General features: G+C 45.6%; 4 protein-coding genes across 10 annotated transcripts in view; all 4 read right to left on the bottom strand.

Moving 5' to 3' along the window:
• Window positions 1-8,199, bottom strand: part of LOC144277953 (keratin, type II cytoskeletal cochleal-like) — an 11,030-nt gene extending 2,831 nt beyond the window's left edge. The window contains exons 1-7 of the mRNA XM_077838999.1: window positions 7,735-8,199; window positions 6,554-6,762; window positions 4,401-4,461; window positions 2,679-2,774; window positions 2,254-2,418; window positions 1,036-1,161; window positions 1-151 (exon numbers count right to left, since the gene is read on the bottom strand). The exon at window positions 1-151 is cut by the window's left edge and continues 70 nt beyond it. Coding sequence (XP_077695125.1) covers window positions 1-151; window positions 1,036-1,161; window positions 2,254-2,418; window positions 2,679-2,774; window positions 4,401-4,461; window positions 6,554-6,762; window positions 7,735-8,199 — 1,273 coding nt within the window. The remainder of the gene's footprint in view (window positions 152-1,035; window positions 1,162-2,253; window positions 2,419-2,678; window positions 2,775-4,400; window positions 4,462-6,553; window positions 6,763-7,734) is intronic.
• A 6,784-nt stretch (window positions 8,200-14,983) lies between these two features.
• Window positions 14,984-22,099, bottom strand: LOC144277479 (keratin, type II cytoskeletal 5-like). 7 transcript variants are annotated; one of them, XM_077838250.1, is made up of 10 exons: window positions 21,572-22,099; window positions 20,191-20,405; window positions 18,949-19,009; window positions 18,412-18,507; window positions 17,993-18,157; window positions 17,525-17,650; window positions 16,710-16,930; window positions 16,147-16,181; window positions 15,220-15,351; window positions 14,984-15,123 (listed from the first exon to the last, which is right to left on the bottom strand). In XM_077838250.1, exons 1-10 carry the CDS (start codon window positions 22,097-22,099, stop codon window positions 14,984-14,986), a joined length of 1,719 nt encoding a protein of 572 aa, XP_077694376.1. The 7 variants fall into 7 exon arrangements, with proteins under 7 accessions (XP_077694376.1, XP_077694373.1, XP_077694375.1 ...); XM_077838247.1 differs by having other exon boundaries at window positions 14,984-15,171; window positions 15,235-15,351; XM_077838249.1 differs by having other exon boundaries at window positions 14,984-15,147; window positions 15,244-15,351.
• Window positions 22,100-36,028: 13,929 nt separating this feature from the next.
• On the bottom strand, window positions 36,029-45,552 carry LOC144277468 (keratin, type II cytoskeletal cochleal-like). Its single transcript, XM_077838226.1, has 9 exons — window positions 44,767-45,552; window positions 43,864-44,078; window positions 41,736-41,796; window positions 40,805-40,900; window positions 39,979-40,143; window positions 38,971-39,096; window positions 37,740-37,960; window positions 36,449-36,483; window positions 36,029-36,333 (listed from the first exon to the last, which is right to left on the bottom strand). The coding sequence occupies exons 1-9, from the start codon at window positions 45,550-45,552 to the stop codon at window positions 36,029-36,031; spliced, it is 2,010 nt and encodes a 669-aa protein (XP_077694352.1).
• An 8,997-nt stretch (window positions 45,553-54,549) lies between these two features.
• On the bottom strand, window positions 54,550-62,970 carry LOC144277466 (keratin, type II cytoskeletal cochleal-like). The gene is made up of 11 exons (XM_077838223.1): window positions 62,688-62,970; window positions 62,371-62,543; window positions 61,175-61,395; window positions 59,778-59,838; window positions 59,146-59,241; window positions 58,109-58,273; window positions 57,799-57,924; window positions 56,418-56,638; window positions 55,369-55,403; window positions 54,855-54,869; window positions 54,550-54,791 (listed from the first exon to the last, which is right to left on the bottom strand). Exons 1-11 carry the CDS (start codon window positions 62,968-62,970, stop codon window positions 54,550-54,552), a joined length of 1,638 nt encoding a protein of 545 aa, XP_077694349.1.
• Window positions 62,971-70,209: the final 7,239 nt, after the last annotated feature.

Raw genomic sequence — 70,209 nt, 5'->3', positions numbered from 1 at the left:
TCAGCTCCTGGTACTCCCGCAGCTGGCGCGCCATGTCTGCCTTGGCCTTCTGCAGGGCTTCCTCCAGCTCAGCTAGTTTTGCCTGGGCATCTTTAAGGGCTAGTTCGCCGCGCTGCTCGGCATCGGCAATGGCTGTCTGCAGATTGGCGCACTGCGAAGGCAGGAAATGAGTATGATGAATGAATCCCATTGGGAGCGCATGTGCATTTGCAATCTACTAGACTGAGCATTTCAGTGGGACCAATCAGGGGTGGCAAGGATGCTAGCAGAAAGGTTGCAAGCTTGTGGCCCGTATCACTGAGCTGTGTGTACAGACACTCCCCGGGTTACGCAAGACCCGTCTTACACAAATTTGCACTTACGGAAAAAGTTCTATAAGCCAGAAATAGGATTTTCGAGTTGCGTAAATTTTTGCGCAACGTATGGGTATATGTTTCCGACTTATGAAAAATTCGAGTTATGCAAGGCTTTCCAGAACGGAACAATTGTGTAAGTCGGGGGGAGTCTGTATGTATTTCTTGACTCAATATGAAACTCAGGGTTATAGAGATTGGCCCAGATCTCCATTTGGTGCCTTTAAGCCACCTCTGCACTCCCTAGATCTCTAAGCTTGACACCCCCTCCAGCCCCTGCCCCCTAAAACAACCTCAGGACTGTGTAACTTATTCAGCCCTCTCGGCACCATCATCATAATAATCCCTACCTCTTATATTGTGCTTTTTCTCAGTAGTTCTCAAAGTTCTTTACACAGGAGCTCAGTGTAGTTATCTCCGTTTTACAGAAGGGGAAAGTGAAGCAGAAAGGTGACGTGACTTGCCCAAGGTCACCCGCAGGCCAGTGGCAGAGCCAGGATTTGAACCCATCTCTCCACACTGCCCGTTATTGCTGGAGTACAGCATGCTCCAGCCATTGCCTCTCATACTTTTGGTAGCATGGAGCTGCTGCTAAGGCAGTCCTGAATTCCTAGGGGGTTTCCAGTCCTGAAATTCTGAGATCCCTCCTTCCCCTTCGCCCACGTCCCAGCATGTAACTTGCCTGCTTCTTCACATTGTCAATTTCAGAGTGGAGCCTCTGAATCATGCGGTTCATCTCAGAGAGCTCGATCTTGGTGTTGTGCAGGTCGTCCCCATGTTTGCCAGCGGTCAGCTGCAGCTCCTCATACTGTGATAGAAGGGAGGGGTGGGATAGAGGTGACACAGTCAGACATGGAGAGGAGGGTGAAATGGGCAACATAGGGGATCACAGTGAGCCACGGGAAACTATTAAAGGGAACCGATTTCTTCCACCTCTTCCTTTGTGCGTAGCTACATTGATGCTCAGAGCTAGGGGTGTGATTCCCATCTTGCATAGACATACTTGCGCTAGCTTTCCTTGAGCTGGTGTGCTAAAAATAGGAGTGTAGTTGTGATCACATGGGCAGTGGCAACGGTGGCACGGGCTAGCTGCCCCGAATATGGACCAACAGGTTCGAGGTGGGTTAGTATGTCTACATGAGCTGGGAATCACAACCCAGACCCAAATGTAGACATATCCTAAAATTCAGCTCTTGCTTAGAAACTATAACGCATTTCACCGTTCCCCTGCCTCAGTAAGAAATTCAAGGTCCATATGGCAAGGAGGTGAAATGCATTTCTAAGGGTGTATCTACACTGGGGGTGTAGTTTCCAGCTCAGGTAGACATACCTGCTCTAGCTCTGATCAAGTTAGCATACTGAAAATATCAGTATAACGGTGATGGTATGAAAGGCAGTATGGGATAGCCTTCATGTGTACAACCCCATGTGAAACTCTAGGTCTGTTCTTGGGGCGTACTTTTCCATCCTGCAAAAACTTTTGAGATAAAAAACAACCACAACAAAATTGTCCTGAATTGGGGCAAAGAGTCAAAATTTCAAAAATTTTCATAAACTGAAATTCTCCCCCCTCCCCGCAAATTGTGTTTCGGTTCAGCTTCGATGAATTCAATGTTTTGTTTCCATTTTGACCCCTTTTAAAATTATTTTTAAAGAAATAAAATGAAATAAATTTGAAACAACAAGTCATTTCAAAAGCAAAACGTGTTCTGATAATGTTGAAACTTTCCCCTCCAATTCTTTTTTTAAAATGTTGTCTGGATCGATAACAATTCTGCGGAAATTTTCGCTTTGGTTGGAACGACACTTTTCCACAGAAAACTGGTTTGACGAACTTCTCTCCACCAAACCTAGTGATGAATATCCTAGTTCAAACTCTCAGAACTCCAGTGCCACTCACCTTGGTTTGGTACCAAGACTCCGCCTCAGTTCGGCTCCTGTTAGCAATATCCTCGTACTGAGCTTTGACCTCTGCGATGATGCCGTCCAGGTTCAGATTTCGGCTGTTGTCCATTGAAAGGACGACAGACGTGTCTGAGATTTGTGACTGCAAATGAGCTAATTCCTGGAAATCAAAGAAAAATGACATTTTGGGATCTGGATCTCTCCTCCTCTCCTGTTTTGAGCCTTCTTCACAGAAACATTGCATGGTAAAACACCAACATAAAGGGAACCACAGCCCTGCAAACTCCATGCATGGCTATGAGCATGTATCTCTGAGTGGTTTGATTCTCTCTGATGTAAAGTTGGCTTCTGGGGTGGGTGGGGTGAAAAATGGCGTTAGGTTTGCCCCAGGAGACTTGGGAAAATTAGAATGGTCCTTACTGCTTCATAGAGAGCTCTCAGGAAGTTGATCTCGTCAGTCAGGGCATCCACTTTAGCCTCCAGCTCCACCTTGTTCATGTAGGCAATGTCCACATCCTGAAAACATAGGAACAGAGACTGTCTAGCCAAACACTGCACAGCTGTGTTCCCCTATGAGGGCCAGCATGGCCAAACACAAGCTGCCGGAGAACAACCCAGATGTATGGGCTATCTGATCTCTGTGGTTTTTGGATGAAAAAGCTTTCGGTGGACAAAATGTAGAGTGGCTCTAAACAGTCTCTTTCCCCCATGATCTTCCCTGTAGCTATTGAATGGAATTTCCAAAGCAATCTGAGGGCGTTAGACACCCAAATCCCATGGGCGCTGGGCACTGAACTTCCTTACACACCTTTATCTATTGCCCCCTGCTCAGGACCTAAGGGACTTACATGGCCACCATTATCAATGTTACGGAGCACCTCGCAGTCTTTGAATGGAGTTATCCTCACAGTGTCCCTATGAGATGGGGAAGCACTATACCCATTTCACAGCTGGAAAATTGAGGCACAGAGCCACTAAGGCCTGAAGGCACAAAAGGAGTTAGCCATTGTGGTGCTCAGATGACTCTGCCCCGGCTGACTCTTTGAAGGTGTATTTACACTGCATCCTACTTTTGGCGACACTTAGAGTACGTACACGCCACATCCCATCTGCCCCCCTCTCCCCCAGCACAGGTATAAATTGCAAGGTAGATGACTCTAGTCTGCTGGGTAGAGGACTCACCTGGGAGGTGAGTGCCCCAGGAGCCAGTTGCCCTGCTCCCATGACTCTAATTATTTAATCCAGTGTGCAAGAGCTTCACCAGGAGAGAGTAAGGGAGTCCTAGGTCAGAATATCCTGTAACTCAGTGGTTATGGCACTCACCTAAGAGGCAGCAGTTCCCTCTTCAAATCACTTCTCCCCCTCAGATGAGAGAGGACCTGAACTGGGGATCTCCCACATCCCTTAACCAGTGGGCTAAAAGCTAGGAGGGAGGTCTCCCTTCCCAGCTATTTGGTAATGAACTGTGAATCGCTCTGGGTCTTAGGCGGGAGATAGGCGGCCAGCGGGAGTGAACATCTGTTAACTTTCACGGCAAACGTTTCGGCGCAGAGTGAGTTTCGGCACCTACGGGCTCGGTGGGAGTTTTGTCGTCCCCAAACTGGTCCTAAGACACCTAACTCCTTTTGCACATTTGGACCTAGGGGACTTACCCAAGCAACAGAGCAGGGAATTGAAGCTGGGTCTCCCAGCTCCTGGGCTAACTTCTAGCTATTGCTGGGCAGGGGCTGTGTGAGATGGGGAGCGCATGGCAGGCTGGATGGGAGTGGGTAAATGCTCTAAATATGCATGGAGAGATGAGAGTAGTGTCAACCTGAGAAGTGGCAGAACAGCCAGGGTAGAGGTTAACAGCTGGGGCTGACTCAGTGTCCCTTGGGAGCTGGTCCCCTGGGCTTTGGGCCAGGCCCTAGGAGAGGAAGTTCTGGTGCTGCTGGCTGATCCAGAGGCCCATCATTATCCTGGCTGGATGGTAGAAGGAGTGGCAGACCGGTCCGCCAGCTCTACTTACAAGAAGGGTTCCAGCGAGGATTGGGGGAAGCGCTGCGCCCTTTGATCTCTCAGGCTTGAAAGTGTAAAACAAATACAAACGATTCTTTTTTAAAAAAATAAGTCTCCTGTTCCTTTTTTATCGAGATCACTTGCCTTCTTGAGCACCACAAACTCATTCTCTGCAGCCGTGCGCTTGCTGATCTCATCTTCGTACCTGGGCAGGAAGAAGGGTAGACAGGAGCCTTGTTACGGCTGGTGTAAGTATGACTGTTTAGTAGCCATTGCCTGCACTCTCCGAGCCCTTGCCATGTGGTTTTCCTTGCATACCCTGGGCTGTTGCTACTAATGGCCAAGATATTTACAGTGGCTATCAAGGAAATTGACAGAGCCTGTTCTGATAGACCATTTACCAGCTGGGCACAGGCCTCCTTGGACATCAGAAGGAGCAGCAGGATGATGTTGTGTATCTTCTGCCTGTATTGTGGCAGGCATATGTGACCAGTCTAGTTACAAATACGGTACCCCGGGGCCAGACAATGGAAGGATGTCATCAGAGAACCTACAAGCCTTCATTAAAGGCATGTTTTATCCTCCTCTAATTTTCCATCCTGCATGAAAGAAGTCTTGTAATCCCTGTAACTTTTCTCAGGCTGGAAGGGGTGGGAGGAGACCTGGTTGAGCTCATCCGTGCCACACCTGCGTTAGTCAGTAGGGGCTGGATTCTGCACTGATGCCTTTCGTCCTGTTGACTTCAGTGGAGCCGCAAATGCAGGGGGTCTGAGGGCAGACTCTGGCCCAGTGCTTGTTTCTGGTACATGAAGAATCCAGAGTCTGAGTCCAGGATTTGACTCTCCTGCTTGGTAGTACATAGCGATACCACTGAGCACTTGCGGGAGTATAAAGGCTAACACTAAACACAGACTGCTGCCCAGCCCATCATAAGTTAATTCATTGAGGGGGAGATTAAGGGCTACAATTTAAAGAGAGATTTTGTGCAGCTAATAAAACAAGTCAGGCCGGCCTGACTCTTCATGGAAGGAAAGATTTCAGACACCTCCGCCTCGGGAATACAACAGCCATTAGAGGGCGTTATGATGGAACAAAGTGGCAGCCTGCATAGGTCTGTATGTATCTTAGCTGCTACAGAAGGAAAATTCATTCAGCGTGTGCCTATTTCTGTAAAAGCCAAACTGAGTATGTATTTCTTGTTGTGGGACAAATTTGTTTAAAAAGTCAACGGAACAACGCCCCCCCCAAAACCCACTAAAATAAAATCGACAAGGAGAGCAAGCATCTCCCATGCTCCTTTCAACTCCCCGCCTCCATGTACAGCCATGAAACAAGCCACAGGCTTTTCCCATTAGCCAATTAGAGATTCTGGGGGATAATTTCAGGACAGCGGCTCCAATTCATCCCTGTTCAGCAGAGCACTTATGCACGTGCTTTCCTCAGAGACAACCCGTGCCTGCCGATACTGGGGGCGTGAGGGCAGCTGGGTTCAGCAGAAGCACTGAGCGTGCTCAGTGCTTCCTAAATGGGGCCAGAGTGAACCCTTGGGGCTGTGCGGTCCATCCCTGGAAACAGATCCCGAGAGTCATAGATTTCAAGGCTTGAAGGGATCATGGTGATGATTAAGTTAAACTTTCTGAGTCACACAAACCATAGAATTTCACACAGGAATTCCTGCATTGACCCCAGCAGACTTCATAACAACACGCTCTCAGTCCCTGATTCAGAAAAGCATCATGATTCAGGAAGAGAGCTTAACTTCAAGCATGTTCTTAAGTGCTTTTCTGCACTGGGTCCCTAAACTGGAATTTTGGGGACTTCTGAAAGTCAGGGAAAAAACCCTGCCCCATTGAAATCGGTGAGAGTTTTGCCACTGACCTGCAGAGGATATAACAGTCAGGGTGCACGAATACGTAGTTCTGCACATTGTGTCATTTTATTTCCTCTTGGCTTGTCTTCATGTACAGCACTGCAGCAGTGTAGCTGCTCCAGGGCAGGTGTGTCGGGCTTCTCCCGTCTGCATGGATAATCCACCTCTGCAAGAGGTGGTAGCTGTGTGGACGGGAGAAGCTCTCCTGTTGACGTAGCGCTGTCCACATCGGGGATTAGATCGGTATAACTACATCGCTCAGGGATGGATTTTCACGCCCCTGAATGACGTACTGATGCCGATGTAAGTTTGTAGTGCAGACCTGGCCTTCGTTTTTCAGTACTACACCGATGGGTATGGCATAAGAATTTGAGTACCATAGCAGAGCATTGCGTAGCAGAATAGAATTCCTTCCAGTTTTGCTTACCTGATCCTGAAATCTTCTACTGTGTTCTGCATGTTCTTCAACTCTCCATCCAGCTGAAGCCTTTCACCTCCAAGAGCTTCTAGTTGCCTCCTCAAGTTATTGATGTAAGCCTCAAACATGGGTTCAATATTACTTTTCACGGTTTTTTGCTCCTGCAACAGGCACCATTTGGTCTCCAGCACCTTATTCTGCTGCTCCAGGAACCGGACCTAAATCCCATCAGACAAAATACTGAAGCATTTGAAGTAGCCTCATCAACTTACCAGGAAAAAGACAACACCTCAGCCGCACTTCTTATGAACTAGATGTGAAGGTCTCCTGGTCCGGGACTTTGTCTTACGTGCATTATGGCTTTAAATGGGCATGTACATCTAATACACAACCACACAAGTCAGAAAAACGGGGGCTAATAGTCAATTGCTTCCATCTGTCTAGATAAATGCGTGTATATTCTGGTGCCAGCAGAGAGACAAGGTGGGTGAGGTAATATCCTGGGACCGACTCAGCGACAACAACACTGTAGCATCAGTAAACATTTTACATTTTAAGCTCTTGGGACTGAGACCATATCTTCCTTTACATCTTATTCACATTGTTGGGTGCTTAATAAGTGATAAACAGATGTTATTTGAGGTGGGACTTAAAAGAGAGGCACTACAATTTGTTTTAAACTTCATGTTCAACCAATACTCTTATGCAAATTGTTAGACAATCTATTTTTTTTTGGCAAGAAAACAGGCTCAGAGAGATGCTCATGCAAATGCATAATGGAAATTGACCAGCCATGGCACAAAATCTCCTTGCCTGCTTTCACAAAGAGGGTAATGCTATTTTAACTTGTCTGTTTTAAAGAACAAAAGTATTTTCCCCAGCTAATTGTGCGAGTAAAAAATGTCAAGAATCTTGCACTTCATATGCAAATGTTACAGAACTCTGAGAGACGGGATGATGAAGGATTGAAATCCATATTTCATGGCTGGACTGTATCATTGTAGCAGGTGGAACTAATGCCCTGGATCTGACCAGGGTGCAGAGTGAAAACCCAGATATGAACTGACTGTGAAGATTTTGTCACTCATAATGGAGAACAATATGAATCATAGAACATTTAACACATCTTGACTAGCCAATGGCATGCATGCCAGGGATAGGCTTCATGGATGAAGCTGATCATGCCTTACCTTGTCGATGAAGGAGGCAAATTTATTGTTGAGGGTCTTGATCTGCTCCTTCTCCTCCTTCCGCACCTTCTGGATGGTGGGGTCGATCTCCAGGTTGAGGGGCGCCAGGAGGTTCTGGTTGACAGTGACTTCATGGATGCCACCAGCTCCGGGTGCGAATCCACCACCGAACCCATATTCAGCTCCACCAATCCTATACCCAGCCCCACCGTAACCTAATCCATAACCATATCCAGATCTAACAGCGTGATAGCCTCCGCTAACGGAAATTCTGTTGCTTCCACCTAGACCATGGAAGCTCCTGCTGCCGAAACCACCAGCACTGACCCGTCCCAGACCTCCGCTACCTCCCCGGGAAACAGAAATGGAGCTGAAGCTGGTTCGGCTACCTGGGATAACGGCAGAGGAGGCACTAAAATTCCTAGTGGCTCCACCTGACCTAATGCTGACGGTTTTCTGAGCCATGGCTTCCAATCGCAAGGCGTGAGGAGCTGTTGGGATGAGATGCAAAGGAGGAGAGAGATCCTTCTGTGCTCGGGTCTGGAGTGTTCCCCCTTTTTATCTGTTTGAAGAGCTGGGCTTGGTCACAGAAGATCTCAGATCATTTGGCTGAATGAATCAGTTTGGTATGCCTGGCAGTGGCCCATCTTTCCCAACCCGCTAATCACTGGGCTGACCTGGAACATAATATCCTCGCAACCTATAAACTCATAAGCTAACCAGAATTTTCCAACCTGTACTTTTCACCACAGAGATTATTAAATTTTTTTTTTTCCAAAGGCTCCCTCAGGGTTTGCTTTTAACTTTGCACAAACAGCCTTTCATTTTCCAAGCTGAGGGGAATTAAGTAGGAAAGTTGTAGCTGCTGAGACAGCACCATTAGCATTTTTTGCTTCAGAACGGACCGGCTTTGCCACCCTTCTGCTTCCAGGGATCACCGTCCTTGTCCAGTCCTTAGGCATCGCTACCACCATGAAGTCAAAGTGTGTCGTGCCTGAGTAGGGTCAGATGAATGGTGTTCTTAAGTTTTGAAAGACGAGTTGTTCATAATGTTCAGATTCTGACCCTGTTTACACTTGGGTATAAATCTGAAGCAACTCCAGTGAATTCAACAGCTTGTAGCTTCGGAGAGTTTAAGGGCCAAAGGGACAACTGCAGTAGTAGATCACAAGCTAACTATGAATCAACAGTGTAATACTGTTGCAAAAAAAGCAAACATCATTCTGGGCTGTATTAGGAGGAGTCTTGTAAGCAAGGTACGAAAAGTAATTCTTCCGCTCTACTCCACGCTGATTAGGCCTCAGCTGGAGTATTGTGTCCAGTTCTGGGCACCACATTTCAGGAAAGATGTGGACAAATTGGAGAAAGTTCAGAGAAGAGCAACAAAAATGATGAAAGGTCTCGAAAACATGACCTATGAGGGAAGATTGAAAAAATTGGGTTTGTTTGGAGAAGAGAAGACTGAGAGGGGACATGATAGCAGTTTTCAAGTACATAAAAGGTTGTTACAAAGAGGAAGGAGAAAAATTGTTCTTCTTAACCTCTGAAGATAGGACATGAAGCAATGGGCTTAAATTGTAGCAAGGGCGGTTTAGGTTGGACATTAGGAAAAACTTCCTGTCAGGGTGGTTAAGCACTGGAATAAATTACCGAGGGAGGTTGTGGAATCTCCATCACTGGGGATTTTTAAGAGCAGGTTAGACAAACGCCGGTCAGGGATGGTCTAGATAATATTTAGTCCTGCCCTGAGTGCAGGGGACTGGACTAGATAACCTCTCGAGGTCCCTTCCAGTCCTATGATTCTATGATTCCATGATAATCTAGGCTGACATCTTGCATAACACAGGCCGTAGAACTTCACTCAACAATTTTGTTCATAAGATCTCTTGGTATGATATTGTACAACCGTTCCCCAACTACTATTAGGGCACAGCTTTTCACGGCCTTGTACAATAAAGGCAAATATGCCAGTAAATATCCTAGTGCATTGAGGTGAAAGGGCATCTTAAGCCTTTTCACAAGCAAGGACACTGGCTTCCCACACACACTTCAATTCTCCTTAGTAGTAACATGAACTCCTCTTAATTATGGTGCACTTCATTGGAATGTCTATATTTTGGGGAAATCTCCCAGAGAACCAATTTAGCTTGTTTAGATGTCCATAAAGCTTCATAATCCTAAATAATGACGACTGTGGATATGCCAGGAGGGAATTGTCATACATTCGGCTTAATGGTGAGCTGTTCAGATAGTGTTAATAATAATTGGTCGTACTTGGCATTTTGCATCAATATATTTAAAAGGGAAATGATAAGAGGCACTGATGTTATGCTTATTTTTCAGAGGGGCCCGATGAAGGACAGAGAGTTTGCAACTTGTCCAAAATCTCGCAGCCAGAGCTGGGGAACAGAACCTAGATCATCTGACTCCAAGCGGAATGTGTAATTTACTGAGCCCTGCTGCCAGCCAATAACTGGTATTTAACTAGGTTTTAAATAAGTGGGAAATTCTGAGTTCCTGCGTTTTTGTTAAGGGCTGAATCTTGGAGTTTGGGCCTTGACTTCAAGTCGCAACAGAGTTTGGCCCTCCAGTGCCAAACAAAGAAGAAATACAACTGAGAAGTAAAGAGTGTTATTTCAGTTCTTGCCCTTTAATTCAGGCCAGCATGTAATTTTCATTTAAATTTGGGGGATTCAATATACCTCTTTAAATGGTGTCTTCTCTTAGGCCCCAATTCTGCAAAACACTTAACATGCTTAGCTTTAAGCATATGCTTAAGCACTATTGAGGGACTTAAGTGCATATTTAAGTGTTTGAATGAATCAGGGCCTTAACCAGGACAGTCCCCATGACCAGCATGATTTGCTAGGGTGTCCCTGATGTAATATCCGTTTTTAATATGGGTTTTAATATGGGCTTGATGCGCGAATTTCTGGGTGAAATTCTCTGGCCTGCGTTATGCAGGAGAGCCGCCTAGGTGACCAGAATGCTCCCTTTGAGTTTTAAAATCTTGGATTCTATGAACATCTCACACAGTCTCCATCAGGGGAGTCTCTTCTTCCTTTGCAAGAGGCTGAACTTGGTGTTTTAATAGGTCTTTTCCATTTCTAATTACTATGAGGTTAGTGAATTACATTTTTACTAACCCTTGCAGCTATTGTATCTACACGATAGGGTGAACCATAAAATCTGTTTGCACGAGGCAACTAGATTTATATCCCTGTGTTACTCATAGCATAAAATCTATAAAGGTGATACTATTTTGAAAACTGAAGCAATGAAGCGTGGTGTACCGCTGAGATGTTGACAGACGCTGCAACATTGCAGTGTAAAACACTAGACAGATAGTTTCTCCAGCTGATTGAAAATATCAGCCTCTTCTATTCCAAACATCTAAGGCTAAAATGTACTTTAAACTCGGAGATATAAATTTAGCTCCAGAAGTATACTACCTTGTCTTTGCAACATGGCCTGGTAGATAGCACCCTGGACAGGGACTCAGAGGACCTCCGTTCTATTTCTGGCCCACTGCGTGACTTTTTGGCAACTGTCTGCCTTTCTGTGCCTCAGTTTCCCCATCTGAAAAATAGGGGTGGTGATCCTGACCTCCTTTGCATAGTGCTTTGCAGTCTATTGATGAAAAAGCACTGCATAAGGACTAGGTGTTGTTATTGTTATCTTACTAAGATAGCTATTTTTGACACGAGGTCCCTTTTCCCATCCTTTAAAAATAATGAATAAAAGCAGAGTTAATTATCCCAAGGGAGTCAAGCTTTTGGAATTTGGCAATTAACAGCACATGGGCCTCCTTTCTCTTGCACTGCATGTGCCAGTCAGTTTTCTCACTGAGTAGGTTTCTCATTTCATTTTGTGTCCTCACCAAATTATAAAGGAAGTTTCCCATTGCCAGTTCCTCCCATTCATCCCTAGCCGCTCTTCCAACCTGTGTTGGCTGACACTTATTTCTGTCTCAGGGCTAGATCATGTCTCTCCCTGTGGAAAAACCCATGGGAGAGGGAAACGTCTGTTGGAGACTCTTCTTCTTACTCTTCTCCTCAAACAAAGGGGAGGGATTCAGGCTCACAGAGGGTAGAATATGGGTTGGTCAAAAAATTTCAAAATGGCTCAGCATCAGGGAAAGACTGTAGTGCCTCATGAGAGATATAGTCTGGCCAGCAAGCAAGGCCCATATAGGAGAAAGGGGGCATGAGTGGTTTGGAACCACAACTCCCATGAGGCACCACAATGGTTCAAGTGGACACAGAGATTAATGTTGACCTGACCAGAAACTAAATGTTTTTATTGAAAATGTTGAATGGAAACGTTTTCAAATTGAAACGTTTTCAGAACTTTTAGTTCCATGAAAAGTTCCCACATTTGGACTGTTGGGGCATGAAAACAAATATGGAAATGCCAGAATTTCCCGCAGGATGGTAATTCTCTTTGTCTGACCATTCTCATTGACAGAGGAAGAGCACGAGACCTATTATGAAGGGGATTTAAATTGCTCGTGGGCTTTTTGCTGGGCCTTTGCACCGGGGTGAATGTAAATCAGATAGAGCAGGGAGCTCTGATTCTTCACCCAAATTCTTCACCCTGATTCTTCACCCAAAGTTGCAAAACACTAGAGAATAAAAGAAAAGGAGTACTTGTGGCACCTTAGAGACTAACGAATTTATTTGAGCATGAGCTTTCGTGAGCCACAGCTCACTTAGCTGTGGCTCACGAAAGCTCATGCTCAAATAAATTCGTTAGTCTCTAAGGTGCCACAAGTACTCCTTTTCTTTTTGCGAATACAGACTAACACGGCTGTTACTCTGAAACTAGAGAATAAGTATTTTGAATCTGATTCACTAAAAAAAAAAAAAAAAAACCCAAAACATGAAACTGGACTGGAGCGTGGACATGCTGAGTTGAAATTCCTCAGGAAAACAGTTGGTTATTTGAAAATCTGGTCTTAAGTTTTTTCAGACCTGTGAGAACCAATTGGGAGGGAAGCTCCATTGGCAGAAGATGAAATGAAGAGAAAGATTAGAAATCTTTACCACCCTGACACCTCGCCCTTCCCTGGCAAATCAAGCCTTTCAGCTTCAAACTACTTAATACCCAATGAGAGGAATCCTGAACAAATAGAAGTCAGTAGCAAAATTCCCTTGACTTCAATGAGGCCAAGATTTTACCCAGCATCTGGACGGATTTGGAGATCACTCAATATAGCTCCAGTGCTGAAAGAGATTTGTATCTTACCTAAACCAAGCAAAGCCCTCCAGGACTGGGAACTCACTTTCACACCAAAGGAACTCAAAGTTCTTTTTCCTGTCCAATTCTTAGTTTTCCTCCGCACCCAATGGTTTGAACGAAATCACCCTCCGTTACATTCATGCTGCTCCACTGCGGCGGGGGGGGAGGGTGTCCTTTGTTAACGGGCTTCAGGTGGCTTCAAAACCATAGAACACAGTGAGTGCCACTAGAGGACTCCCAAAGTAATTAAAAGGAGACGACTCTGTTGCTATACACAAAACATTGGCGTCAATGGAATTTCACAGAGTGTAAATGGAAAGCAAAATTTGGCCCTGATGTGTATGCCCCTCAGCAAACTGCCTTACAAATGTGTGTCCATTTCCCTTAAACCAGGGGGGGCCAACCTGGGGCTCCAGAGCCACATGCGGCTCTTCAGAAGTTAATATGCGGCTCCTTGTCTAGGCCCCGACTCGGGGGCTGGAGCTACAGGTGCCAAGTTTCCAATGTGCCGGGGGGTGCTCACTGCTCAACCCCTGGCTCTGCCATAGGCCCTGTCCCCACTCCACCCCTTCCTGCCCCTGAGTCTGCCATGCCCTCGCTCCTCCCCTCCATCCCAGAGCCTCATGCATGCCACGAACCAGCTGATCAGGAGGCACGGGTGGGGGGCACTGATCAGCTGGGCTGCTGGTGGTTGGGAGGCGCTGGGAGCGGGGGGATGGAGCTGATGGGGGGCTGCTGATGTATTACTGTGGCTCTTTGGCAATGTACATTGGTAAATTCTGGCTCAGGTTGGCCACCCTTGCCTTAAACATTAATTAAAGGTCTGGACAGCAGAATAAGTTACATATGCATTTTATTAGACAAACACTGGAAAGTGACGAGAAGTTTCCAACAATACGAGCTCCTGAGCCCAAAGAACAAACAATAGTGCGACACATTTTATATACAACATAAGGCCAGATAACTTTCAATTCAAAGTCCATTGGAAATAAAACAGTGGGAATTATGTGCAATGTGAAATACAAATGTGGCAAATGCCGAACAAGTTGGGAACACCCGTTGCACACAGAACTCAATACAATTTGGATGAGCTAAAGCACATTGTGTTGTAAATTTCTAGACAAGGAACTGTTTGTACAACTGAATAATGAAATAACCTGGGTAACATAAATAGGTGTCCAAGCTATGGAGAGAGAGAGCCATGTCCATTGTGTCCTGTAATGGACTCAGAGACCTCATTTTGAAATGTACATTAGATCTGGACAAGCAATAATAATCAGGTGCTTGGTTCTAACATTATTCAGAAAGTGCTTAACATAACGGTTCTCTTGCCATTCTAAAACTTACACAACTGAGCTTTGGCGTAAAAAATATCCAAATCCATGAGCTACTCCTTGGTATGGAGAAAAAGAAAAATACATGAGAAAGGGAAGGTGGTTTTATTAGTTGCACTAGGACTTGTCGAGGCTATGTAATCACCAGAGATGTTCAGAAAATGGGGACATCTTTTTATCCAGAAAAATTCAATATTTCACAGGAAAAAAGGTAGCCCCTAAACTGAACATTTTTGGAGGAAAACCAAATTTTCCACATTTTTGGGGGAGATTTTGGCATGTTTGGCTGAAAACTTTTGGGTGAAAATTAACAGAAATGTTTGGGTTTGTCAAAAACATCATCTTTTCAGCTTTCAAAAATTCAAAGTTTTTGAGGAAAGCACACATGTCCTGCTGTTTGGAGAAATATGTACTTTCTCTTCTTGTTGGATAGAGGTGATAGGTTTCTACGTGAAAGATAATAGATAGCAAGATTGAAAAAAGAACTGATTCAAGGCAACATTTGGAAAATTTAGATATAGGCCAACATTTTTTAAGCTTGGTTTCTAAAGTGAAGGTTAGAAAACGTTGCTCTTATTCATTATGGTGGTCCCATTCGTAGGTCAGTAATGTGTCAGCATCAGGAAACCATGGAGATATTTCATTCGCGGAGTGAGGACTTTGAATTCTGAGCTTTAGCTTTTGTAGCTTCTTCTGGTGGAAGAGGTAGTTGAGACAAATTTCACGCTAGAGCCACTTCCGCCTCCAAGGCTCAACCCGCCGATGCCTCTTCCGCTTCCAGAGCTGAAGCTGCTTCCTCCAACACTGAGCCCACCTCCCATGCCAAGACCGCTTCCATCTCCAATGCAGACACCGCTTCCACCTCCAATGCCGAGACCACTTCCACCTCCAATGCAGACACCGCTTCCACCTCCAATGCAGACACCGCTTCCACCTCCAATGCCGAGACCGCTTCCACCTCCAATGCCGAGACCACTTCCACCTCCAATGCAGACACCACTTCTGTTTCCAGACCCACCACCAACAGTTGAGGTGACCACAGCTGCAAAAAGAAAGCATCGTGTGTTTAGATCTCACGGAATGGTGGCCACCGAGTGGCAAATGGAGACTGTAGCGGGGTGGTCAGCCGCTCCGGCCCTGAAAGGGTCAAAAGACAGCCCTTGGGGAGGGCTGGGGCTGAGAGCTAGTAAGCTGGCTGATTGGGGAGGCAGCTACAGCTGGGACACGCCTCAACCAGGCCACAGCTGGCCTGTATAAAGGGGCTGTGAACCAGGCGCTCAGGCAGTCTCCCTCTAGCTGAGGAGGGAGATGGGCCTAGCTGCCAGGGAAGCCTAAGGGTACCTAGAGTGAGGCAGGGCTGGGGAAAGGCCAGAGGGGCTGCGGAGCTCCAGACCAGCAACTCCCCAGGCTGCATGCCTTTGTTCAAGGCCCCACAGAGGTACTGGGTTGCAGAGGAAGGCAGCAGGTCCAAACCTCCCTTGCCTATGATGACTGGCTTGTACAGACTGCAGTTGGTCTCAGTGAAAGGGGGCTAGATGGTGACTGGAAGTAGCCCATAGGCTGAGGCAAGGTGGGGATAGAGGGTGGGGGTTCCCCAGGGAGGGGAGACCCAGGAAGCATGTGGGGGTATTGCAAGGGGGCAACACCCCTGGTAAAACGGCACCAGGGTCCAGGAGGGACACGGAGGCGAGCGGGATGGCGACCAGCAGAGGGCGCTCCAATGGCTGGAGAGCTAATTGCCTGAGGGACCAGCAGGAGGCACCGCTGGGTGAGTCCCGCACTGTTACAGAGTCTAAAGCAAGGAAGTTTGTACAATATATGCATTCAAGTGACTTACAGATATTCATTGCACCAACACCTTCTCCACACAGCCTGTTGGGGAAGAGAAGAGAGAAAAGTAAGAATTCAGGTGATGTCCACTGACAAGAGACAGTCTTGAAATAAGCAGAAAAATGTCCATGAAATTTTTCCTCAAGTAGTTGAATTTTTGTGTGGAAAGCAGACACTTTCTAGGAAAATTTTCAGTTAGCCAAAACCCCCAGTTTTCCAACTAAAAAAAAAAGTTTTGACAGAAGCCTTTTGACCAGCCTTCAGGGTTTTTTAAATTTTTTTTTGACATTTCAAAATAATCAAAACCTCTCTACACACTGGCTGACAAAGAGAAAACTAATTTCATAAAATATTCCCCAAAAAAATCGTAAATATATTTCATCCAGATTTCAAAACTTTTTGACCAAGTTTTTCGTTAACATTTAAATTGATTCCAGCATAAAGACAAGTTGCTCCAGGGGGGAGTTTTCAGAAATGTTGAGCACCTGGAGTTCCCATTGACCTCAGTTGGACAATTGGGCGCTCAGCATCTGTTAAAATCCGGACATGAATGTGCTGCATTTCACCCACCTGCTCTCCTCTCCTTCCAGCAACTTCCTGTAGGTGGCGATCTCGATATCCAGGGCCAGCTTGACATTCATCAGCTCCTGGTACTCCCGCAGCTGACGTGCCAAATCTCCCTTGGCCTTCTGCAGGGCATCCTCCAGCTCAGCCAGTTTGCCCTTGGCATCCTTGAGGGCCAGTTCACCGCGCTCCTCCACCTCAGCAATGGCTGCTTGCAGGTTGGCGCACTACGGTAGAGAAGAACAGCGATCCATAGGACACATCAAACTGTTCTGCCTTCCTAGTATGCAGTTGCCTGATCCAGCCTGGGTGCAGATCAAGCTGGAATAATCTATGAGCATCTCATCTCTTCCCATCAGCTTTTCTACAGTTTGGGACAGATCATCAACTGGTGTAAATCTTCCTAGCTCCATTAACTTTAGCAGAACGTGGCTGATGGACACCTCTGAAAATTTGGCTCTCTGTGTTTCAATCTAACATGTTTGCAATCATTTCCAGGGGAAACATTAGGGATAGTATCATGCAGCTTAACCCTTTGAAGTCCAGATTGCCAGCTGGTGTAAAGTGCATCGACTTCATTGACACTGAGGTTCTGACCCTATATTATTGATTCATTTTATTTATGAGCAGAAAAGTCTGGTCAAATCCTAGTGACATTTTTACTTTGAGACCAAAGGGGCCACATTCAGTCCTGGTACAGCAGAAATTAATGGGGTTGCATTTGCATCCATCTTAGGAGTTAGGTTGGCCTAAGGCTTGGTACTGCCATAATGAAGCACCCACACACAAAATACCCTCCTGTGTTTTCCGCAGTGCCCTACCTGTCTTTTCACATTGTCAATTTCATTCCTCAGTCTCTGGATGACTCGGTTCAGCTCTGAGATTTCATGCTTGGTGTTGCGGAGGTCATCCCCGTGTCTGCCAGCAGTAACCTGCAGCTCTTCATACTGCCATATACAAAGGGACACACAAATCATGTTAAAGTCCATCCTCTTGGGGGGCAGGTGTTGCATGCTATTACGTGTGTGCAGTGTCTAGCACTATCAGTCACCACTTCACCCCCGATTGGTACCTCTGAATGCTCAGAGACACAAATCATGTTAAAGTCCATGCTCTTTGGGGGCAGGCGTTGCATGCTATTACGTGTGTGCACAATCGGTCGCCACTTCACCCCTGATTGGTACCTCTGAATGCTCAGCGACACAAGTCAAGAAGCACAACAATAGTGGTAGACAGCCGAATGTGCAGCTAATTGGAACTCAACCCTCTGTTGTTGTATGGTGACTCACCTTCGTTTGGTACCAAGATTCAGCCTCAGCTCGGCTCCTGTTAGCAATCTCCTCGTACTGCGCTTTGACTTCAGCAATGATGCCATCCAGGTCCAGGTCTCGGTTGTTGTCCATAGACAGAATGACGGAGGTGTTGGAGACCTGCTGCTGCATCTGAGCCAGTTCCTGCAATTCATGCCAATATTCGGGTGAACTGTGAGTCAAAGAGACTTTTCCTCATGAGTAGACAACTGAACTTTTCACTGTGTACCATAAGCAGAGGCTCCAGCATACGGTAAGGGGCTGTCACTCAAACAACTGTCAGGAACGGTCAAGACAGACCATGTCATTGCCAAAAAAAAAAGCTTCAGAATTTTGCACATCGCTGGGAAAACTAATTTGAAACCCGCTGAAAGAGACCTCGGGTTGCTAGCACTTACCATTTCGTACAGGGCTCTGAGGAAATTGATCTCATCAGTCAGGGAGTCCACCTTGGCATCCAGCTCCACCTTGTTCATGTAGGCACTGTCCACATCCTGAAAGACAGTAATGGATTGCAATGAGCGAAGCACTTTCATTAGCAGGCTGGCAACATGATTGGCTCCAAACTCATTTTCTAGAGGAGAAAAAATGTAAAGGATTTTCTAATGGCTGTTAATAGTGTTGTGGCTGAATGGCTGACCTGAGAGGTTTTGTGGTTAAAGCATTGGACTGATGCTTTGAAGAGCTAGGCTCAGTTCCCAGGTGTGCCACAGATTCCCTATGTAATGGTGGGCAAGTCCCTCAGATCTGACTAAGTTCCATAGGGCTAATAATCCTCCCTTTCTCCCACCCTTTTTCTGTCTTCTCTATTGCAAGCTCTCTGGGGGAAAGGTCTGCCTCTCTCTCTGTGTCTGTACAGCGTCTAGCACAATGATCTCTAGGTGTTGCTGAAAGACAAACAATAATAACGCTTGCATTATACAAACACCACTAACCTTCTTGAGTGTCACAAAGTCATTCTCGGCAGTTGTGCGCCTGTTGATTTCATCTTCATACCTAATGGAATGGGGCAGAGGGAATGTTTGTGTAGGCAAGTAACTGATGGAGATAATTGCAGCCTGATAGAATACACTTCCCCAAGAGCATTTTGTGTGCGTGCTAAGCGTGAATGTTAGTTTTCAGGATAACTCAGGCAATGATCCGCATGGCTATGCTAAACCAGTTAAAACGTGCAAACTGATGTCTATAGAAAAGTACTCTAGATCAGTGGCTCTCAACCTTTCCAGACGACTGTAGCCCTTTCGGGAGTCTGATTTGTCTTGCGAACCCCCAAGTTTCACCTCACTTAAAAACCACTTGCTTACAAAATCAGACATAAACCCACAAAAGAGTCCCAGCACAGTAGTACTGAAAAATTGATGACTGTCTCATTTTTCGTATATAATTATAAAACAAATCGATTGAAATATAAATATTGTACTTACATTTCAGTGTATGGTATATAGAGTGGTATAAACAAATCATTGTCTGTATGAAATTTTAGCTTGTTCCGACTTCGCTAGTGCTTTTTATGTAGCCTGGTGTGAAACTAGGCACATATTTAGATGAATTGATGTCCCCCCTGGAAGACCTCTGCGTGCCCCCAGGAGTACATGTACCCCTGGCTGAGAACTACTGCTCTCGATAAAACCTTCTGTTCTCTTTCTCTCTTCCTGGCAGTCAGTCCTTCTCACTGCTTCTTCCCTTACAGTTTCAAGATGCAGTCTCCCGAAGTCTAATTCACGTGAGTTATTTTACTCAGACCAATAATTGCATTCATAAATCTTTGTAGATTCTGCACCTAATGTGTCATCCACAAAATACTTTTTTACCTGGTTTCAGAGTAACAGCCGTGTTAGTCTGTATTTGCAAAAAGAAAAGGAGGACTTGTGGCACCTTAGAGACTAACCAATTTATTTGAGCATAAGCTTTTGTGAGCTGTGTGGACAAGTGTGCCTCCTTTTCTTTTTTTACCTGGGCCTCTTGTCCCTTCACTCTGTAGAGAGATTTTTACCTGTCAATTTAACCATGTGATAGCATCCACACATTATAAGATGTATCTCTCTAGTGAACTTGCAGTTGGTGATTTGTTAGTCTTGTCCCTTCCTTATCGGATTGATATTACAGTGCAAATGTATTTTTTTTTTAAGCATCCCTGACCCTGTGGTGATGGGGAGCAGCTAGAGAGATGGACTTACTTGTTCTTGAAATCCTCCACCACATTCTGCATGTTGTTCAGGTCCCCTTCAAGTCTTCCTCTCTCATTCATCAGGTTGTTCAGCTGCCTCCTGAGATTACCAATGTAATTTTCAAAGAGGGGTTCAATGTTGTTTTTCACGGTTTTTTGTTCCTGTTCCTGCAGCAGGCTCCATTTGGTTTCCAGCACCCTATTTTGCTGCTCGAGGAATTGGACCTGAAAATCACAAGGATCCAGGAGATGCTTAAATGGTTCCATAAAAGTATTACAATAATATGGATCATCCAGATTAGGATGACCAGATGTCCCATTTTTAAAGGGACAGTCCTGTTTTTTTGGCACTTTTTCTTATATAGGCGCTTATTACCCCCCACCCCCGTCCCGTTTTTTCACAGTTGCCATCTGGTAACCCTAATCCAGGTTAATTCCCATGCATGTTTAGGGTCCAATTCTGCAAGGTACTGAGCATTTGCTGAGAGATGCTGAGTGCCCTCCGCTCTCACTGAGCTCTTACGAACTAGTGAGCAAGACTGGCAGTCGCAAGGAAGATAGTCAGGGCCAGATCCTCAGCTGGTGTAAATGGGTGTAGCAAATTTGACTTCCAGGATCTTGCCCCTATTGCAATCTAATTAGAAGCCGATTCCCCTGTTCCTTATACCATATTCCTGCCTACTGAACAATCAGGACAAGATTGCTATGAAATCTTATATTCTCAGGAGAGATGAGTTGCATTTTGCACATATTTTGCATAGGTGCAAATGATGACACATGGGACAAGGCAGGGGAAAATTAATGCCTTAAGTGGAAAATAAATCTAAAATATTTATTATTTCCCTTCACTGGGCTGAGTACAAAAAGGTCCACAAGACAGTTTAACATTTGCTTTGACCACAGATGCATGCTGACTGGTCAACAAAAATGTAAAGGTTGTTGTTATAGTCGTGTTCTGCTTGTTCTGCAAATCTGATGCAATCAACAAAGAGATGAACAGGATGCTGTCAGGTAAGTAAGTCCTCAAAATACCTTGACTTTAAAAGAACCACCTACATGTAATTGCATTGTTTCAATGTTACCTTTCCAACTTAATAGGAAAATTCAAGTCTGGAGGTCTGGTTCCCTGATAGCTTAAATGGGCCGTGATTGGCCATTTGGCAGCTCATTGATTAACAACACAAGATGATAGTCAGTAACAGCCTCTACAGGCCAGATGCTGATATCAACTGCAGTGGACTGATAGATCTGCCCCAAATGAGTGGGGTTATGCCAGATTCGCCCCCCGGCTCTGTTTGTGGATGAACAGACAATGCCGATAAGGAAATGCAATTGTTTTTCCTCCCCACTGAACAATCAGGACAAGATATCTATGAAATCTTATAGCTCACCTTGTCAATGAAGGAGGCGAATTGGTTGTTGAGGGTCTTGATTTGCTCCTTCTCCTCTTTACGCACCCTCTGGATGGTGGGGTCGACTTCCAAGTTGAGAGGTGTTAGAAGGCTCTGGTTGATGGTCACTTCTTGGATCCCGCCGGGTGGGTAAACAGGGAACCCGAGGCCAACTCTTCCGCCACCAAACCCAGCTCCAGCTAACCCATAGCCCCTGCCTATTCCACCACCGAAACCGAATCCGTAGCCAGCGCCGCCAGCAAAACCAACTGGGCCTGGAGCGCCACACAGAAAGCCACCACTGCTGCCAGCCATGGAGATTCTTTTAGATCCACCCACGCTGTAGAGGCTTCTGCTGCCAAAGCAATTGCCACCACCAACAACCCTTCCAGCACCAGCGCCGCAACCTCCGGCCCGGGATACAGAATGTGAGCTGTAGCTGGTGCGGCAGCTGTTTGGGATGATGGCAGAAGAGGCACTAAAGCCCAGTTTCCCACTCTGGCACCTTACAGTGGATTGGCGAGACATTATAGCTGGCCTGGGTAAAATGGAAGTAGTGGAAGGAAGGAAGGAGTGAGGTTTCTGGAGAAGAGAACAGAACACAGAAGAGAAGGATGAACCTCTGTTCTTCAAGGGCCGAGGTGACCCCTTTTATGTGCTTGAGGAACTGGGATTGGCTTCCTGATGTGAATGATCTTCCTGATTAATTGGGCTTGGTGTGCCCTGCAGCGTTCTGTACAGTGAGCTCACTCCACCGACACGCCCCTGTGCAATGGAATAGTTGCATTTCTGAGCAACATTCCTGTTGTTTGGAAATAACTGTCGCCTTTTGGCCTCTGCGTAGGCAACAAGAAAGGCAGTGTCAAAGAGTTCACGGCATGTGCTAGTCATTTGGGGCCCAGAGAGCAAACTGCTGACATGCCTTGCTCTAATACTACTGGTTCAGCCCTTATGCTTTGCCATTTCTAAGCCTAGACCCTGCACTCCCGTCTCTACCTTAAAAGCAAGGTGTTTTCACCTGTATTATTCAAGGCACAAAGCTAGCATTTTATAAGATAAATTTATAAGATTTAAATTTATTTATAAGATAAACAATATGTTCCATATGCAAAATGGATTTCCTCTATTCACTGCAGCAGAGAGAGAGAGAATAAAACGTTCTGTTCTAGATTTTTTAATCCTGTCATTTTACACGAGACTTACATGTTACCCTGGTGCTTGGCACCATGGAACTAGATTTTCAAATGCGCTCATTCCCACGGACGGCCTAAATAAAAGCCAGAGTTCCAAAAAGACTGAGCACCCATAATGCTGAGCTCTTTTGAAAATGTGTCCATATATAAAAACCATAAAACCGAGGGATATGGTGGAAGGGTAGACGTGGCAGGTACCGCTGGTGGAGAATTTGTCACCAAAAGGGTTTGTGCCCCAACATTGTTGACTTGTCAAAATTATAATAATGGCTTTTTTAAAAAAAGGGTCAACGTGTGGAAATGGCCCTTTTGGACAGTGTGGAAAATAAATGTTTTCTGGAGGGGGAGGTTTCCTTTCAAATTTCACTTAAATTCTACTCAAAAGAAAAGGACAAAATGTCAAAAATCAAAACAAAAAGATTCAAAATTTTCAAATGAAATGAATGGACCTGAACGGATAACCTGCCCCCCAATGCCGCCCCCCCCCCCCAGTTCACAAACATTGTTGGGACTTGGGCTTTTTGGTTTCGCTTTGGGAAGAGAAAATGTTTCAAAAGCTGGGAAAACTGTATGGGATTGAAAACCCCCAGCCCTACTGGCAGGTAGATAACATTGGTGCAATGTTCGGGGTGCTAAATCAAGCAACTGAGAAGAAGTCAGGGAATTCCAGAAGGTAATGCCACTCCAGCAATGGTAACCCAGCGTTACAGTGTATTTTATAGTATGCGTTCAAAACAGAGCCGAATAATACACGAAGGGGCTCTATGTCTCAATGCTTTCCATGGGGTCACAGTGCAAGAACTTCCTCCCGTACAGCAAAGCTTGAACCAGGAGCTCTCTCCCTTTTAGGAGTATGAGAATAGTAGGATGGTGTCAATCGTTGACACAAGTGTTCGCCATCTCCCTGGGAGTCATGACATCCCCACCCCCCGCACCCCTCCCAGGTTGCGAGCCGCTGCATTATGTTATTTCTCTGATGCGCAAAAAATAAAGAAATAAAAGGAATAGAAAATACTACACGTGCCAGAACCCCAGCTGATGTAAACTGGTGTTGCACCACTGGCATCAATGGGCCACACCCCCCCACGGGTGTAAATCAGTGTAGCCCCGCTGAAATCAGTGGGTCACAACTTCAGCGGGGGAAAATTGGCGTAGCTTCCCTGAAGTCAGTGGAGCTACGGTGATTTGCACTAGCCGCCCATCTGGGCCCATAAGTGGAGAGTGGTTGAGATAATGTTGCTGAGACAGCCTTGAATGCCCTGAGTTTTGAGTGACAAGGCAGGTGAAGTAATGTATTACCTCACCCACCTTGCCTCGCTAATATCCTGGGACCCATACGGCTACAACTACACTGCATTTTGATCTCGCAGCTTGGTTACTCCATTTGGGATATTTTATATGTATTTAGGCTGAGATTTTCCACAGCTGCCATTAAAATCAATGGAAACCGGGTGCACATGTCCCCTAGCTTGCTTTGAAATAGTACAGTCTTCGTTTCTTTAGCAGGAACAAAGAAGGAGAAACTCGCCTGGCAATTGACGCTGCTTTGACACTTTGCTGGCTCTGTGGAACTCGAAAAACTCTCTTATCTGCTGCTATTCTCATTGCACAGCGTATAAACTCTGATGGGTTTTCCAGAAGAATTTGTAAACCCTTTAAACCAGGTGCTACACACATAGATCGGGGTGGCCAACCTGAGCCTGAGAAGGAGCCAGAATTTACCAATGTACATTGCCAAAGAGCCACAGTATCACGTCAGCAACCCCGCATCAGCTCCCTACGCCTCTCGCCCACCGGCAGCCCTGCCGATCAGTGCCCCCCCACTCCCTCCCCGCACCTCCCGATCAGCTGTTTCCTGGCGTGCAGGAGGCTCTGGCGGGGAGCGGGGAGAAGCAAGGGCATGGCAGGCTCGGGGGGGGGGTGGGAAGGGGTGTAGTGGAGGCAGGGCCAGGGGTTGAGCAGTGAGCATCCCTCGGCACACTGGAAAGTTGGCACCTGCAGCTCCAGCCCCGGAGTCGGGGCCTAGACAAGGAGCCGCATGTTAACTTCTGAAGAGCCCCAGGTTGGCCACCCCGATGCTTGAACTTGCATGGCGTTGACTAAGCACCTTCCTCTTCCATTGACTTTAATGGGAGTTGTGGCTGCTCAGCGTTTTACAGGGTTGGGCCATAACGAGCTATGCCTATGTGTTAAGTGCACCTGTATTGCATTGCCATACCTGTAAAATTAAGGAAATCGTCTATTGAGTGTGTTTAATAGGCCATTTTCAACTAGTCATGTCCCTGTTAAATTAAAACCATTACTCCGCCACGCAATCAGTCAAAGACACTAGTCCTTAATTAGGACAAACGCCTTTCCTAATTTTGCCATTCAAACTGCAGCCAGTTTTGCTGTAGCTTTGCCTAATTGGGATATTTTTAATCTCAAAAAACAACTGAAGACTTTTAATTGGCATTTTCTGGGATGTAGCTGGGGCGTCACCATGCAACAGAAAGCGAAAAAGGGGCTCATTTTGGAAGGCGGTGAATGCTTTGTGAAGACAAGGGGGTTGGAACTGAAATCGGTTTGCAACATTATTTATGGCAGCTGCTAGAATGCAACCTGCTGATATTTTATACTTGGGTGTAGTCAATTGTTACCAGTTCTCTTTGGCTCTTTTAATCTAGATTTTCAGTGCACATGATAAGGAGGTTTAGCAATGGAAAACCTCTTTCTCAGCTTTTTGCTCCAGGCTCCTCTTCCTGCAAGCCACCTGCTTTGCTTTTGGATTCACAGTGGATTCAGCTGGTAAATTGAAAAAATAATTAATCTGGGTTTTGTCCAGATTCATGCTAACATTCATGGGGGGCGGGGGGCAGTGTTTTTAGACAGTATGTGCATTCCAGCTAATTCAAGAAGTATATGATTCATGCCAAATCTGTTTATACAGGCAGAGTGATCTCACAAGCACATACCCCTGGGAAACCTCCAGTCCTATTGTTAACATGGCTAAGTATCTGCAGACTGTAATAATGGGATTGTGCAACAATTAGGGATGAGTCCTGAATGGTAGTGAACACCCTGATCTCCCACTAACTTGCAGTGGGGGGACACCTGTAGTCCCAGAAAGAGTTTGTGTTCTATATTGATGTGTGTTCATCTTTGTTTATCTGAAACCTATTGCGTGAAATATTATTTGAAAAATGAAATTAAATGCTAAATGTCTAATTTTTTTTTTTATGAGAGACAAGGCGGGTGAGGTAATATCTTTTATTGGACCAGTTTCTGTTGGTGGAAGAGACAAGGTTTTGAGCTATACAGAGCTCTTCTTCGGGTCTGGGAAAGGTAATCACAGCTAAATACAAGGTGGAGCAGACTGTTAAGTATAAGGAGTTAACATATGTTGCAAGAAACCATTCAAAACGAACTGGGCAATTAACAGCTCTGCAGTCATAGGGCAAAGAGTAAGGCAATGTCTACACTTGCCATTTAAAGCGCAAAAAGTCCCTTTTTTGTGCTAAAACCATGGGAGCGTCTACACTTGTTAACGACTTTTTTGCGGTGAAACTCAGAAGTTTCACCACAAAAAGAAAACCACCTTCACGAGAGGCATACAGCTCTTTCCGCTGTTCTTTTTGCGCTGTTGTGAAAGTGAAGATACGTTCTACCTGTGTAAACACCTTTTGGCCTTCGGAGGATATCCCACAGTTCCAAAAGTGACCACTCTGCCCAGCGTCTCCGCTGCTCTGACGCCAGGTAAAGGGATGTCCGCCCCTCCCCCTGTAAGCCCCAGGAAGTTTGAAACTCCCTTTTCCTTTGCTGGTAGATGTGGCGGGGAAAGCAGCCAGACAGCAGGGTTTTCTTTTTTAAAAATGCCACGAAAGAAACAAGGAAGTAATGGGGCGGCTGGGCTAGGAAGCAGTGCACCACGGGGCATTGAGCAGGGACCCAGAATGCCTTCCGCTCATCCCCTTCTTTCCACAAGACCTAGCAAGAGAGCTGCACTGTGGGGTAGCTGCCCTACAACCCTGCTCTTATCGGCGATGGAAGTGCTGCTGGTGCAAACACGCTCTGACGCCGGAGGAATTAAGTGAGTACACAAACCAGCACTTTTCTTTCACCGGTTTCCTGTCATCGATGAAACGTACAGTGCAAAAACGCTGCAAGTGTAGCCATACCCTTAGGCTAGAGCTACACTCCAGACCTTACAGAGCTCTCCCTCCGGCATAACTGAACCGCCCCTCGTGAGCCTGTTTTTTTTTTCACACCTGTGACTGACAAAAATTTTACTGACAAAAGTGCTAGACAAAAGCCTTTGTGGGTTACAAATTGTTGTAATGAGACATAAAACCAGGGTTTCTACTGAGTCCATCATTTTTGGTGTTTACCAGAATTATGAACATAAGAACATCCACACTGGGTCAGACCAATGGTCCACCAGCCCAGTATCCTGTCTTCCAACAGTGGCCAGTGCCAGGTGCCCCAGAGGGAATGAACAGAACAGGTGATCATCAAGTGAACCATCCCCTGTCGCCCATTCCCAGCTGCTGGCAAACAGAGGCTAGGGACAGCATCCTTGCCCATTCTGGCTAATAGCCATTGATGGACCGATCCTCCATGAACTTATCTAGTTCTTTTTTGAACCCTGAATTTCAGCTCCCAGGCTTGTCTTTTGAAGGTATTGGGCAGGCTTCCTTTGAGGACGAGGACTGAGAGGTCAGATATGGAGTGATCGCTTTGTGAAAAGTCGTCACCCACCAGTGACAGGGTGTTTTTGTCTTTTATCATTTTACTGTGTGAGTTCATTCGAGAGTGTAGCGACTGTCTCGTTCCACCCACATTGTCGTTGGGGCATTTGGTGCACTGGATGAGGTCCGTTTTTTGCACCTCTTATACTATAAAAGTGGACTTTTAAGTTAAGCAAGGGACAGATTCTGCAACCTTTACTCATGTGAGCAGCCCACTGGCGCCTATTCTTTTTACATTTACACATGATGCGCTTCTGGGCATGTGAACAAGTGCGCCTTTCAGAGGGAGATGCCTGTTTGATATTGAGTGAATCTCGTTGTAAGATAGGGTCTCCCCTCCCATTCCCCTGGCCTGTTCCAGCCTCTTTGTACCAGTCAGTTGCAGTCAGTGGAGTTACAGCCATGTAAAACTGGTGTGAGAGGAGAAGCAGGCTCCTTGAGTTCCAGGACGATTGCAGGACATGGTCCCAGAGCTGTTATTCCCTTAGCCCAGATCCCGAAAGCAGCTGTAGATCAAAGCACACAACAGAACTTTAGTGCACTGTAGCAGGGTCCATGTGGCCAGTTAGTGCATGGCAAGCTAGTGCGCTGTAGATTGACACCCCAATTTGCCATGCACTGAGTCTCCATGCAGACAAGCCCTCATATTGGTTGGTTATCTCATAGACTTGCCTTTGCACTAATATCACCAATGAGTATGCCAGGATAGCAATGCAGGTGGCTCAATCAGGCGTTGCAGCTCTGAGGCCCAGTCCTGCAAACCTTTACTCATCTGAGTAGACTTATTCATAGTCCCAGAAACCATGAGTAAGGGATAGTCCCATAAGTAAGAAAATGCAGGATCAAGCCCAAAGGATATTTGATTTGCAGACAATATTCTGGGCCGGATTCTCATCTGACTTGCACTGAGGGTCATCTGTTGCACCTGTGCAGATGTAACCCACTGGTGAGCCTGTTACAGATCCCCCTCTTTGCTTGATCCACACAGGATCAAGTTGGTGTTGGTCCTGCTTTGAGCAGGGGGTTGGATCAGCTGACCTCCTGAGGTCTCTTCCAACCCTGAGATTCTATGATTCTATGATATGAGTCTATCATCACAGCAGCTTGTGTGCGAAACAGCTCATCCTTTTAGCTCTGTAGGGTCCCCAGTGCTTCAGCAAAGACAGCGCCCATCACTTGATAGATATAGAATGATACCAGATCAGTTCTCTGTTCACTTATGCTGCTGACAGCGTATTGGTCCCTCATTGTAGTCACTTTGCACAACTGTGAATGACCACACAAACAGCACAACAGTGGAGAATCAAGACCTCAGGTTTAAATGGTTTCCTCCCCTGATGAGTGAAAAGTAAGGAGCCCGAAGTAGTTTGTGACTGCATCCAGTCCCCCTGTACCTATGCATCTGTCAACCACCTACTGAAATCCCATAGACTTCTTTGAAAATCACAGCCCTCGATACCAAGCTGCACTTCAAAACTCACTGGTTACCCCCTTTTACTTTTGCAACATGTCTTTCTAGCCAAAGAACATACTAGCTGGGGTGGAGACTATTGCAAAAGAAAACTCTTCTAACCAACTTAAAAGGAAATAAATGAAACTTTCCATTCAGCATTTACCATAGGGCGGGGATGGTGTGGCTGTCACTCATCAGAAAGGAATTCCAAGAAGAAGCCACAGACAAAAGGCAAAAGTAATGTGCAAGGAGCCGCAGCCACAGGTTTGGGGTGACTGATCATGACAATGCAGCCCCCACCCTAGACTGTTGTCGAAACATTGTGTTTCTTAGTAGCTGGCTGGAGAAATTTATTATGCACACACCACATGAACGAATCCACCTTTGAGAAGCAGATATCTGTTTTGCCATTGAGCTCATCTGGTCTTAGAGGTGAGGTTCTCCTCACCCTCCCCTGGCCTGCTCCAACCTTTGTGGCTACATCTACACTTGGAGCTAGGGGTGTGATTCCCCATTTGTGTACACATACGCCAGCTCTCATCAAGCTAGTGTGCCGAAGAAAGTAATGTAGCTGCGGTAGCAGGGAGCGGCCGCACAGGCTAGCCGCCCTGAGAGCAAACCCACCTGGATCCCTTGGGTACATACTCAGGCATCTAGCATACTTTTTTAGCCTGCTAGCTCAATGAGAACTAGAGCAAATATGTCTGTGCCAGCTGGGAATCTCACCCCTAGCTCCAAGTGTAGATGTAACCTTAGTCCCAAACTATCCATGCAAAGGGAGCAGAGACTGGCCCGATCCCACCGGCTGAGAATTCCTCTTACACAGGGGAAGTCTAAGTTGAAGCAGCGCTGGCCTGCTGGTTTCTCCACCACTTCTGTCTCTCAGCCCCAGCGGAGGGGTGAAACCAGAGCAGAGGCGCCGACTTCTGCTCACGCCGGTGTGTGCTTGACCCCCACTCGGCCCCTGACCCCACCCAGACTCCTCCCCTGCCCCGACCCCCATTCCAACGCCTTCCCCAAAGTCCCCGCCCTAACTCCGTCCGCTCCCTGCCCCTATTCAGACTCCTTCCCCAAATCTCTGCCGCAGCCCTGCCTCTTTCCCGCCTCCTTCCCTGAGCACGCCACGTTCCCACTCCTCCCACGTCCCTCCCGGAGCTTCCTATGCCACCAAACAGCTGAGTTTCCATTTCAGAAATGTCCAGCTGGAACATTGTGATGATGTAGAAATGTTTTTTCAAAAAAAATTTTAGCTGAGAAAATTCAGAGGAATGCAGAATGGAGGACTGGAAAGGACCTCCAGGAGCATTGAGCCCAGCCCCTTGCTATCGTAGAAAACCCTGTCACGAATCCCATTCATAAATGTATCATATTCTATCTTTAATTATTTGAATCCAATGCTTTTCTGTGAAAAGGTTTGGTTCCACCAGATCAGCATTTTTCTATAAAATATGTTTTGTCAAAAAATCCCTGACCACTTTGACTGGTAACCTTGGGGCCCCCATTCCCATCGCTAATATTCAACTAGTCTTTCATGGCTTCTCATTGGCTGGAGCAAGCACCTTTTGGGGATGGGCAATATTTTGGACCAACTACTTAGCATCAAGGACTATTCGAGTCCTTCCCCCTTTTTGTCATGGAGAAGAAATTTGTTATCTTAGCCATTGAGAATAGAGCAGGGTGACTGTCCCTGGAGCAGACTAAGATGAAAGAATTAGAACTGGTTGAAAATGTTCCATTTAAATATTTTTTGGATAGAAAATGCCTTTTCAATGTAATGGAAATTTCCACCAAAGCAAGTTCATGAGAACATAAGAACGGCCATACTGGGTCAGACCAATGGTCCATCTAACCCAGTATCTGTCTTCTAACAGTGGCCAGTGCCAGGTGCCCCAGAGGGAATGAACAAAACACTTGATGCCAGGTAATCATCAAGTGATCCATCCCCTGTCGCCCATTCCCAGCTTCTGGCAAACAGAGGCTAGGGACACCATCCCTGCCCATCCTGGCTAATAGCCATTGATGGACCCATCCTCCATGAACTTATCAAGTTCCTTTTTGAAGTTCAGTTTTCCTAGAAAAATTTCCAAAGCCGAACAATGTGGAGTTTGGGGGTTTTCAAAGAAAATGACAAAACGTTTCTAGTAAGCTTTGCTTCATTTAAACTTTTTTTTTTTTTTTCAGATTTGGCTGGAAAATTATTGTTTTATGTCCTCTCGAAAAACGTCATTTCCCAACCCAGCTTCTTTCAAAAGTGTCTTAAATGAAACAAAGTTTAATAGACATGCAAGAGAAGATCAAAGGAAAGATGACTGGTCTAAGGCAGCTCTCCGTCAGAGGCCACACCTAGGAATTTCATAGCGACAGCAGAGATGGGTCAATGGCTAAACTACTGACAGTTGCCATACAAGTGTGTGTGTCAGTCTTGCCTTCTGTTTCTTTGCATCACAGAAGCTCAGCGATCAAGTCTGTCTGTGAGACTCCACCCTTGCTCCAGGACAGATCATGCCTCCAAAATCCAGGTACGAATCCGTTCATCCAAGCATGGATCTTACCCCTCCTGCAGGGAAAGGGAGGTCAGACAATTTCACAGTACAACCTCCCTATGCCTCATGCCTTGAAGGGCGTTCTCCGTTGGGTCAGGGTTGCATGGATCGGAAGGGAGATGGAAGAGGGGTTGGGCTGGGTTTGGGCAGTGAGACACGCATTGCCCCCTCCTGCTTTCCCTGTAGCAATTAGAGAGAGAAGGGAATACAGCCTGGGGGGTTCCCTTTGACTGGGGAAGAGCCCTTTAAAGGTGGTAGGGACCTGGGCAGGGGCAATCATGGCAGGAGGCCAGGTCTCCAAGCCATCGGTACTGCCTAGGTGTGGGAGGGCTGTGTGACAAGCTCCTGAGCAGCTGGAGGATGCACATGACCTCAGAGGGGCATAGGACCAAAAAACCTCCTTCCCTGAAGGAACAAACTGGGATGAAATCCACCAGGGCGTTACCATGGAACAGGGCGATCCACTCCTTTGCTAGCATGTCCCCGCCCGCCAGCAGTACCCGGAGGCCACTCATGCTCTTAGATTGCTTTGAAGTGTAGGTGTGACTCGCTCTCTCCACGACATCTTCTCCTGAGGCAGCAATCTTCGCTGGCACTTAGCCTTCTGTGGGGTAACTTGCCTCTGTCTCTTTGCCCCTCTTCAGAACCACAGGTTTTATTCATGGCCACCATACTGCAGATCTGCAGTCTCAGTTCCTCCTTCGTAGATTTGTAATATTTCAGAGGCTCCTTTGAACCACCTCCGTTGATCTGCTCTAAGAATTATTTGCGGGGATTTCTCTGGCTTGGGTTATGCAGGAGGTCAGACTGGATGATCACAGGGACTTCTGGCCTTGGAATCTATGCATCTAGAAGCCTGTATAGCGATTAGCTGAGTGTTCCCATTATCCTAGTCTGTGTACAATGTATTAGACTCTACGGGCTTGATTCCCGGCTTCTGACTCCCAGTGACAACCAGAAAAATAACAGAATTAGAAATGATTCCTGGCTTGGTTCCCAGCTCTCTAAATCCTCCGGGGTTTTCCTGGTCTTGTTTGCAGGCTAGGGGGCTCTGCAGGGAAGCATGCAATCTGGGTCTCACTGCAGTTATCACACTCACTTCACACTTTTGTAAATCACTGCACAAGGAGCAAGACAATGAAGGATCAGGCTCTAAGCATCTAGAATTCAGCCCTAGGAGATTCTTGGCTGGGTTTGACCTGCATTTCAGCCGGAAGGAAACTCCTCTTGGGTCCACTTTTAAAAGGGGCTGTATTTCCTTAAGAGATCAAATGTGTCAATTACAGCTGAGCCCGTGGACTGTCCGTCACAGATCCAGTGGGTGTCACAGGGGGTGATTCTTGTGGGATCATTTGTTAACGCTCCTCTAGAACATCTCTGTAGAGTTTAGGGAACTGTTAATTCATCTCCAGAACCATGTTCTGTGGCTATTAGGGGCCATCAAAACCCGATGTCTTCACTATCCAGTTTAAGGTGGATTTGTTCTCTTAAGCCAGCTCTGCATAGGACTGAAGGCTCTAGAGGCAGGAATCTAAATACATCGTGGAGTACTGTTGCCTCCTTTCTATGAACAGGACTATTTAGCTGGGGGCGGGGTGAAAGCTCCCTGTGAATGGGGCCAGGGTTTGGGACGATAGGAGGGGAGTGAAGATAAGTTCTGAGGTTCAGTGGGCAGGAGGGAGGCAAGCAGGTCCTGGGGGTTCCTACCTGCATCCCAACACCTTTGGGCCCCATTGCACCTGCTCCAGACTCTCTGGGTCCCATTGTCACCTCCCCCAATCCCAGCACATGTGTGTTTACATGGGGAAGGAGCCTCCATGGTATTTCCACTAAGAGCCCCCCCTGCCTCAGTTTTGGTATCCCTGCTATTTAGCGGTGGGTTGAAGAAGCAAAAAGCTACATGGGAATCGTTCTGTGTGTAAGCTGAGGTTTCCAAAGACACCTAAAGGCTATTAAGCATCCAGCTTCCATTGGAGGCCCCTTTAGAAATTCCCCACCTTAATTGATCAGGGGTGCCGACAGGACTAAGAGATCTGGTTCCAACTTAAGGCAGACCATATGCTCTTGCAACACTTAGTTCATCAATAGTCTAACATCTCTTCATTTCTCCTGGAAGGAGGGTAATTCTCTTCTTCCGCTTAACAAAACAAAGCCCTAGAAACCATGCTGCTGGAAAGCACCCTGCCATTGCAATGTAAACAATACCTAGTGGAGTTGGAATTTCCCCTTGGTCTGTCCCACAGCCAAGTTGTTGGCTATGGTGTCTGATCACAGACAACAGGGTTGAATTACCCTCCATGGATCATTTATACAGTTATGTTCATGAAATATGGACAGTGTTTCCTTCCTAACAAACATTTCTAATTCTGTTGCTTCTCTGGTTGTCACTGGGAGTCAGATTGCAGAGCTGTTGTACTGGCTCAGCCTGGTACTCAGACTGGGTGGGTCTCATTCGCACCATTAAAAGGAGGAGTGTGTTTCTGGGGTAAGAGAGATCTAGAGGGAAGAGCAGAGCGAAAGCTTGAGAAGCCACCACTAGAGGGCGCTTGGGGACAAAGAGACATTTGTGAAGCCATGTTGTAGGTTTTTAAGCTGAGATTTCTGGCCACCTGAGGGATCTGGATAGGAATCCAGTTTCTCTAAGACCAGTTGAAAATCTCAGCCTTCAGTAAAAATAAAGTTAAACTCCAGAAAGGTAAGGGGTGGGTTGTACCCATTGTGAAGGACCAGCCACAGTACCCATTGCATGTGTCTGCTAGGGTAGGGCCAGTTTGGGGATGTCACCTGTTCCCACTGTATTCCACAAATTCTTATTCTGAACGCACTGAGTTTCATTGGTGTATTTCAGCATTTCCACAGTTAAATAAGGATTGGGGGGGGGGGGAGAGAAAGGTGTTATAATGGTTTAGACACTGCCAATAAACACTGAGGCATGAAACCTTGCTAAACATTTGGTGCCTGCTATCCGCCCCACTCCTCTTTGTCCACTTCTTCAAATGTGTGCAGCTTCAGGGGAAAAGGAGGATTTTTTCTGGTTAATATCCTGGCCTGAAATTCAGCAGGCCTGAGCTCATAGAATTATAGCAGATTAGGGCTGGAAGAGACCTCAGGAGGTCATCTAGTCCAACCCCCTGCTCAAAGCAGGACCAACACCCACTAAATCATCCCAGCCAGGGCTTTGTCAAGCCGGGCCTTAAAAACCTCTAAGGATGGAGATTCCACCACCTCCCTAGCTAACCCATTCCAGTGCTTCACCACCCTCCTAGTGAAATAGTGTTTCCTAATATTCAACCTTGACCTCCCCCACTGCAATTTGAGACCATTGCTTCTTGTTCTGTCATCTGCCACCACTGAGAACAGCCAAGCTCCATCCTCTTTGGAACCCCCCTTCAGGTAATTGAAGGCTGCTATCAAATCCCCCCTCACTCTTCTCTTCTGCAGACTAAATAAGCCCAGTTCCCTCAGCCTCTCCTCATAAGTCATGTGCCCCAGCCCCCTGATCATTTTCATTGTCCTCCGCTGGGCTCTCTCCAATTTGTCCACATCCTTTCTGTAGTGGGGGGGACCAAAACTGGATGCAATACTCCAGGTGTGGCCTCACCAGTGACGAATAGAGGGGAATAATCACTTCCCTCGATCTGCTGGCAACGCTCCTACTATGGAGACCTGCTCTCAATTGGGATCCTCTTGATGCTATGATAATACACCTCAGAATATTTTGGGGAGGGAAAAAAAGGAAAACGACAGTTTAAAAATGACACATGCTGTTTATTGGACATACGGTACCATACGCCCGAAAGTCAAGGGGCGGTAGCCATGAGGACAAAGAATTAGAAATCGGTGCTTCAGTTTATACACCAAAAAAGCAATCACCTTTTCCTCCGGATCACACGTGAAAATGACAGCGCTGAAGATAGTTTTTGGTTGCAAGGAGGACACCCGCATCTTAGAACGCATGTTGGGGCACAGATCTTACCGTATTATAGTGTCATGTAACTATTTTCTTTGGCTAGAACAGACGGATTGTAATTTCGTGAGGCTGCCGCTACAAATTTTCTTTTTACTGTGAATTAAATGAACACGCCCAAACAGGAAAGGGATTTCAGGCAACATATATCTAGGCACGTTTGCACAGCATGAAAATGGAAATCCCCCTTCCCGTCAGCTGTGAGTGATGGATTTAACTGGGCGTGGTGATCAGACAGGTCCTGATTCAGCAAAGTGCTTCAGCTCATCTTTAAGTTCACGATTCCCATGGGAATTAATGATAAAGCACGTGCCGAATCAGGAATACGGTCTGGCCTCTGTGCTGGTCAGAACCCCACATGTGAAACAGATTGCAACCCAATGCTTTGGCCAACAACCTTCCTGATTTCCATGGTAAGATCCTGGCTGAACCCAATCCACGGGGAAAAGGTGAAAGGACATGAGTGAGGGGCTTAGCTCAGCTATTTACACAATGGATTTCTAAGGGCTGCACTTGCTTTCAGTAGTTAGGAAACGTGTTTTCATTCATGCAGGGATCGCTGGGGGCCTCGTCTTTATCTGATGGATTTTTTGCTGGAAGTGGTCTTGGATACGATTTTCACGCTGGAGCTGCTCTTCCCGCCAGAGCTCAGACTTCCACCCAGGCCTCTTCCGCTTCCAGAGCTGAAACTGCTGCCCACTCCGACGCTGAGCCCACCTCCGTAGCCAAATCCGCCACCGCCACCGCCGAATCCGCTTCCGCCTCCCATGCTGAGACCGTAGCTGCCACCTCCTCCGGCACCTCCCATGGAAAGCCCACCTCCGTATCCTCCTCCTAGGCTGCTTCCAGCACTGTATCCAGTTGAGGAGCTGACCACCGCTGCAAAACGACAAGCACAACAGCTGAGACCTCTGTGCTTTCCAGAGGGAAACCAAACCCAGACATCCACTTCATTTGGAAAAGCCAATGATAGGTCAGAGTTCGAATCACTTACAGATGCTCACGGGTCCAACTCCCTCTCCTGCCAGCCTGTTAGGGAAGAGAGAGACAGGAAGGAAAGGATGTAAGTGGCGCCCTCAACTCACAGGCAGCCAATGACCGATACAGACAGATTTGCAGACATTAAGGCCAGAAGGGACCATTGTGCTCATCTACTCTGATAACCCATGCCTGAGAATCTCCTGTAGGGATTCCTGCACCCATAAGTCCTGGTTGAGCCAGCACATATCTTTTAGAAAGGCCCCCACTCTTGACTTAAAGACCTATAGCGGTGGAGAATCTACCCTGGCCCTAGGTAAGTCGCACCTTATTTCGAGTCTGAATTGATTTAGGAGCATAGGCTGGAATTTTCAAAAAGGCCTTACCTACTCCCTTTGAAAATTCCAGCTCCATTACTTATTAGAGCCAACCAGATTGGAAATTTCAGGGAAAAACTTTTTTTAAGGCCATGGAAAAATGGAAGGGGGAAGACTGGAAGTTTTCTGAATTTTGGTGAATTTTCCCTCTCCCGTTGTTCAGCCAGCTTTGGAGCCAGCTGAAATTTGCCCAATGTCCGGATGAGATGTTTAGGTAAAACATTTAGAGTGCGGATGAAAACAATGGAAAAGGAGGGACTAGTCACCAGCCCACCTCACACATAAAGTTTTGTCAGCTAGATTTTCAGCCTTATGAAAGCTTCCAGCACTAGGATTCCCATCTTTAAACTCTGAACATCAGTCAAGCATCACACATCAGTCTCATCTAATCTAGCTCACAGTACTCACAGTCATGGGATTGCATTTGCAGCACCTTATCCCATCTCTGCTCCAATTACAGCGGCATTTTACCTATCTTCTTCTAATTACTGGGACATATTTCCGGTGCCACTCGCAGTGTGCTAGGAGCTGTGCAAACACGAAGGAAGGCACCTTATTTGCTCACACGAAAATTTAGCCTTTGTTCCGTCCCTCTTTGGGTGTATGTCTACGCTGCAGTTGGGAAGTGTCAATGCTGCATGTGTGATGGACATACCCAAGGCAGCTTTGATCAGCCCAGCTCATTAAAAACAGCAGCAAAGCCACAGCAGTACAGACTAGCCGCTTGAGTCCAAGCCTGGGTGTGTACCCACGTGGGGAGCCTGTGTCACTGCCTAGTCAGGGCTAGCACGGGTTCTGCGGTCACACCTCGCCGTTGCTGGGTAGACATACCCGGAATTATAGGGTTCCAATCTCGCATCCTGCGCTCAGGGGAGCAATTGGGCTGCTCACTTGCCTCAGGGCTGTGGTAGCATTGCATCGTGCACCCACCTGCTCTCCTCTCCTTCCAGCAGCTTCCTGTAGGTGGCGATCTCGATATCCAGGGCCAGCTTGACGTTCATCAGGTCCTGGTACTCCCGCAGCTGGCGGGCCAAGTCTGACTTGGCCTTCTGCAGGGCGTCCTCCAGCTCAGCCAGTTTTGCTCGGGCGTCCTTGAGGGCCAGTTCGCCACGCTCCTCGGCCTCGGTGATGGCCGCTTGTAGGTTGGCGCACTGCGAACCGGGAACATTGAAGTGTGGTTATTATTTAATGGGGTAACCAAATGTGAGAGTGAAAGCTCACTCTGGGCATGTAAGCCCATGTAAGCCTGGAGTAATAAACAGATCACTGAAATCATTAGCATGAGTCCCCTTTGTGCAAATCAGGAGTCACTCCACTGAAGTCAATGGATATGATTCTCTTTCGCATGCACAGATGCATATCAGGAGTCACTCCACTGAAGTCAATGGATACGATTCTCTTTCGCATGTGACAGTGTAAGTCAGGAGTCACTGCACTGAAGTCAATGGGTATGATTCTCTTTTGCATGCTCCAGTGTAAATTGGGAGTAACTCCATTGGGTGTCATTCCTCTTTTGCTTACAGTACTGTAAACCAGGAGTAATTTCACTGAATGGAATGGGCATGAGACCCCTTTCACTTACAGTGGTGTAAATCAGCAGCCCCTCCATTAACGTGAATCACATTTGTGTAAGTAAGGGGCAAACAGATATGTACTCAATATCAGTGGTTCTCAAGCTTATCGGCAGTGTGTATTGCATCTTGGGTAGAGTCCCTCTGGCCATGATGTGGCCAGATCCTCAGCTGGTGTAAACTAGAGCTGCTTTACTGTTTTTAATAGAGGAAGAAAGAGGAAGGATGGCCCAGTGGTTAGAGCACTAGCCTAGAACTGCTCCATGGACCACCAGAAAATTACCACTGAGAGTTAGAAGAGTTGAGTGAAAGGAGGGGCCAGTGGCTAGAGATTCGGGAGAGACATGAGCTATCACGGTAATGGAGGCCTTGCAAGTGTGAGTGCTTGGTATGCAATGCACAGCGTCCCATGCACACTTCCTTCAGGCTGGCATCACCATTTCTTACAAAACGAGACGACCCTCAACCACCTCCCTGCTCCGAACCCATCAGCCGAACCGTTGTTCAGCGCACACGTTCCCTCCTGCCCCCGGCCTGTGCTTCACGCCCAACCACTAGCTGGCCCCAGGTCACGAGATGCTCCACCGTACCTGCTTCTTCACATTGTCGATTTCATTCCGCAGCCTGTGGATCACCCGGTTGATCTCGGAAATTTCGACCTTTGTGTTGCGCAGGTCATCACCGTGCCGCCCGACGGAGATCTGCAGCTCCTCAAACTAAATATTCAGACATAAGGGTGCGGGGGAGGGAGAACACGACCCATTACTTACTGCAGCTTGAGGAACTGGATAGTATCCATTTAAATAGCTTGGGAGCCCTATGTCTTGTACTTCAGAAGCCTCCAGACACTAGCAGGGCAAAGGTGTATGTATGCAGCTGGGCCTTGTGTGTTCATCTAGCGTTAGTAATCACAGGACTTGGAACCCAAATGTGTTTCCACTTATTCTTAATGTTGCGTCTAGAGCAAAGACACACTTGTAATTACTACAATAAAGAAAGCATTCCCAGCCTTGCACCCCAAGAACTATAGACACTGTGGCCTAGTGGTTAAAACAGTAATGTGGGAGTTATGAGACCTGGCTTCCAGTGCTGGCTCTGCCACTGAGTCTTTGGGCAACCAGTGTCAAATCACTTAAACGGTACTTGCCTCAGTTTCCCCCTATTTAAAACTATACTTATCCACCACTGTTAAGTGTTTTGAGAACTAATGATGAAAATCTCTGCAGAGTCATTTACTATTGTTATTACTGTGTGCAATGAGCCAAATCCATTCCTGATGTAACTTAAGAACGGCCGTACTGGGTCAGACCAAAGGTCTGTCTAGCCCAGTATCCTGTCTGCCGACAGTGGCCAATGGCAGGTACTTGAGAGGGAATGAACAGAACAGACAATCACTGAGTGATCCATCCCCTGTCCTCTACTCCCAGCTTCTGGCAAACTTGATCATTCTAAAATGTGATCCTGTACCCGTCAGAGTCAAGGATAAAGCTCCCATTGGCTATCATGGTGCTATGTGAGGAACTGAATGCAATAAGAGGAATAAAAAAAGCCCAGAACATTATTGGCCTTCAGTCCCACTCATGATCCTGGTTACTCACCTTGGTCTGGTACCAAGACTCCGCCTCAGCTCTGCTCCTGTTGGCAATCTCCTCATACTGCGCTTTGACCTCCCTGATGATACTGTCCAGGTCCAGGCTTCGGTTGTTGTCCATAGACAGGATGACGGAGGTGTCGGAGACCTGCTGCTGCATCTGGCTCAGTTCCTAGAAGATACGCAAAGCCTGGGTCATTTGCATTGTATGTAGAGCTGACACCCGTGAGGCAGCTGGTGCCCTGAGATCCCTGCCCATTCTGCTGACTACTTGTGTCTCTCTGTTTCCTTGGGCTCCCCTGTCTGTCTGTCTGTCTCCGCCTTTCCCCTCTTGTTTTATACTTAGATTGCAAGTTCTTTGGGGCAGGGGATCTCTTTTTGTTCTGCATTTGTACTGCACCTAGCGCAGTGGGGTCATGGTCCGTGACTGTGGCTCCTAGGTGCTACCGTAATGCAGGTAATAAGTAGTCATAAACAATGTTAAGCAACAATTTTTCATTCAAAATGTTTTGATTTTTTTGGTGTGGACAATTTCAACCTCTAATAAAACCAAGGTTTTTTGGGTTTTTTTTTTCCATTTTGATTTAATTTGAATTAAAACCAACATTCCTTTTTGGGGCTTTTCAAAAACCGAACTCGAAAAGCAGAATGAAACCAACAAAAATGTTTGGAAATTTTACCATTGAAAATTTTGATAAATACACTGACGACTATGAGGTGCCAGGTCCCATGTTAAAGGGGACCATACAAATACCATAGATTGGCATCAGTGCCTGGTGCGGTAGGGTGGGGAACTCTCTAAGTTTCTAAAACAGTGGGGGACAGCTGCTTACCGCTTCATACAGAGCTCTCAGGAAATTAATTTCATCTGCCAGCGCGTCTGCTTTCGCCTGCAACTCGACCTTGTTCATGTAGGAGCCATCTACATCCTAAAGGAAAGAAGACAAAGGTCACGGACATCCTGACGAGCTACAGAGTCAGCCAAAGGGCGCTGGTGACAACAGCAAAAAAACCACCTGTCCGCTGTCATCAGCCTTAGCAGAGTGTTATTGCCTAAGAAGTCACTCTATCGTGATGTACAAGTGCTTTTAAAGTGTGTGATTAAAGGGCAAGGCCGGTCCCTTCTTTTGTGGCCAGGGATGGTCCTAGGTGAGCAGAACTGAGGTAGTACCACTTGGTGCGGGAGGGGCAGTGTTGTGCCAATCGGTGCGGGGATGTTAGGGGTGTGGTGTGGGCAGAGGGATAGGAGGGTGAGCAAGGAGAGTTACGGGGGTAGGGCAGCCAGCTCTCAGGCTGGAAAGGGACATCCTGGTAGTTCTGACTGCAGTTCCTGGGTAGCTGGTGCCAAGTGCCTTGTGCCAGCCCTTCTCAGCCCCGGAGACCCTGGATTTGGGGGTGGCAAAGGTTTAGGGTGCAAGAGGGTAAGGGCGGGGCTACTAGATTTACCACTAGGCATAGCCACCAGCCACTGTTTTCCGTGTAACGAGCATGCAGCCAGTAGGGAAGAGGCTTTCTTCCTCTCAGCCCTGAAGGGGTTTCATTTCCAAGGTGAATGACACCATACCAATTTACTCCAGCTGAGGACCTCGTCCACAATGTATTGCTAAACATTCCAATGCCAGTTTGAGCTGTAATTCCCAGACAGGTCCCAGTCGAGCAGGGGCTGGGCGGGGGGGGTCCACAGCTCCCACTGGTGCTGGTTGGACTCTGCGGGTACCACACGCCTCTCGGACTCAGGCCCATGAGTGACGCTGCTCTACTCACCTTCTTGAGCACTACAAAGTCATTCTCTGCAGCTGTGCGCCGGTTGATTTCATCTTCATATCTGTTGAGAGAGAGTGCTCGATCAGGACCCATCAGCTTGAGTGGCTAGCAGAGAAGGCACAGACCCTGCCTTGAGTGCAGGGGACTGGACTAGAAGATCTCTCACGGTCCATTCCAGTCCTACATTTCTATGATGCAAGCCGCTCCTATTCCAAATGATAGGGGCCATGGGGAGAGGGGGAAGGATTTTAAATCCAGAGCTGTTAGGGGCCCAACTCCCACTGAAAATCAATGGGCGTTGGGTGCCTAGATGCAACCTGTGCCTATGAAAATCTCGCCACTGTGTCTCCAAGCTTAGCTAGTGGTACCAGGTCTGGTGGTAGCAGAATCCACATCGTGAAGTGGCTAATTGTAGCATTTCGCCTACAACTGCCTGAGAGGGAAATGGTCCAGTGTGTCGGGTGCAGGCACATGAGGTCAGAAACCTAAGTTCAAATCCTTGCTCTGCTACAAACTTCCCTTGGACTTTGATGGAATCATACATTTTAAAGTGACTTAAGCACTGGGAAAATGTTACCCTTCATGGCTCCATGCCTCCATTCCCCATCTTTAAGAAGCACACTAGCACTGCTAGTGAAGGGGTGTTAAGATAAATACGTTCACAACTGCGAGCTGCTCAGATGCTGTGCAGCCTGGGGCCATATAAGTACCACCAATTTTCTTTAGCTGTGGCTTGCTGAAAGAAGGGGTCTACATTTGAAAAATAGTACAGAGATCAGAACTGACACACTTGCTTAAAATCTAGCCCCAGATGTAAGGGTACCTACTGGTTGGTTACTCACCCGAAACCTGCACAGAATTACCCACATGGTTAACTTTCTGCATTCTTATTAGTCCCAGCTGAAACCCGTGGAGCTACCCACCAGGCATCAAGTTAAGCATGTGGATAAAATCTTTGCAGGATTAGGGCCCATTATCAAGTGTCACTAATTGCTTTAGATGCAACTGCCATGGAAATGCCTGTAAATACATCATAAATCAGCCTGTCTACCTAACTGTACAATTTATTCCAAGATCTTTTAGCTGGAGTTTTGCAAAAGCACTTCGTTAAGCTAAAAATATGCTTCTGTGAAACTTCATGGCTTAGGGCTAAATCAAAGAGGCAGGGTGGGTCTTGGAAAGATAGGAGAAAGGAAGCATTATCTTGACCGTGCTGCGGCAAAGGTGATCTGGATGTCTCCAGAAGGCTTTTGCCAACTCTGTATCCGATTTTGGCATGGGAATGAGATGAAAGAGGCAATGAAGAGGGATTTGAAATAAGACACTGTCTATTTCCCATGCAGTATTTCCATCCTCCAGAAACCATAGTATAATGAGTAAAATAGACTGTATTATTTTGGACCATTAAAAAAGCCAATGAAAGATACAAATACAAAAAACACAAATGAATACTAGAAGCCAATTCATTCCATTCCACCATGCCAACATTATGTGCAGATTCCTAAAAACACATCTATCTATTTAAACTTTTCTGATCCTCAAGTGTAATTTTCTCAGATCGGCACTTTGCCAGTCTTGCTACCTAATGCTTTATAGGATGCAAAGGTTAAGAGTGTCTTGTATATATGAGCGATGGAGAGAAGGCATTTTAGATATGGGGTAAAATGTTCAAAAGCGCCTAAGTCCTACTGAAAGCCAGTAGGATTTAGGCACCTAAGTACCTGTCACTTTTGAAAATCAGAAGTCAATGGGTCTTAGTTCTAAGTGCTAGGTCACTTTTTGAAAATGGGATTTAAGCTTCTAAGTCACTTACGGTGCTTTTGAAATTTTTGCACATCAACTATACTTGTGAATATGAATTTTAAAAGCCTCTGCTGTTTAATTTTTAACAAATCAGTGGGTCAAATTCTGATCTCAGTTACGCTAGAGTAATTCCACTGACCTTCAATGGAGCTAGAGCCAGATGCTCCGAGATCAGAATCTGGCTCAGTGTATGCATCTGCTTTGAGTAGCAGCAAATGCCACATGATGCCCATGTAAGGCATTTTGATACTCAGTACAGTATGAAATGCCTGGCTTGGTTTTTCATGCATGCCAATAGCCTAGATTTTAATGCAGACTTTCTTACTTGTTCTTAAAATCCTCCACCATGTCTTGCATGTTCCTCAGTTCTGAATCCAGCCTTCCTCTCTCCCCCAAGAGGTTATCTAGCTGCCTCCTGAGGTTATTAATATAGGCGTCAAAAAGAGGCTCCAGGCTCCGTTTGATGGTCGTCTGGCCCTGATCCTGCAGTAGAGTCCATTTGGTCTCCAATACTTTGTTCTGTTGCTCCAAGAATCGGACCTGGGGGAAAAACAGAACCCACGGGCAGGTGCTTAAACCCATTCAAACAATTCACAAAACCATTGAGGAGAAAAAAGTTGATTTGTTCAGTTCAGGGCAGAGAGCGAGAAAGAGAGAGAGAGAGATGGGAGTAGGGAGGATATGACAGGTACTTTTCATATAGGCATTTTGGGACCAGGTGCCAGATTTTCAATGGCATTTAGGAACCTAAAGATGCAAGCGGGATTTTCAAAAGAACTTAAGCAGGTTAGGCACTTACCTACTTGGGTACTTTTGTAAAGCCCACTAGGGGCCTATCTTTAGGTGCCTAAATATCTTTGAAAATCTGGCCCCAGATTCACAACTACTTCAAATCAGTGTAACCCCATTGAATCCAATGGAGCTCCACCGAATTACACTAGCGGAGAGTTTATCATCAAGTGAAAGGCTGAGAAGGATTTTTAAAAAACAACAGTTTATTGTCCCCGCAGCGTGAAATGGAGATTTAAGAAAAATTCCTGGTTTTTAAATCAGCGATTTCTCCTAATACTAATAATCCACCGCCTGTGGATAAACCATGGTGAATACAGAAATTGCCCAGGCAACGCATGCTCATGGAAAAGGATAGCATTCAATTTTTTTTTCTTGAAGACACTGAACAATCCAGAGAAGATACTTTGCAGCCTGTGGATTCAGGACAGGTGCTCACCTTGTCAATGAAGCCAGCAAATTTGTTGTTGAGGGTCTTGATCTGTTCCCTCTCCTGCACTTTCACTTTCTGGACCTCCGGGTCGATATCCAGGTGGAGCGGCGCCAAGAGGCTCTGGTTGACGGTCACTTCGTGGATGCCAGCGGGTGGGCAAATGGGAAACCCAGGGCCACCCCTTCCACCGAACCCAGGGCCACCCAACCCATAGCCACCGCCAGCACCACCCAACCCATACCCACCACCTCCACCGAGAGCAAAACCACCGCCTGCTCCAACACCGAAACCAAAGCCAGAGCCTGCTCCTCCACCAAAACCGTATCCACCACCACCAAATCCACTCCGGAGACCTCCGCTGACGGTACTGTAGGAAACTCTTTTATTTCCACCTAGGCTATATAGGCTTCTGCTTCCAAAACCGCCACCGCCACCACCTCCAAAGCTGCCAGCTCTTCCTCCTCCGACCCGAGAGACAGAGACCGAGCTGAAGCTGCTTCTGCCACCACCACTGCCGCTACCAAAACCTCCACCTAAGCCAGCAGAACCTGAGCTGAAGGTCTTGCTTCCACCCCCGCTCGTTGATTTTCTCATGGAGATTCGACTCATGGTGGCTCGTTCAATTGAGAACGAAACGAGTGGGGAGCAAAGTGCAGGAATAGAAGCTGTGCTGCAGGGAGAAGAACAGAGAGCGAAGGAGATGGAACCCCTCTGAGGTGAGAGCTGGGAGCCGCTTCTTTTATCCGCTCGGAGCACTTGGCATGGGATGCAGAGCTGAGCCGCTGCATTCATGGGCTTGACGTACCTTGCAGCGACTTGTCTTGTCAAACACACCTAGGTAGCCGCCTGGCTCTGAAAAATGCATTGTTTGTGGGCAAGAAAGTAACGGAGTGCACTTACTTGCCCTTGCACAGCAGGGTTGTTGTTTTTTTAATTAAACAAGATTGTAGGCCTGATTCTGAAACTCTGACTCATGAGATTTGGCATGAAGAGGCTACTCCTGTGTGTCAGGACTAGTCGCTGGATCATCCACTATCACAGAGCTAGCGTCTGTGAACGACCACACCAGCTGCTCTATTAACATGAACAATACAATTGACTTTAACCGGTAAAGTTACTTCCATGCTCAAAGTCTTTGCAGGGCTTGGGGGATGGTTCTTACATTGCAAAGGGGCTGCACGTTCTTATTGCAGAGGACATGATACACAATCTGCTTAGAAATCTGCATACCTAAAGACACCAATAATGCCAGTTTCGGCTATTACAGCACTGGTGTGCATGAATGTGTGTGTATGTGAGAGAGAGATTTTTCAAAGGCTCCTTGGGAATTTAGACGACCAACTCTTGATCATTTTAGTGGGAGTTGGGTGTGCAAATCCTCGAGGCAATTTTGAAAGGCTTAGCTTTAAGCTTTTGTAGCTTTAATTCTTTTTTTTTTTTTTTAGCTATGGCAAACAGAGCTGCAATTGACTGTTGAAATGGCTTTCAAAGATGAAGCCACGTTCATCACGTTCATTCAAAAAAAAAAAAAATCGATACTACATTAGGAAAAAGAAAAGGAGGACTTGTGGCACCTTAGAGACTAACCAATTTATTTGAGCATGAGCTTTCGTGAGCTACAGCTCACTTCATCGGATACATACTGTGGAAAGTGTAGAAGATCTTTTTATACACGATTTTCTACACTTTCCACAGAATGCATCCGATGAAGTGAGCTGTAGCTCACGAAAGCTTACGCTCAAATAAATTGGTTAGTCTCTAAGGTGCCACAAGTCCTCCTTTTCTTTTTGCGAATACAGACTAACACGGCTGTTACTCTGAAACCTGATACTACATTAGGAAGCATTATCATATGTGAATGCTCCCTAAGGAAGAGCGCTGTAGATTTGAACTGGAATGAAATCAATAGGGGTCTATAGAAATTACTTAAATTCTACAGGGTCTTTAAGGTACCACCGGACTCCTCATTGTTTTTATGGGGTCAGACAGACTCTTTAGCCTTGAAGTTATTGGAGCTACACCAGCGGAGGATACGGTCTATGGCATTTGGTACATAAGGAGAAGTCTACAGTCTGTTTGAGCCACCCTATGAAATGATACAGGAGGGATGGAATTATCTATTCAATTCTATAGGAATCTTTTTTTAAAAAAAACGTATAGAAAGGGTAGCATTTCCTATTCATTTCTATTGGACTTCTCAGTCAGGGTCAATCCTAAAAGTAAAGGAGTGAAGGTGCGTTTTTGTTGTGCTTGTTTTTCACCTGCTGATCTGCAACATTACAATATTCAACAGGAGGTTTCCAGTCATCAATGCACAGTAGTGACATTTGCTAGCGGAATTCACAGCGTTCTGGTTTTAGGTCCAATGCTGCACCTCCTCACTCAGGTTAATGCTCTCATTGCGCTTACCACACTGGTCAAGATTTTCAGAAGTTTCTGGTGATTTTGGTCACTTTGGCTTTTGGGTGCCCTACTTGAGCCAGTTTAAGGGGGCTCTGATTCTCAGAGAGCAGTTTCTTGAAAAGCGATCCCCTGGAAGGAATCGCAAATTGTGAAAACCCCTGAAAATCACAAGAAAATCTTTTGAAAATCTTGGCCAGTGGAATTACTCATAAGCCAGATTCTGCCAGCCATGTCTGCCTTGAATGGTACTTCGCTATGCAGTTAGTTCCATTAACTTCAATGGGATACTGCTCTGCATAAGGAAAGCAGGCAGCTGAGACCTTGTCTTGAGCTGGATTTTTGCAGAGTTAGGTGCATGAGCAGCCAGCACAGATAATGGATCCAGAATTAGAGGCTTAGGGGCATCATCATCGTATCGTAGCTTGTTTTCTGTTGGTAACTTTCCAAAACTAGTTTCCTTTGCCTGAGAACTTGAAAGAATCTGAATTAAAACAGATTTTTTTTATTGCAGTCAGAAAACCTGATGCTTGCACAATGTATGTTCCCCCAGCATTCCTGTTGCCACTTATTGCCAGTTATGTGAGTCATTAACAACTGAAGCTCATTCAGGTAAGAAATCAGGAAATTAATCATTTAATTAAACCTCCAATGGTAGGGATAAGGCTGAGTTGTAGCAAGGGGGTGCTCTAATCACGGGAGTGTAGAGTTTAGAAAGAGCTTGGTTGCTTACATATCTGGAGGTTACATTTAAAAATGTAACGTTATCTATGACAAAGATAATGACATCAGCTCCCATGTGATCTGTCCAGACATTGCCATAGCAACATGCATTCCATTCCAACATGCATTGGCTTTATGGACGATATCAAGACTTCAATCCTCCTCTCATTGATATCGACATAAGCTGTGAGTCTCCTGACCTCAGTGGACCGATACTGATGTAAAAGGGAGAGGAGAATCAGGCCCAAAGTGTCTTAGATTAATAGATACCTTCCCATAACAGCAAGGGACACATTTTCAGCAAGTGTAAATTGGCGTATATCTATTGACTTCAATGGAGCTACCTCCATTTACACCAGGTGGGAATCTGGCCCTATTTATTCCAGTGGAGCAATGCCAAGTTATGCCAGCAGGACCACAGTGTGAGTATTCATGAAAAGTTTGAATTAAAAAGTATAAAATGTTCATTTTTATTTTAATGAATGAATGACTACACTGGAACATGTAAGTATGCATGTTGCCACCAAATAATGTTCATTCACTGGGTCATTACGAAGAGTATCAAAATGTAAAACAACTGGCGGCATGAGACACTAAGGCATGGAAAGGTCGCGCAGTGTCTACTAAGTCCTCTCTTGGGCAATATTGTCATGGATTGAGGGCCAAAGCTTGCTCATTTTACTCGCTTGAGTAATCCTGTTGAAGTAAATTGAGTCACCAGCATGAGTTGGGTTTGACCTAGCAGTGGGACGTTTGCATGAGCAAAGAATGCAATGTACACTCCTTCTTTCCAACATGAATTGTCCAGCTGTTTTGCAGAGGGTCAACCTCTACTCACATTTTGTCATCTGCATGATCAGGAGCGAGGCTGATTGCATAAATCAGGCTACCAGGGCATGGTACTAAAAGATCAGAAGTGTCGGTTTGCCTCATAATAATACTATTAATACCTGGCCTTTCTATAGCTAGGCTTGGCAGACTTTGATTTCTATTTTTTTATATAAATCTGACCAATATCAATGTCTATTTTTAGGCATTTTTAAAATGTTTCTCAATTTAAATGTTCAGTTGCACAAAATTATGGATTTTAAGCGTGTTTTTATTTTTATCTATTTACATTTTAGAAATTGCAGGAAGTTGTGTGGAGGTCAGAGAGTGCGTGTAGGGGGGGACACACAATATTTTTTTAATGACATTGAGATTCAAAAAGTTAAAACGTTATCATGGTTAAATATGCAACGTAACTATCCTTAAATCAAACTCTAATAAGTTCTCAAGCTGCATTTTTCTTCCACTGCCTGTCTGTGAATTCTGATGGTTATCAATCAAAATATTATTTTGTTGGTTGGCGTGTGTACTGTGAGGACGACTTTTACCGACATTTACTGATAAAAATCTAGTCCTTCCAAGCTTATAGCTCACAAAGCACTTTACAAAGGAGGGCAGTATCATTATTCTCTTTTTACATTTAGGGAAACAGAGGCACACAGCAGGAAGTGATGTCATCCAGAAGGGCAGCTGGTTGCTTCTACTTCCATTTCTGTCTGTGGTGTTGTTTTTGCATCAGACATCAAGTGTGGTACATCCTAACAAGGAGCAATAGGTCTAGTTCTCTTTTGACACCTCTGTAGCTCCTTTGACGTCAATGAAGTCACTTACACCTCTTTAAGGGAGAGAAGAATCGGTCCTAATACTTTTAGGCTTCTGGCAGGAAAAAAAAAAAGACTTGAAAATATCTTGTCCTGGTTTTATGCCTTTTGTTTATTTGCTTTAGTCATTGTTTGATGGCATTCCAGTATTAATAATAAACTAATAGTTTGTGTTCCAACAGCACATCCATGGCTCAGCACCCCAGCGTGCTAGGCTCTGTACATATATAGAACAAAAAGATACTTCCAGTCCAAAAATATTTTAGAGTCTAAGTAAGGTTTTCTTAGGTGGTCCTTTTAAAAATGCAAGAGCTCACTCTGCATGACACCAATCACTGATTTCAAAGGGAGCTTGAAGTCAGACCTCTGAAAATCAGGTCGTTTTATTTAGGTGCCTAAATCTGGCTTTAGGGGACTGACTTCAGGCACCTGGGTATGAAAATTTAGCCCTGGGTTTATATTTCAGTTTGCAAGAAAATTGAATTTGCTTGGCATTTATATAGCACTTTAAACCCTCAAAAGCACTTTGCAAATGTAAAGTCCCAAGGGCAGCTCCTCAGCTGGTCACGACAATTGCCACCAGCTGGTGGATCTACCCCCAAATCTGCAAGGGGCCATGTGTTCTCAGCTCCCGTTAGCTTTAAAGGGAGATAAAAATGCACTGCGCCTCCCAGGGTGGGGCATGTTAACCACTGCAATGAATCCTTGCAACACCTCTGCAAAGTACACGATCGTGATCTTCATTTTACACGTGGGAGAAACTGAGGCCCATCAAAGTTGTGCCCTACCCTGTCCTATATGGCAAAGAAGTGGCAGCTGAGACTGGACTCCTGGCATGCCTTTCTTCCAGCAACTTTTCCCTTCCTGTTTGTCTTATGCTGCACCCCCTTTATATGCAAATACATCTCAGACTTTGTCTATGCTGAGCGGGGATTCTTACACTTTTCAGATTTCTGGGCTGAGCAAAATGACTGGGTTTTTTTTCTCTGTAACATTATAACATCCAAATCAGGTTTCTAGTTCAGTAGAATTTCCTCCCAGTCTGAGATCTTGCTCTCGTGTTCAGAGGAAAGCTCTCCTGGAAAGACAGTGAATTCCAGTGTCTCCCAGCCCTGCGGGGTTGTTTGTACTGCTGGGATACAGGTTTCTTTCGCGGTTGTTGTATGTCAAGGTGATTTATTCTCAAAGAAGCCTATTTTGCAAAGAGGCTGTGCACAGAGTTAATTTGTCGTCTTCTGCTTCTGAACATTTATGCGTTCTAGCAACATTGTGTATTCACCGGAAAACTGGACCGATTCTGCCATCAGTTAAATCTGGAGTGAGCAGTAGCTCACGAAAGCTTATGCTCAAATAAATTGGTTAGTCTCTAAGGTGCCACTAGTACTTCTTTTCTTTTTGCAAATACAGACTGACACGGTTGTTACTCTGAAACCTGACTTCAAATGAGTTAATCTGTATTTGCACTGGTGTAAATCAGGGATGAATTTGGCCCAATGTCTCTATATAAGGCATTTCTCAATTGACAGAGAGACACTGGACCAGATCATTAAGAGGTATTGTGGGCTAATAACTAGGGCATTAAACTGGGATTCAGGAGACACAGGTTTTATTCTTCACTCTGCCACTCACCTGCTGTGTGACCCTGGGCATTCGTGTTCTGTCTTTGTGCCTATGTTTACTCTCTTTCTTGTTTATTATGTGGTTGTAGGGTGTGGTCTGTTACAATGGAACCTGGAGCTCAGCCAGGATCTCTACATCATGTTGTAGGAATAACAACAACAACTAGTGAAATCATAATGGGGTTACATTTTATATACATGGGTGTAACTGAGATTAGCATCTGACACCTTTGATTTTGGTAATGACTGGATTTAAGTTAGACCGAAACCGAGTCAATCCTTAATCCACATCATCTTCAAGATACGCCACTTAGAAGGACTAGGATTGAAACTGTGATTGTCAGAATTATAATTAGGTGGGGAAATCAATAAATAAAGGCCTGAGCTTCCTTTAAGATAAGCCTAACACAATAGCGTCAATCCGCTCTGTGAACAGTTATTACAAAAGTGCAAGGAAGAAATCCTAGGTGAACATTTCTGAATGCATCCCATGATGTGAGCTGTAGCTCATGAAAGCTTATGCTCAAATAAATTGGTTAGTCTCTAAGGTGCCACAAGTCCTCCTGTTCTTTTTGCGAATACAGACTAACACGGCTGCTACTCTGAAACATTTCTAAAATAGTTTTACAATCATGTGTTTTCTTGCTACATGAAGCACTCTAAAAATGCTGTCATTTAAAACCCTAAATTTGGAAGTTACGTAAATCGGGGATTAATGCTTGCTTTAGGTTCCCTAGAACAGTGTCTCTCAACCTTTCCAGACCACTTTCCCCTTTCACGAGTCTGATTTGTCTCGCGTGCCCCCACGTTACACCTCAGTTAAAAGCTACATGCTTCCACATTCAGACATAAAAATACAGAAGTGTCACAGAGCACTGTTACTGACAAATTGCTTCCTTTCTCACTTTTATCATATAATTATAAAATAAACCAACTGGAATATATATATTGTAATTACATTTCAGTGCATAGTATATGGGGCAGTATAAACAAGTCATTCTCTGTATGCAATTGTCGTTTGTACGGACTTTGCTAGTGCTTTTTATGTTGCCTGTTGTAAAACTAGGCAAACGTCTAGATGAGTGGATGTACCCCCTGGAGGACCTCTGCGTACCTCCAGGGGTATGTGTACCCCTGGTGGAGAACCACTGCCCTAAAATATTCCACCCTCCACGTCTACCAGTGCATCTAGGTGTTTTATGCTCTGTTCCAGCAAAAGAACCCCACAGCCGCACAACTTGAATTCGAGTTATTTCCCCCAAAGCTACCAAAAAACGCAGTGAATGTCTCTTTCTGATCTTGCACCTTAAGAAATGCAGAAATAGAAATGTAGATCCATAGTTTCTAAGGCCAGAAGAGACCACTGTGATCAGGCCATAATAGTCTTTCCCCGAAATCTTTCAGCAAAATTATTTTTGCTAGTTAGTAGAGCTGGTCAAAACATTTTGATGGAATATGCATTTTCAACTAAATAAAAATGTTTACAGACAGTATCTGCTTTCCTTGACAACTTTTGATCAGAAACCCAAAACCCAAGTTTTTCCAGTTTTCAGCCAAATACGTTTCCATTTTCGGAGGAAATGTTTTGGCTTTCAGTTGCCAAAAACTGAAAACATTTGGCTAAAAACAACAAGAAGAAGAAAGTCAGCTCAATCTTCAGGTTTTCAATGTTCATGTTTTTGACAAACCTTAAACATTTGCCATGGGAAAAAAATCCCATTTTCCTTCTTAGTAATACATCCCTCTACTGTAAAAGATGGTGCAGAAATATTCTGTACTATAAATTCAACTCTTGGGTAAAAATAGGCAGGAACACATCATAAATTACAATCCAGTTTTATTGGACACATACCAAACAGTCAAAAGGGAGTATAATTATTGTTTGTCATTATTATTGAAGAAGTGTAGAAATCTGTAGCCTTTTTTAGTGGTGCATTCTCAAAAAATAACATGAAGGAATTTCATGGCAAACCTGGTATTTATAAACTGGATAGTACACATGAAGGTGGTTTGTTCAGATTAATTTTCGCTAAAACACACAGTTCTGGAGATTTTTGCGGTACCATTGCTACTGATGACTATACTCACAAGAAGTGCAATATAAAATAAAATTATCGAGTACTTCTGGGCCAGATTCAAATTTCAATTACAAATACGGAATAACTCTATCGAGACCAAGGGACATATTTCCAGATTTACATCAGTGTAATTTACATCAGAGTCTAACCCCCTTGGACAAAGATATTCTTCTCATCTGCTGTATATGTTACTTGAATTTTCCACATAAGTGTTTTAGGAATTGTACTATAATTTTCTTAATATCAAATTAATCAGACTTAAAATTGCCCTGTTGGAAAAGTTAACTGTTCTTAAAGGTATTTTTTTAAACACAGATCCACTTTCTCTCCTTCTCTTTGTATTTCTCTTTCAACACTGTGGAAACTCCAGTGCAGCGATCTCAGGTGGAATTTTCAAAAGCACTTATGGGAGGTACGAATTGGGGCCAGATTTTTAAAGGTTTTTAGGCACCTAGTGAGACTACATGTAAACTGCATGGTAAATCTCATGTTTGCTTTTGGTTTAGTTTTGAAAATGTAACACAACGGGGTAAACTTTCCTTTCAATAAGAGAACATGAGGATTAGTATTTGATAAGCCATTTGTAAATCTAATCCCATGGCTGTAGCCAACATTTGCAAACACAGTTATCTAAAGTCAGTTTCACAACTTTAATTCCCTTCCTTAATCAATATCCAAGGTCTGAATATATGGCCTTATTTTCAGAAGTGCCGAGTGCTCATAGCATCATTGACTTCAACAACAGTTGCAGCTGCCGAGCATCTATGACGAGTAGGCTACTCATTTTAGGAACCTACATATAGATTTTGGGAGAGATCTTCTCAAGCACTAAAGAGATTTAGCAGCACGAGTCCTAATGACTTTCAACTGGACGCATGTGCCTAAATCCACTCAGCTCTTTTGAAAATGTCTCCCTTAGATTCTTAGGCTTGGGTGCCAGGTTTGAAAATGCTGACAACCTCTCAGGCCACACAGAATGCAACAAAGGCCCCTGTTCACTTACGCAGAGACTTAACGTTTAAACAAAGGTTTAGGTCCCTTTTAGAAAATGCTCAAGCACACACGTAACTTGAGCACGTTTAACAGCTTTCCTGAATGAGGACCCAAGTGCTTAAGAACTACTATACCAGGAGGCAAAGAAACAGCCATTCACACTAGAATTATGAAAGGGGTGGCTGAAGGAATTCAAGATGCTACGGGGGTTTCTTGGCAATGTGATGGATTGTTGCCGCAGGGGCTAGTATCAAGAGGCAGTTATGCAGGGTATGTGTGTGGGGGGGGTGTATATCTATTACTTGAGTTGTGGGGAATTCCTCAAGCTTAACTTTTTATGGTCTTTTTGCTGGAAGAGGTTGTGGAGACAATTTTCACGCCCACGCTGGTTCCCACCCCAGCGCCTATCCCGCTTCCGGTGCTGAAATTTCCTCCTCCGGCACTCAGCCCGCTGCCACCTCCGTAGCCAAGGCCACTGCCCCCTCCGAAGCTGACTCCGCTTCCAAAGCTGAACCCTCCGCCTCCAAGACCGAGACCACTTCCAGCTCCATAGCTGAATCCTCCTCCGCCTCCTGCTGAGCTAAAGCCGCCAGATCCTCCTCCCAAACCAGCTCCGCCACCAACTCCAGCACTAGAGCTGACCACCGCTGCAAGAAAACCACAGCCTGGTCAGATGCCCAGTTGAATCAGATATTCGGTTCCAGTGAAACATGGACTCTTAACTAGCCCTACTGGTAGGGTTGCCAAGCCTCCAGGATTGTCCTGGAGTCTCCAGGAATTCAAGATGACTCTTTAATTAAAGGCTACATCATGTGATGAAACCTCCAGGAATTCATCCAACCAAACTTGGCAACCCTACTGACGGCATTGGGTATTGAACCTGGGACCTCTGACTCTAAAAGCGTGGGCTCCACCACTGGAGATAAAAGACTGCAGAGCCTCAGAGATAGCTAGGCACCCAAACTTCATTGAAATCAAGAGACAGTACCTGTCTAAATGAGCTGGGGCCAGACTGTGTAACTATCAAGAGGAGCAGACCCTTTAATGGCTTATGTGGGCCAGCCATAGAGGGAGCAAATACCCACACTTGCCTAGCACAGGTTTCATAAGCCCAGACACTGCCCCGGACAAGAGAGAGATACTCACAGTAGCTGACGGGGATGACGCCCTCTCCGCTCAGCCTGCGGGGGAAGGCAGACAAGAGAAAGGTAAAAGTCACATGGAGGAGTTCGGCTTTTAAGATCGACATACTGTAAATACAGCTGCTTTTTCCGGCCACCTTGCAGTGCTAAGATCTTCAAAGACTCATTGACTAAAAGGCCAGAATGGACTGTCATATTCATCTAGTCCATCGAAACAGTCTGTTTTCATGTTTTCCTAGGAGGCTAGTCTGTTTCTGTCCGTGGAGCCTAAATGCCTTTAAAAATCTGGCCCGAAGTGAATTGCTCAACATCACAGGAGGAGGGTGCAGTAAAGCAGGGAACCACACCAGATTCTCCTAAATTGTAGACTAGACTAACCACTGTACCATCCGTCCTACCTGAATAGGGAAACCAGCCCCCAACAGAGTCATTGTAATTTTGCAAAAGATTAGCCACTCCGTGGGCTGGGCTGAGAGTCAGCAGATGCTGCTCCCTGTGGTCCCTCCTCCATATGTTTGTTGTATCCACCTCTTGTCTCTTGTCCTGTGTGAGGACTTTGTAAGCTCTTTGGGGGCAGGGACTGTCCACCTCCTAGCCCAATGGGCTCTGGATCGCTGATTGGAACCTCTGGGTGCGACTTCAATACAAATAATAAAGTGACTTGGGTTCTATTCTGTCTCTGCCATTGGCTTGCTGTGTAACCTTGGGAAAGGAAGTATCTAGCTATCCCCATACATACACATCTATCTATCCATCCATCCTCCATACACATTCCTCTATCTGTTATCCTGAATTGCTATATCAATCTGCATATATAACTTTCTCTCTCTCTCTATGTGCATACGTTATTATCTATCTATCTAGGGATTTATATTAGACTCACCACTGTGTACACCTCAATTCTCTCTCAGGGCCTCAGTTTCCCTGTCTGTAGAATAGGAATAAAGACACTCCCCTCCCTCCATTGAAAAGTGCTTTGAGAGCTGTCAGTGGAGAGTGCTGTACCTCAGTGAGTCAGAAGCATTATGATCACTCTCATGATCTTGTACCTACCTGCTCTCCTCTCCCTCCAGTAGCTTCCTGTAGGTGGCGATCTCGATATCCAGCGCCAGCTTGACGTTCATCAGCTCCTGGTACTCCCGCAGCTGGCGCGTCATGTCTTGCTTGGCCTTCTGGAGAGCATCCTCCAGATCAGCCACCTTCATCCTGGCATCTTTAAGAGCCAGCTCGCCATGCTGCTCGGAGTCTGCGATCGCCGTCTGCAGATTGGTGCACTGCAGGGGAAGGGAGTTGGCTTCCTTTTAATTACCAGTCATTTCTCTCTGTTTTTTCCCTCTCTCCTTTAACAGTGCAGAATTCACAGGCAGAGAGCTGACTCCTATCTGCCTTTGCTGCTGTTAGCACCAGGCGGGGTGATTGGCCTGTACATTTCCGTAGCCTCTGTTTGCCAGAAGCTGGGAATGAGCGACAGGGCATGGATCACTTGGTGATTACATGTTCTGTTCATTCCCTCTGGGGCACCTGGCATTGGCCACTGTCAGTAGACTGGATACTGGGCTAGATGGACCCTTGGTCTGACCTAGTAGGGCCATTCTTATGTTCTTATGTTCATTGCAGCTCTTTGCTGCATCATCGTCACCACTAATCTGGGCTATGCTACTGAGGCAAAAGATACAGTCAGAGAGTGGAGACTGATTTATATGTACTGCTGATAAGTCTTGTGTTGGAGTGTTTAGAGCTATGGCCATCTCTGCAGCATACAAACTATTGTGAAGGGTGAGTCTCTGGCTTAGCAGGAATGATTTCGTGCCATGGAGAAAAGGCAGATATGTACGTGGGTGAGCACGCATGCACACCACTGCCCTCTGCTGGGTGGAATGAAACTACTTAAGTGTGACATGTCGCCCTCTACTGACTGCAGCTGGTGTGGCTGTACTGCACACTGTACTGCAGCTGATAGCGTGGGGCGGAGGGCAGGAAACTGGGTGACAGGAGCAGGCAGTTCTGTCTTCTCCTGTCTCTAGTGATAGCCCAGGGGTGGCCAACCTGTGGCTCCGGAGCCACATGCGGCTCTTCAGAGGTTAATATACGGCTCCTTATATAGGCCCCGACTCCGGGGCTGGAGCTACAAGTGCCAACTTTCCAGTGTGCCGGGGGGTGCTCACTGCTCAACCCCTGGCTCTGCCACGGGCCCTGCCCCCACTCCACCCCTTCCCATGCCCTCCCCTGAGCCGGCCGTGCCCTCGCGCCTCCCCCCCTCAGAGCCTCCTGTACGCCACAAAACAGCGGATCGGGAGATAGGAGGAGGCGCTGGGAGCGGGGTGTGTGTGTATGTGCTGCTGACATGTTACTGTGGCTCTTTGACAAGGTACATTAGTAAATTCTGGCTCCTTCTCTGGCTCAGATTGGCCACCCCTGTGGTAGCCGTTCCTACCTGGCTCCTTGCATTCTCAGTCTCAGCCCGTAACCTCTGGATCAGCCGGTTGAGCTCTGAGATTTCTCCCTTTGTGTTCCGCAGGTCATCGCCGTGTTTCCCAGCAGTGGCTCGCAGCTCCTCGAACTAATATTCCGAAACAAGAGCAAAATATATATATACACATATATACAACCTAATGCCCAGCCATGCACTTTACCGAAGCAGCCATCCATTGGGGCGGCAATAACTGCATAGGTCTGTGCACTGTTTTTAAAGAACTGAACACCCAGAGAAGCATCCGGGGTCCTCCGTTTATAGATCCGTTCACCTTGTTCTGATACCATGACTCAGCCTCAGCTCGGCTCCTGTTAGCAATGTCCTCGTACTGAGCTTTGACTTCATTCACGATGCTGCTGAGGTCCAGGTCTCGGTTGTTGTCCATGGACAGGATGACGGAGGTGTCAGACACCTGGGCATTCAGCTGGGCCAGTTCCTGCAGAAGTACATGAGCGTCTGAGTCACCTTTAGAGCAGAAATGTCCCAAAAATGCTGCACGTGATTCTCCTTCCATGTACACAGGTGCAAATCAGGAGAAAGTCCATTTGGGCCAGTGAAGCTGCTCTGGATTGACAGTGGTGTTGCACATCAAAAACGAGTTCACTATCTTTTGAAGTTTAGGTCCAGATTCCAGTGTAAATCTGTGTAAATCCAAAGTGACTCCACACCTGTATCAATCCAGAGTGACTCCACAGAAGTCAATGAGGTTACTCTGGATTTACAAAGGGGTAGCTGAGATCAGAATCTGGACTCTAGCATTTTTATTTAAGCCGAACACAGAGACAGGAGCACACTGGAAATTGGTATTATTCAAAACCACTCAGGGGATGTGAAGTCTGACAGTCTAGCAGTCTGAGAAGGTAAAGCTGAGTGGTACATAGTCACTGCAGTAGCCCTAAGTAATACAGTAGTTATGTACTTAGAAATTCTAAAGATTATTCTCTCGTACGATAAAAAGGCATGTGTTTTTATTTATATTGCAGTCACACATAGAGGCTTCAGCCGAGGTAAGGGCTGCATTGGGTCAGGCATCGTATCAACACAGAATGAGATAGAGCCAGCCTTGAAGACCTTATGATAGAAGTAGACAAAACAGCAATGAAATGACTTGACTCCAAGATCACACAACGGCTAAGTGGCAAAGTTAGGAACAGAACCCAGGTCTACCGACTGCCAGACCAATGCCCTATCCAATGGACAAAACCACCTTCTGTGGTGGTGGTCTTGATTCCCTTCCACATTAAGCCTGCTCATGAACATAGGCCATATTTAATTTCCTAGCAAAGATGCCAAGAGAAGAAGCAATACCGCATCGTAGAGGATTCTGAGGAAGTTGATCTCATCCATCAACTCATCCACCTTGGCCTCCAGCTCTATCTTGGTCATATAGGCGGCGTCGACATCCTGAGAAACACCAAGCAGAGTCACAACGGCAGCCTAGCAGCCTTGGCTGGAGCAGAAAAGAAGCTAAGGACTGACTAGGGGTGAAGATCAAGCTGCCTTTCCGGCTCTTTGTGGGCTGGGGAAGTTGGTAGAGACACTTCATTGGATTGCTGACTTTTAAAGGGTAAAGCTCACTTAAGGGTTGCATAGAGCTTATAGGGGAAGAACTCTGAAGCATTCTGGGCCAAAGATAGGGAGAGTGTAAAGCCTTGGGTGCATTTTTACCCAGCTGGGCAACATGGGGGTTGCTCACAATCTCTCCCTTACCCTTCTGTCAGGTCCAGGCCAGCTCTAGTGTAGTTTTAGGGGTGTGGGAGTGGGGAAAAGATGCTACCTCCAGCCCCCTTGGAAGACCTAGTGGGACAATTGAACCTTGTAGGGCCAAGGAGGCATTTCAATGGGATTTGAACACCAAGCTCTCTTAGGCACCTTTGAAAATTTCAGCCTCCGATACCGAAAACACTATGAAAATTGAAATTGATCTTAGCACGGCTCACCTTCTTGAGCACCACAAACTCATTCTCTGCGGCTGTGCGCCTGTTGATTTCGTCTTCGTATCTGTAGGGATGGAGGGGAAGCAGGGCTAGATCTTGTTCATGGAATAGGAGAGGCAGGAAGGCAAGAATTTCTTGGCTGAGCTCCCATTTGCAAATGCCTGTTTCTAAGATTGACCTTTCTTAAAGCATAGTTATCTTTTCTACTGAAATATAGGGTAACGCTTTTTACAAGTTGCACTTCTTTTGGTTTCAGAGTAACAGCCATGTTAGTCTGTATTCGCAAAAAGAAAAGGAGTACTTGTGGTACCTTAGAGACTAACCAATTTATTTGAGCGTAAGCTTTCATGAGCTACAGCTCACTTCATCGGATGCATACTGTGGAAACTGCAGAAGACATGCTGATTCTTTGAAGTTTTGGCTTCAAAATGGGAATGTAGATGTTTAGAAAAAAGGGAAATCTTCCCAGACACTATCTTCATGAGCTGCAGCCCAGGCCAGCAATTGGCTTTCACTTCAAAATGTAGCTTCACAACATGATCTATATTTTAAACCTCTCTAAAATGCGGAGGGGGTCATCTTAAAGCATGAGCCTCTGCTGATTAAACTAATGGAACAAATGCACTTGTTTGGAGCAGTAGAAAACTCATAAACATTCTTTGTTCACCAGCCACTAGACTCACATGGTGTTCCATATATCTCCTCAGCAAACATGCTCCATCTCCTGGTTTTTGCCCCTAACACACTCACATGTGCAGGCTTAAGATTTGGGCCATGTTTGTTGGCAATGCCTGGTGTAAGCATGAAAAAATGTGTGAGCCGGTTGGAGAATGGAATTCCCCCTCCGGGGGAAATTCAGACATTTCAAAATTTGTTGTCACTCTGAATCAGAACAGAAAGTTGGCATTTTGACATTTTTCTCAGTGTGGAAATTCTGAAAACTTTTAATTTGAAACTTTGAACTGTTGTCTTCCGGTGATATCAGATTGTTTTGTGCAGATAATGTTAAAATATGATAGTATAATATTAAATATGTGTCTGTAAAATATAAACTGTAATATATAGTTCAAATTATTCTACCATAAAAGTTCAAACAAAATGAAACAAAACAGTAAAGTCCAAATGAAACTTTTTAACATTACCAGCATGAAACGAGAGTCAAAACAATTCATTTGAATGCTTTTCCATTGAACATTTTGTCAAAATCAACATGTCCCCATGAAACTTTTTGACTGCCTTTTCCAACAGAAAACTGGTCCCTCTAATTTTTTTCAGCTAGACCTAATCGCAACAAAGCTACTATACAGGGACCTGACATCGATCTTCCAACCTGGAACAACTGTAGAGTGTATAATTCAGCACAGATCAATTCAATGTCCATCTGTTAAACGTTCACTTACTTGTTCTTAAAATCCTCCACAAGGTCCTGCGTGTTCTTCAGTTCGCCCTCCAGCCGCCCTCTTTCATTTAACAGGTTGTTGAGCTGCTTCCTCAGGTTGTTGATATAAGACTCAAAGAGGGGCTCGAGGTTATTCTTGCTGGAATTGGATTTCTGACCCTGATCCTGCAACAGGGTCCACTTGGTCTCAAGCACCTTGTTCTGCTGCTCCAGGAAGCGGACCTAAAACTCAACAGGCAAAAGAGATTTAATGGAAGATATTCGCAAACATGTTAAGACCTGAGATTCAGTAACTTGGCAGTTCAGGGGGCAGGAGAGGACATATTAAATGAATCCCTATATTTTCTCAAAAACAAAGAGCCAAATCCTCAGGGTCTCTCACATTAACGGAGTCTTTAGCCAAGCGATTCTCCCATTGACTAGCTCAATTCCCAAGGCAGGCTGGTATACTAGCTAGGACAACATAGACTGGGACTCAAGAGATCTTATTTTATTCCTATCGCTGACCGTCTGTGTGACTTCTGTGCCTCAGTTTCCCCATCTTTGTAAGTGGCGTAATGATATTTCACTTCCTCTGTCTCTAAGTATTGGCTTACTCCAGTTTTCCTTCATTTGGGCTCAGTCTGGACTCAGGTGTACTCCACTTTATGGCATTTTCCTGAGCAGACCCAAGTAAAGACCTCAATACAGAAAAATGGAGTTGTACCTAAATAGGAACTGAGAGAAAATGGATCCAGGACCTCAGCTTGTGATCAAGCATTAGCAGAAAGGTGAGTGTTAGAGGAAAGGCCCCAATCAGAGACGAACACCATTTTTCACTGACATTTCAAATTGTGTCCCAAAAAGGGATTAAAAATATTAATGAAATAATTGTGAATTTTGCAATCTATATTTCACATTTTCCCTCTTTCTGTGTGTGTTTGGGGGTGGGGTGGAGCAAATCAAGTCCCTGTGTGTTCAGTTTCCAATGTTAACCACTGAGAAATTTGGATTCTAGTAGCTATTTAGAAGCACATTCATTTACTGGAAGATTTGAATCAATCAATGCAAAGAGGAAACATTTGCCGGGTGAGAGACTTATTAACTCATGGGTTTTTGTAGATGTCCAAATATGAAAACATGCCTTTTCCATTCCTTTCCACCTATCTACCTTCCTCCGCCTCCCTCCCATCACCGTAGTTTCTGATAAACTCTCACCTTGTCAATGAAAGAAGCAAATCTGTTGTTGAGACTCTTAATCTGCTCCTTCTCCTCTTTTCGCACCTGTTGGATATTTGGGTCAATCTCCAGGTTCAGTGGCGCTAGGAGGCTTTGGTTGATGGTCACTTCTTGGATGGTACCTATGCCAGGTGAATTGCCACCCACAAATCCTGCTGGACTTCTACCTCCACCAAAGCCTCCCCCGCCACCAAAACCAAGCCCACTGCCACCAAAGCCAAATCCACTCCCAGCGGTTCCAGCACCAACACTGAGCCCACCACCGCCAGCTCCACCGCCAAAGCTAGATCCGCCACCATGACCTCCTCCCCCAAGACTGAAGCCTCCACCAGCTCCGCCCCCGAATCCACTCCGGAGGTTGCTCCCACCACCAATGGAAATTTTCTTAGTGCCCCCTAGGTTATAGAGGCTCCTGCTGCCAAAGCTGCCTCCGGCGCCGAGCCTTCCGAAACCTCCACCGCTTCTTGACACGGCGACCGAACTGAAGCTGGCTCTGTGGCTACTTGGAACCACAGCAGAGACGGTGCTGAAGCTCTTGCCCCCACCTCCGCTTCGGATGCTGCCGGATTGCCAGCTCATTGTGGCGGGCGAGATCAGCACTGCTGTGAGAAAGGAGCGGAGTCGCCGAGCGGTGCCCTCTGGTGAACACCCCACCGGAGCCTTGCCCCTTTTATCCTTTCGGGGATCTGGGCTGGGTTGCCTGGAAGTGAAACGATCAGTTTAGTGCCTTAATGGTTTTGACATTCCTGGCAGGCCGGTGTCAAAATGAACTTGTTAAACGCTCATTGAACTCAAACACTTCCGTGGAACTGATGGGAGTCTGATAGGCTTCGACCCAGCAAAAGGGTTATCTAGCACCTCATTTTAGTGCAGTGATTTGTCAAACATGGAGCTTTGCTTTCAGAGGCAAATTGATTTTATTTTCCTGCTGCAAAACAAAGGTGTTTCGATCTGAATGTGCCCCGAACTACAAGCCATGTTTTGAGAACCAATTAGCACGCTCATCTAAGTCAGCGATGGTTGCACATTGGTTTCACATACCCCCAAGTGGCAATCGTCCAAAGCTGTTCAGTTACTATGTACCATGCTGTAACATTGCAAGGGGCTGAAAAGCCCAATTCTCAAGTGACAGCCCTTAGCACGAATAATGCAGGTGGAAACTGCAGGGCCCGATGAAGCCGGTCCTCTACTGGCTTTCACTGTTGCAGACAGTAAGCTGAAGCCCCCAAGGTAAATGAATGCCCCCAGGAACAGAGGTGGGTGGAATACGTCAATTTCCAGGATTATCCATCTGGTATCTTACCAAAGCCCTCCATTCATTGAAAAGATGCACTAGCTAAAACAACTTATTCATTATCAAGGTGGATGGGAGACTTGTCTGAATTAATTTGAATGAAAGTCAGTGGCGTCTATATCCTATTAGTGCCTTCAAAAATCTCCTGCTTACTAATGCTGGACAAACATGTCATGAGGATCCTTGGCCTGGAGGCACGGAACAGCTGTTTGGCAGCTGCACTGGCCTGATGATCATTGACAAGGACAGCTCTATTTAGGGGCCATGATTTGTGCAGTCTTCAAATTGATTGCTCGTATGGTAGTGTGACGTAGTGGGTAGAGCACTGCATTGGCACTCAGGAGACCTGGAGTCTCTTCCTGGCTTGGCCACTGGGTGACCATGGCAAGTGACTTCCCCACTCAGTGCCTCAGTTTCTCCATCTGTAAACATAAATGTGACTAATGATAGTGCTCTCTTTTGTAAACCGCTTTGAGACCTATGGATGAAAAACATTATAGAAAAGCTAGGCATTGTTATTATTACATTCATACTCTCACGATAAGCTGTTTGAGGAAGGGACTGTCTTTTTCTTCTGGGTTTGTACAGCACCTTGCACAATGGGGCCCTGATCCTTGACTGGGGCTCCTAGACACTACAGCAGTAAAATTAATAATAAATAATAATAATAATATTGATACAGTAAGGAGAAGCATTTGGTCCAGAACCTGAAACCCTTCCTCTTTTGGTACTGAGGGCTTACTTTAGGGTTGCCAAGCCTCCAGGATTGGCCTGGAGTCTCCAGGAACACATCCAAACAGAATTGGTAACCCTAGTTTACTTAGATAAACTCCCAAGGGGAATCACGGTTGAGCTCTCGAAGTTGAGAATTTCTGAAGACATGGCAGCACAAATCGTTCTTGGGAAGGTCAGAAAGAAACAAACATTTTTAATTCGATTCAAAGTTTTCCAGTGGAAAATTTCACTTCAGTAGGAAGAAAACCAAACCGCAAAACACCCTCCTTTCCCCCCACTCACACACTTTCTCCCCCACAATAAAAAAAAGTAAATATCTGATAGGGTTTATTTCCCCAACTGAAAAGAAATGCAAGAAAAAAAATTGAGTTTTTTTTTCCAAAGGGCAATTTGTTGTGAAAATGTTTAGTTGCTCTAAAAAGGGGGGTTTCCTCTGGAAAAGAACTGGGGTTGGAATTTTTTTTGGACCAGCTTCATGTGGAATTACATTAATTATATATTCATTTTAAGAAATGATGATAAAATAAAATAATAAAACTATCGTCATCATGGGATAGCTCAGTGGTTTGAGCTTTGGCCTGCTAACCCAGGGTTGTGAGTTTAATCCTTGAGGGGGCCATTTAGGGATATAGGGCAAAAATTGGGGATTGGTCCTGCTTTGAGTAGGGGGTGGGACTAGATGACCTCCTGAGGTCCCTTCCAACCCTGATATTCTATGATTCCTTGAGAAAAATAGCTTGCACGGCAGCCTACAATTTTCAGGTTTGGGGTTTTCGTTTCTGTGACAAACGTTGAAACTTTCCACTGCAAATCTCCATGGAAACCAAGACATTTTGTTTTAGCGGAAATTTTCCATGGGGAAAAATATTCCAACCAGTTCTACATCTAGTTTTTGGTCATCTTTCTTCCATGAGCCCCCGATACAACAGAATGGCGAAAGCCTGCAATGCATTTGTATGCAGTCACCATGAGCTAAATTCTGCAAAGCTCTGCTCTTCTCTTGGGCCTGGAGGTTTGAGATTATTTCTTTATTTCGCCTTTGAACGAGTCACACGGTCCTGCAATTGCTCCAGAACTGCCCAGTGAAGAGAATGGATGTTTGGCTACGTTTCATCAGGACCAATGAGAACCAAGCGTCCCCTATGTCTCCTCTGGGGGAGCTCTATGCATGGAGCAACCGCACAAGTATGTGATTTGTTCAAAGATCTGGAGGCAGGAGAAAAGCAGGGGATTGGGCCTGCTTTGAGCAGGGGGTGGGACTAGATGACTTCCTGAGGTCCCTTCCAACCCTGATCTTCTATGATTCTATGATTCTAACTAAACAGACTGATTGCCAGAACTGCCCCCTTCCCTTTGCACTCGATGGGTATGTCTACACTGCATCTGGGCCTGAACCTCCCAGCCTGGGTCCGCAGACTTGTTCTAGCAGGGCTTGCATTAGGAGTGCACACTAAAGCCCCCTGTGAAGATGGCGCTTTGAGGCTGCAACTCTGAGGGAGGTGGACCTGAGAGCCTGAGATTCAGGCCGTGACCTCAGTAGAGTTACACCCAGGATCAAGGTGGCCCTGTGCATTTGAGGAGCTGGGTTTGGTTACATGGGAAACCAGAGATGAACAGAGTGCCTTGATGGGCTTGGTCTGCCTGGGAGCAATATGAGAAAGTTTTTATACTCCGCTAAGTAAAGACAAACACTACACACCTATTTAATAGTGCGTGTCAGCATTTCACTCCGCTGACAGTGAGACGTCTTTCTGACCGGCTTTTATGCAGCAAATAGGAATTAATCACATTGTTCCAGTATTTGCCAAAAATTGTTTCACCCAGTTTGTTTTTCACAGGGAGAGACCCGGCTGCCGAATTTTAAAGAAAAGATGTAACCTGAGGATCTGGCAACCATATAAAGTATTTTACACACAGAGAAACAGAGTGGGGATGGACTAGATGACCTCTTGAGGTCCCATCCAACTCTACTTATCTATGATTCTATGTGAACCAAATTTTGCTGGCACAAAAATGGGCCAACACTGAATCAAAAGGGGCTCATGCATGTCGACATTGTGAATTTGCTGTTTTTATTCAAACATATTTTAACAAACTTTTTTGTAGGAAGATCCACCTCCAACTCTATAGCATTTTAAATCTCTGTTTGAGCAAGTTATCTGTAAGGCCTTGATTGTGCAAGCACTTAACGCGTGTGTTTAGTGTAAAGCACATGACTGTTCCACTGAAGCTCGTGGGACTGCTCATGCACTGGAATTTAAGCCTCAGCATCAGTGTTTGCAGGACTGGGGCCTAAATGCACATTGACCTGGTTTCTCTGGCAGAAAAAACAAGTAACTACATGCTTAAGTCCTATTCAAACCAATGGGAGCTGCATGCTTAAAGCTGAGCATATAAAGTACTTAAGTGCTTTGCTGAATGAAAAGGACTGCTGGTTTGAAGCGACAAAGTAAAATGAACAAATTCTTGCCAGTGCAGTCAAATTAGGACAGTAAAGTTTGGCCATAGAAATCTAGCTTCTAGTTGCAGGGCCGGATTCCCCAGCTGATGTAAAAATCCCATGGAAGGAATTTTGGGCCTGATTTATACCATCTGCAGTCTTGCCCAAAGTTCATACTCTTAGAACACATTGACTTGTCCAGGTAATACACGAAATACAACCACCAAGAGCTATGGGAGCGTCAGATTGTGGTCATGCTGTCTTGATCCCGGTGAAGGAGAATGACCGTAAAGCTGATGAACGACTTCAGCTCCAATGTTAAACATGAAAAAATATAATGAGATTAAGGGTGTGACCTGGCCCAACAGGAGTGAGGACACTCTCCGTTCAGGTTCCCACACTATCCCTCATTCAGTCTATTGTGTATGAGGTATGCAAATAATGCAAGGGGTGGGGAAAAGGCATCATTCTCTTCCTTGACTCTCCCTCACCCAGTTCATCTGTGTGTAGAGGAGGCAACTATGGATGGGCTACACAGGGAACTGCCCGTCCAGGGCCAGATTTGGCTCTCAGTCACACCGCTGTCAATCTGGATCTGCTCTGTTGGATTCAATGGAGTGACAGTGGTAGAAATCCAAAGTGCCGAAGAGCAGAATTTGGCCCTCAGTGTGCACTGGATTTATGGAGCCAGATATTCAGCTGGTGTAAATCAGCCTGGTGCCGTTACAAATAATCCAGCCCATGCTCCCTGCAGTTTCCCCATGGCAGCTCTATCCACTGGGCCAGTGTTACAAACTCCAGAGAATTCAATAGTGGCTTCGAAAAGGGCCCCTCTGTGTTCCACACCCAAGTATGAGATTGATGGGCCAGATGCCCACATTTTCAAAAGCTGCCTCTCATTTTGGGTGCTGAAATTTGAGATACCCTGGGTCTGATTTTTCAGACGAGTTCACTATCCACAACCCCAGCTGGAGTCAGTGGAACACAAATGCCCCCCAAATCCCCATTGGAGAGATGAAGGGACTTGACCAAGACCACCCAAGAAGTCTGAGACAGAGCAAGAAATTGAACCCAAATCTCAGGCCGGTGTCACACCCACAGGATCATCCTTTCCACTGCATGCATCTGATGAAGTGAGCTGTAGCTCGCGAAAGCTGATGTGCAAATAAATCTGTTAATCTCTAAGGTGCCACAAGTACTCCTTTTCTTCTTCCTCTCCATGGCATCTTTCAATATTATTATTATCTCACCTACAATTACCCAGGGAAATTATGTGTATTATCAGCCACCTTCTTCCAGGGCTAACTGAAATGCTGAGTATAACACACTGTAAAAAAAGACGTGTTGCCTACCTGTGTTCGTGTCCCTCCAGCAATGTCAGGTATGTAGCAGCCTCAATATTCAGGGCCAGCTGGAGTCGGCACCTCCCAATTGTCACGGAGCATGTGTGCCTGCTCATTGGGCCTTCTGACGAGCTTTGTGTAGCTCTGTATACTTCTGCTGGGCATCTTCACTGCCCTGCTCAGCACTGCAGATGGCTGTTTCCAGTCAGGCAAGCTGCAAAGAGAGACAATTAGGAATGCAGGTTCCCATTCCCTACAGGTTAACTGATTCTCTAGTATTAATGGTACCTTCTTGGTTCCCCCCCAATTTTAACCCAAAATCCAGAATAACTGATAAGAGGGGCAGAGAGAAGCCAGAATGTCTCTGAGGTATTATTACCCCTCCCTCCCCCGAGTCACCCCCTTAAATTGCATGCAGGTACATAACAGAGTTGATCACTTTTTACTAGTGTTCATATTTGTTTAGGTTTCAGAGTAACAGCCGTGTTAGTCTGTATTCGCAAAAAGAAAAGGAGGACTTGTGGCACCTTAGAGACTAACCAATTTATTTGAGCATAAGCTTTCGTGAGCTACAGCTCACTTCATCGGATGCATACTGTGGAAAGTTTAGAAGATCTTATGATATACACACAAAGCATGAAAAAAATACTTCCTCCCACCCCACTCTCCTGCTGGTAATAGCTTATCTAAAGTGATCACTCTCCTTACAATGTGTATGATAATCAAGTTGGGCCATTTCCAGCACAAATCCAGGTTTTCTCACCCCCCCCACACACAAACTCACTCTCCTGCTGGTAATAGCCCATCCAAAGTGACCACTCTCTTTACAATGTGTATGATAATCAAGGTGGGCCATTTCCAGCACCTTGATTATCATAGGTTTCAGAGTAACAGCCGTGTTAGTCTGTATTCACAAAAAGAAAAGGAGGACTTGTGGCACCTTAGAGACTAACCAATTTATCTGAGCATAAGCTTTCATGAGCTACAGCTCACTTCATCGGATGCCTTTTCTTGATTATCATACACATTGTAAAGAGAGTGGTCACTTTGGATGGGCTATTACCAGCAGGAGAGTGAGTTTGTGGGGGGGGCAGAGGGTGAGAAAACCTGCATTTGTGCTGGAAATGGCCCAACTTGATTATCATACACATTGTAAAGAGAGGTTTCAGAGTAACAGCCGTGTTAGTCTGTATTCGCAAAAAGAAAAGGAGTACTTGTGGCACCTTAGAGACTAACCAATTTATTTGAGCATGAGCTTTCGTGAGCTACAGCTCACTTCATCAGATGAAGTGAGCTGTAGCTCACGAAAGCTCATGCTCAAATAAATTGGTTAGTCTCTAAGGTGCCACAAGTACTCCTTTTCTTATTGTAAGGAGAGTGATCACTTTAGATAAGCTACTAGCAGCAGGAGAGTGGGGTGGGAGGAGGTATTTTTTTCATGCTTTGTGTGTATATAATAAGATCTTGTAAACTTTCCACAGTATGCATCCGATGAAGTGAGCTGTAGCTCACGAAAGCTTATGCTCAAATAAATTGGTTAGTCTCTAAGGTGCCACAAGTACTCCTTTTCTTTTTGCATATTTGCTTACGGGTTTGCCACAGCTTGCTAGGTAAAGCAGAGGCGGGTTCCAGCTTGCTCTGATGCATCAGTTAATGGTCACTGTCAAGGTTAAGATACTGGGCTTGACAGAACAAGGATTTCATTACAGAGGTGGCTGGGAAATTATTTTTTCTCCGAATGATGGGGTTTTTTTTTCATTTTTAGCAAGCAAAAATTATTTGAAATTTTGGCACGGGGGGAGGGGGTCTTCTAATTTTTTTTTTTTTTTTTTTTTGCAAGCAAAACCCCAAATCTTTTGGTTTTAAACAGAAAAAGGTTGGGGCGGGGGGGTTGTTGCCAAAAAGTGAAAAATGTTAGACTGCAAGTTCTTCATGGCAGGGTCTGGCTCTTAGTATGTGTATGGACAGCATCTAATGCAATGGGGCCATGAGGTATGCGTTACAGC

This window comes from Eretmochelys imbricata, chromosome 20 (assembly GCF_965152235.1).
Source record: "Eretmochelys imbricata isolate rEreImb1 chromosome 20, rEreImb1.hap1, whole genome shotgun sequence".
In the NCBI taxonomy this organism is placed as follows: domain Eukaryota; kingdom Metazoa; phylum Chordata; order Testudines; family Cheloniidae; genus Eretmochelys; species Eretmochelys imbricata.
Note: the sequence above shows the minus strand (reverse complement) of the source record. Positions and strands in the feature narration are given on the sequence as shown.

Coding starts and splice junctions, on each gene's coding strand:
- LOC144277479 (XM_077838246.1), bottom strand. CDS start 22,099: ATGTCTCGCCAATCCACTGTAAGGTGCCAGAGTGGGAAACTGGGCTTT. Junction 20,406..21,571: donor TCGCCTCCTTCATTGACAAG/GTGAGCTATAAG, acceptor TGTGATTTTCAG/GTCCAATTCCTCGAGCAGCA. Junction 18,158..18,411: donor TCAGAGCCCTGTACGAAATG/GTAAGTGCTAGC, acceptor CATGAATTGCAG/GAACTGGCTCAGATGCAGCA.
- LOC144277468 (XM_077838226.1), bottom strand. CDS start 45,552: ATGAATGCAGCGGCTCAGCTCTGCATCCCATGCCAAGTGCTCCGAGCG. Junction 41,797..43,863: donor GTGGAGGATTTTAAGAACAA/GTAAGAAAGTCT, acceptor CTCTCTCAACAG/ATATGAAGATGAAATCAACC. Junction 40,901..41,735: donor ACTTTGTAGTGCTCAAGAAG/GTGAGTAGAGCA, acceptor TCTTTCCTTTAG/GATGTAGATGGCTCCTACAT.
- LOC144277466 (XM_077838223.1), bottom strand. CDS start 62,970: ATGAGCTGGCAATCCGGCAGCATCCGAAGCGGAGGTGGGGGCAAGAGC. Junction 59,839..61,174: donor GTGGAGGATTTTAAGAACAA/GTAAGTGAACGT, acceptor CCATCCCTACAG/ATACGAAGACGAAATCAACA. Junction 56,639..57,798: donor CTGAGAATGCAAGGAGCCAG/GTAGGAACGGCT, acceptor CTTCCCCTGCAG/TGCACCAATCTGCAGACGGC.